General features: G+C 42.9%; 1 protein-coding gene across 1 annotated transcript; it reads left to right on the plus strand.

Moving 5' to 3' along the window:
- The first annotated feature begins 35191 nt into the window (after positions 1–35191).
- On the plus strand, positions 35192–39314 carry LOC147632289 (uncharacterized). Its single transcript, XM_086807098.1, has one exon. The coding sequence runs from the start codon at positions 36121–36123 to the stop codon at positions 38914–38916; it is 2796 nt and encodes a 931-aa protein (XP_086663224.1). The 5' UTR covers positions 35192–36120; the 3' UTR covers positions 38917–39314.
- The last annotated feature ends 32775 nt before the right edge of the window (positions 39315–72089 follow it).

Here is a 72089-nt window from a genome sequence, read left to right on the forward strand (position 1 = left end):
GTTAAATCAAACCAAAGGATACATCATTGTGTGGCCAGCCAGAGATTGTGTAAGTCTTATTTTATCTCTCTTCACCTTTCCAATTATGCTCTTTTTTAGTGATTTTTTGAGAGCAATCTATCTCGTATATGTTGATGTGTTTAGATTATTACAAACACATTAAAGGAAACCCCACATCTAAAGCACACCTACCAGGCAACAAAGCCAAGAAGTGACAAGTACCAAGAAGAGGAAGAAAGTGCAAGAGGAATATGATGATTGGAGTCCTCCTCGAAGGAATCCAAGTCGAGTTACTAAGTCTTCAAAGAAAGGTGCTTCTTCAAAAATCATTAAAGAAACTAAGAAAGTAGGACAGGTGGAAGAGGGAATTGAAAAAGAAGGTGTGAATGAAGAGAGTTTCATGGTGACTCCTGCAACTCACTTGCGATTAGAACTCCTACAAGACAGTCTTAACAGAGTGAAGGTAATTGTTAACAAATCTTTATCAAATCTTACATAAGGTATCTTTTGGATTACCAAGCATAACATGTGTGTGTAAGTGCGTGCATTGCAGGTGGTGAAATACACTCCTTTGTCACCTATTCCCTTGTGCAGACTTGTACACCTAACCCCACTATACAAAGAGTGCAGTTTAGGTACAAGAAACTGGCAAGGGAATTTTATATGAATGGCTATGTTGTCGATAGATGCAAGTTCATTTGATCCATCTCCTCATAATCATGTTAGAGAAGTGACTCAAGATGATGTTATTGCATGGGATGACATCTAGTGGCGATTGGAAAATGAGGAGTTCGAGAATATGATCAAAGGCACAGAATGGGAATTTATGAGCAACAAGATGTTGTATGTGTGGAACGACAATCATCAAGTTGTGGCATGGATGGAGGAGATTGATAAATGTGAGTCTAATTAAACTACCTACTTTTTTGAATGCGGTATTTTGTTTTATAAAATAGTTTTTGGACTAATTAGATTTGCACTATCTAACTATAGCATTCAAGAATGTTGCATCAAGACATCCTTGTGTTGACACTATCCTTATTGAATTCAATGAGGATAGTGAGGGGGAGGTTCTCACAGTGATCGCTCGCTTAAACAGGTAACAGAATATATGTTTTAAGACTCTTTGAATTAGGAATATTCGACGTACTATGTTTCAATCTTTCATCATAACCTTAAATTTTATTTCCGTAGGATGAATAAAGTGGGCTATGTTTCTGCTTCCCTTGTGGACAAAAAGTGTGCCTCATTAGGGCACTTGGCTAGCAAACAAAGAAACAATTATGAAGCACACTAGAGAGATGAACAAGGCATGGATGGACAAGCATGCCTCGACATAGAAAAAAAAGGGCCACCCATCTTAGTATAACTGCGAGCTTTTGGAACTTTCCCAAATAGTATTCCAGGTAAACCTTCAATCTTTGCAATATATGATAAACATTTACATATCATCCACTAATGTTGCAATTCATGAATAATAGGATGAGTACCTTGCACAACCACCCGAGATATTGACCCCCTAGTAGATAGTTTGTCACAAACGAGTTTGAAGGGAGATGGAGAATGGCATTTTATAAAGATGAAAGCAAGTGGAGGCATGCTACAAGGCGGTTGGCGGTGATTGCAAACCCTACATAAGGGGAAGGTTTCTTTGAGTAAGAAATCCTACACTATTTCTATCTATTTTGTAGAGGCAACAACATTTTATGGTTTTAATGTTGCAGTTTAATTATGGTGTTGTGTTGCACACGACTAGTGCAAGTTAATCGGGGCAAGAAACTGAATTGTTTGACAGAGGATAGGCTATACAGCTTGGCAGCTAGCTCGTTGCCAAATGACCACAAAGCACAGATTTTGGATATTTTGATTGATGGCGATTTGCAGCAGAGGCTGAAGGATTCACAAATCCCTAAAAGTATGTAATAATTACTTTTCCTATCTTCTTGATATTTACAAAGTACTCTATTTTGTTTGAATAACAATTTCAATGGCAATGCAACAAATGCAAGTTTATTCAAGGATTGACTTCAAAGAAGAGAAGTCATATGGCATGAGATTAGAGCGCATGGTGTAACCATCCTTGTAGAAATATCAAAAAAGTACAAGGTAATTTTTCCAGATATATTCCTTGATGACCTTGTCGATCTTAAGAGAATGTATTTTGGGAAGTTGTTCGAGGAAATGGTGGGATCCCTAAAGAAACAAGGTGTGGTGGCTTCCAACCTTACTGTCGTCTCGTGAAGGCTACTAAGCGTGCTATGTTAGGTGCGTAACATTCCATAAAGCGTACTTACTAGTTGGTTGTACTCTTATATTATAAACTAAATGGATGTAATAATGTGTTGATGGATTTGTAAGTGCCATCCGGGGAGATCTATTGCAGATGTGCTTGCAATCTTAAAAGAATGGCGCAATCTGAAACATGAAAGCACTATGTATACACAGCAGCAACTTTGAGACCTTTGGGATGCAGAGATATATAAGAGATGCCCGTTGTTCCTTAACTTTCCAAGTTGTAAATTTCCCAAGAGCGAGAAGGAGATGTATACTCGGGCTTGTAAAGCAAAGCAATCAACTATGGTATGAACTATACAATTAGATATTTCAATTTAATTTAAATATTATCTCTTATATCTTTTCGAATGGTGAATTCTATTATGAAGCCTAGAAGTCTACGTGATAAATCACATGTTCAAGGCAAAGGTAAAGGTCTTATGAAAGATGAAGGGGATGATGAAGATGAAGAGGATGATGATGATGAAGAGGATGATAATGATAAATAGGGGAAAGTGCCAAAAAAGGATGCAACAAAGGGAAAGGAAAGTCACTACAGGAAGAGGACGACTCTCTAATACCCATCAGAATATGACGAAAGCGGTTCTGATGATAGCACACGCAAGATTGAGGCAACCCCAAAAGTTGAAGAAGTTAGTCATGCAACAACACAGGCAGGGCACTCTTTTACTTGTGGTTTATTGGTATTATTGTTACACTTTTTGCATACTAACATAGATTAAGTTATGGATTCAGATAAGCTTGGCAAGAGGTGAAGTGCCAAATGCACCATTGCGACCAATTCATCCACCTAGCATGGGTAACTTGACTCCAATCCAAATGAATTTGCAAGGTATGATTTTACTCATTGGTAATGATAATGTAAGTATTTGTGTGATGCATGCATTTATAAAATGTACGCTTTGTAGAAGTGTCTTGACGTACCAAGACAGTAGTCCTTAGTGCTCCCAGCAAGCGAACATCAAAGTGCTAGTTCCTCTACCGTTTATAAAAGCCTCGACGTTAATGGGTGTAATAATCAATGATGACCACATGTGAAATGATTATAAAGGTGTGTCTTTTATATCCTGTGATAAAAATTGACGTATAACTCAACATGGTGTGGCAGTACATCATCCTACAAAGATGATGGCATGTGTTGGGAATCCTTTGAAGATAGGCCGTGCACTTCTGAACCAATAATGTCCACCGGAGCTAGAACATGTCTTTGATATGTTGTTGAAGGTCAACGTGGGAGACATTACCTTTACTGTTAAAGGTGTCAATACAAACACAGCATGTAATTGTATTGTATTGTAGTGAGGTTTCCCATACTAGGAGGTTCTGTTTATGGTTTCCTCAATGACATTGTCCCACCATATGGAATCTCTGCACATGTGAGTGATGAGATTATTTTCCCTTCATTAAGACCTTGTGTGTTGTTGTGCATATGTTGCGTGTGTGTATGTCATGCTTACATTTTTTGTGTATATCATTCTAATTAATGCCACGTAGATGGAGAGAAGCATGCATTGCTTCAGATTTGTGAGATCATCTTAGATGACAATGGCTCTATTATTGTCATCGGTACTGTGTATCAACTGGCAACCATTATAGCTCATGCCGAGCATTGTTTTGGCTTCTCCTTGGACACCTTGGTGAATGTGCGATGAACAACGCAGATTGGAAGGGCCTTTAGACAAGAGGTAAGCAACACTAACCATAGAGGTTTCCATTGAGCATCACTTTTTGCTACAAAAAATCATCTCATACTCTTGTGCAGATACATATCATCGTCGCTGCTACCTTCATGAGCATAGTTGGACAAAACCATACACAACCTTTCTCACCTGATTATATCATTGATCCTTGCAACATGATGCACTGGGTAGATTCCCAGATGGGACAGCATGGCGAGGTATGGAGTTAACTCTTCATGTGCTCCTAAATAAGGGCCTTACATTTTTTTGTAGAATTAAGACAGATGTTTTCTTTGCAGGTGAATCTCAACGCGGATATGACTTTTGGGATAGCTTGTTCAGCCGTCATGTAAAGCAAGGGCAAGTGTTAGTAGAGCTTTATGCTGGATATGGAGATTGTGCTATGGTAGCAAAAAATTAGGCATGAACATTGTTTGTATTGACCCCGATGAGGATGTAGTGGAGAGTGTCTTGAAGATTTCATTGTAGTGCAGTAAACATATATATTTGTGAATATTCAAGTGACTGGGTCATGATCTTATTTGTAATAATTATTTATGATTGTGTCATGATCTTATGATTGTGTTAAGAGAAAGAGGGCGAGAGCAACGCATGTTGGGGTTTTGCAACGATGTTTATATACGTACAAACCAATAAAGAATCGACATTTTCTATATTGTGTGGATGAATAAGGTAGTGAAGCATTTGTAGACTCGAGGATCTGTACGCAAAACATGAGTTAAGTAAGCTTTGTTGGGAAATGAGAAAGAAATATAGAGAGAGTAAGCAAAGAGAAAGACAAAAAGAGTGAGTGAGTGAGAGAGAGAGAGAGAGAGAGAGAGTAAGCAAAGAGAAAGACAAAAAGAGTGAGAGAGAGAGAGAGAGAGAGAGAGAGAGAGAGAGAGCGACAGCAAAGAGAAGGGAAGAGAGAGAGGGAGGATAAAGAGAGTGAGCAAAGAAAGGGACTACAAAAGTAAGAGAGAAGGGTAGAGAGGAAAGATAGAGAGAGATCTTATCTTCTATGTGGAGGTTCCAAAGCAAGCAAGAACAAAATGAGGAGCTCAAGAAAATGAGAGAGAGAGAGAGAGAGAGAGAGAGAGAGAGAGAGAGAGGAAAGAGAAGGGTAGAGAGAGGGGGGGAGGCGAGAGTGAGCAAAGAGAAGGACTAAAAGAGAGAGAGAGAGAGAGAGAGAGAGAGAGAGAGAGAGAGAGAGAGGGGGGGGAGGCGAGAGTGAGTAAAGAGAAGGACTGAAGAGTTAGCAAAGAGAAGGATAGAGAGGGATAGATAGAGAGAAGGAGAGCCAAGAGAAGGATAGAGCAAGAGTTAGCAAAGAGAAGGGTAGAGAGAGAGAGAGAGAGGAGAGAGAGAGAGAGAGAGAGAGAGAGAGAGAGAGAGAGAGAGTCAAAAAAGGTTAGAGAGAGGAGAGAGATAGAGAGAGAGAGAGTAAACAGAAGGATAGAGAGTGAGCAACAAGATGGATAGAGAGAGAGATGAGGATATAGAGAGCAAAGAGGGAAGGAGGATAGGAGTTAAGAGAAGGATAGAGAGGGGAAGAGAGAGATACAGAAGAGAGAAGGATAGAGAGAGTTAGAAAAGATAAGGATAGAGAGAGGGGGGGGATAGGGAGAGAGAGAGAGAGAGATAGAGAGAGAGAGAGAGAGAGAGAGAGAGAGAGAGAGTAAAGAGAAGGATAGAGAGAGTGAGCAAAGAGATGGATAGAGAGAGAGGGAGGGAGGAGAGAGAGAGAGAGAGAGAGAGAGAGAGAGAGAGTAAAGACAAGGATAGAGAGAGTGAGCAAAAAGATGGATAGAAAGAGAGGAGGATATAGAGAGCAAGAGAGGGAAGGGGCATAAGAGGTAAGAGAAAGATAGAGAGGGAGAGGAGGATATAGATATATATATATATATATATATATATATATATATATATATATATATATATATATATAGAGAGAGAGAGAGAGAGAGAGAGAGAGAGAGAGAGAGAGGGAAGGAAGGGGCATAAGAGGTAAGAGAAAGATAGAGAGGGAGAGGAGGATATAGAGAGAGAGGGGGGGGAAGGAGGATAGGAAGTCAGAGAAGGATAGAGAGGGAGGGTGGGAGAGTGAAAGGGAGGGACGGAGGGTGGAGAGTGAAAGGGAGAGAGAGAGAGGGAGGGTGGGAGAAGGAGAGAGGAGGATCTCCTAGAGAGAGTGAGGGAGGAAGAGAGAGAGTGGGGGAGGAAAGAGAGAGTGGGGGAGGGAAGAGGGTGGGAAAAGGAGAGAGAGGGTGGTGTGGGTTGGGCGGTGTTGGGCAAAGATGGTGGTGGAAATAGTTAGAGAGAGATTGTTCAAGTAGAGAGAGAAGACAGCCAAGAAAAGCTCCCTCTACCAAGCTCACTCGGTGACCATCCTTGTGTAATCAGTAGATAACTATGACTACAGACGCATCAACTTCGTTTCGATTACTGATGGTGGTCTACCTACATCCAAGAGGCTTCAAAATGGTAAAAATTATTGATTTTAAATCAGGTAAAACTGCACCAAATGAGAGTGAGTGATTGGTAAAATCTGAGCTTCCACTCATCATATAACTTCACCCTCTGGTATGTATATAATCTTTTTATTTTTCAAATGGGTAAGCTTTTCTTTCCCTATCTGTCATCTATTACATATTTATGCTTCTTTGATAAGCCAAAATTGAAAATTTGTCCAAAATTACAAAGGAGACTGCCGAAATTTTCTAAATTTTTCCACAGTATGCAAAATCTTGTATTTTGTTACAAACTCCTGACTTAGAGACCACATGGGTATGGAAGTCACTATACATGGACTACCTCCACTCCTAATTTCACAATTCTTAACCCTTCAAAAAATCCAAACTATTCTTGTCCACCCACCCTCTATAGCTGTAATGATTGCATTCATTTGGGTATACACACTCGTAGAGGGGTGTACTGGGTCTAGGCACAGGGGGAGGGACATCTTGTGGGTTTTCAACCTACAGGATTTTGACCACCACACCGAGAAAGTGGAAAAGGGCCATTGGAACTCGCCCTGAAAGGGGGATATTATTATTTTTCCAATCAAAAGTTCCAATCTAGTCCAGAAGGGTATATTGCCATTTGTTGGATAGGTGTCATCTCCAGATGGTGTCATGCTAGTCTTTAGCCTCTAGGCCTTTTTGGGATTTATAGCATTCATTTCCATTTTTTCCTATTTACACACATTTTTGGGTGGAGGAACTTTCCTATATATATGAGGCATTGTAGTTCATTTCTAATGAAGTTGGCTAGTGGTTCATTAATGAGTTCTTGAGTACATTCTCTTCTCTCATCTCTTCTTTCTCACATGGTATCAGAACAAGGTGGTGGCGCACATAGAGCCTCCTTATCCTTCTTCCTCTTCTCTACCTCTAGTCCTCTTCAACAACCCCGTTTTCAATTGCGTTTTTTCATTCTTGATTATCTGCTAAACGGATGCGTTTTTTGAGGATTGTGCTCCTGGAATCATTGTGGTCTAAAACTTTGCAGAAGGAAGTTTTCGCAAATTCCTCATCGTTTTTGAGTTATTTTTCGTAGACTGCCTGCATGTAGAATTTTTGCTTGCATTTTTTGCAGAAGCCCTTACATTCTTGATTATCTGCTAAACGGATGCGTTTTTGAGGATTGTGCCCCCATGACCTACTGGAATCATCGTGGTCTACAACTTTGTAGAAAAAAGTTTTCGCAAATTCCTCACCGTTTTTGAGTTATTCTTCGCAGACTGCCCGCATGCAGAATTTTTGCTTGCGTTTTTTGCAGAAGCCCTTACTCATCATCCTTGCACTCATTCAATGATGCAAGAGGCTTCAAACCAGCCCCTTACCATCCTCTATAAGTGTGTTTTTAAAACACTTCAATCCGAGTCCTACAACTCTACTTGTGGTGAAAACATTGCCAACTAGTTTTCCCTACATGCGGTAGCGTTTTTTTGGAGGCTTCTTGTGGAGAGATTTCTTGGCTGTGTTTTCATCATCAACTTCAGCCCTCTTCATGGTGTTTTGAGGTACATATTCATCCTCTTTTCTACACCTTTCTACTGGCTGAAAATTCCACTTTGCTACACACTTTGTGTTTGCGTTTTTGTGGACAATCAACTCCTCCATACTCCTTCTACCTAAGGCTACATTCTCAGCCCTCTTTTGGTGGTTTCTACGGAGTCTATTGGTTCATATATCGGCTGCGTTTTGTGGCTGTGTTTTTGCACTATCTTTATGCATATTTTGGAGATACTTCCTTGGTGGACAGCCCATCTATTAGCTGCATTTTTTGGAGGTACGACACTTCTTTCCTTGTGTTTTCCCACCCTCCACTCCCTATGGGATCTCGGAAGTCCTCTACTCCAAAAGACAAAGGCAAACTTGAAGATACTATAGATCCTACATCTCCTACGACGGTTGGACCGGCAACTACTACAACGAAAGTTGGTGCAATTCCTTCTTCGGTAGGTACTTCTACTTTCTCTTTTCCGTCGTATCCATTACCTTCTATGGATCCATACACTCTTTCTTCTTTGTCCTTTATGCCTTCCTATCCACATATTTCTATGCCCTCTATGGTATATCCCCCTACATCATCTATGTCTTTTATGGCAACTTTATCTACTATGATTCCTTCTTCTACTACTTCCACTACTACTCCTCTCCCCACTCAATCATATCAGCCCTTTAACCCATTCACTCAATCTTTGAGCCTTCCAAGTCTTTTCGATTCACAAAAGCTCACCCCAAACAACTACCACACTTGGTCCTTGTTTATGCAACTTCTTTTGGACAGTGCCGGGGTGTGGTCTATAATCACTTCTCCTCATATGGTGCCTTCTCAATATCAAACCTATATGGATGCACGGGCCAAAGCTTTACTTGTGCTGCATGGCATGTCTACATCGATTGTGTCTCAATTTCTCTCTACAAGGAGTACGGCTCAACAATTATGGCACGCTATACAAATGCAATATGGAAGACTTTCAACGGTTAAGATGGCTAAGTTGGAAGAAGATTTGGATAAGCTTTCTATCTCTGAATCCGACAACATAGTGGAGAAGCTTGGAGAATTCAATCGAATCAAGCGGCAACTTGAAGAGTTTAGTACATTGGTAATCAATCCGGTCCACAAGCTACTTGGTAAATTGCCTTCTTCTTTTGAATCATTCAAAGATAACATCTTTCTTCGAGTTCCTTTCCCTTCCTTTGAAGAGACTATGGGTCTTCTTCATGATAAGTGCCTTACTCGTCGTGCAAGCAAAACAAAAAGGACTCGACTTTTGTAAGCCAAGGCAAGGGCAAAGGCAAAGGCAAGGGGAATGATCAACGCAAAGGCTCTAATTCCAATGCTAAAGATTCTTCAACCAAAGGCGACAAGGACAAATCAAAGGATTCTTCTATGGAGTGCACTTTCTGTGGTCGTAGTGGCCATACGGAGGATCGTTGTTTTGCTAAGAAGGCGGCATCCAAGAAGGTAAAAGCTGAACTTGAATCCAAATCTAAGGGTTCTTCTACATCAACATCTTCTCACTATAAAAACAAAGACAAGAAGGAAGACGGTAATGCCAAGATTGCATATGTTGCTATGTCTTCTACTTCTTCATGTGACACATCACTTGTGGTAATCAAAGATCTTGATACACATACTGCGGATGAGTGGATTGCCGATAGTGGTGCTACCTCTCACATGACGAATAGTTCTTCCCCGAATAGTTCTTCCTTATTGGAAAACTATAAGTCTATCTCTTCACCAGTACACATTGGTGATGCTTCGTCTCTCCCTGTGATTGGTATTGGTGATGTTTCTTTTGGAGATGTGATCTTACATGATGTTTTGCATGTGCCTAAGATGTCTGCGAACTTATTTTCTATCTCTAAGGCTACTTCTAAAGGTCTTGGGGTTTACTTTGATGATGAAGTGATTGAAATCATTGATAGACAGTCACTTTCTTGTGTGGCACATGGTTATCAAAATACTAGGCTTTATCATATAAGCTCTTTTATAGCACAGTTGCCACCACATGAGTCTCATCTTCATCAATTAGTTGCTTCTCCTAAAGCACTTCTTTCTAATGAAGATAGTGATCTATGGCATTTCTGCTTTGGCCATGTTCCTCTTGCTACTTTGCAACATCTTGTCTCACATGACATGGTTACAGGTCTACCAAAGCTTCAGAAACCTCGTCATCATATTTGTTCTTCTTGTGCTCAAGGAAAGCAACATCGGGCTTCTTTTCCAGAGGAGGCTACTCATAGGGCCACATGCTTCTTTTCCAGAGGAGGCTACTCATAGGGCCACATGCATACTTGAGCTTATTCATGCTGATCTTGCAGGACCTATGGAAGTACAATCGCTTGGTGGATCCAAGTATTATATGCTTCTTGTGAATGACTTCTCTCGCAAATCATGGGTTTATTTCTTACCTAAGAAGTCTGATGCTCTTTCTCAAATTCTGAATCACCTTGGATGTTCATCTACTCCGACACTCATCTACTCAGATTCACGGAGTGCTATTGCTTTAGCCAAAAATCCAGTTATTCAAGGATGATCCAAACACATTGATGTTCATTTTCATTTTGTTCGTGATTGGATTTCTGAAGGTCGCATTCAGCTTGAGTATTGTCCAACCAAAGATAATGTTGCTGATTTGTTTACTAAGCCTCTTCCTCGACCTACCTTGGATTATCTTCTTCAGCGCGTTGGCGTTGGTCCTCCCATCTGGACCTGAAGAGGAGGTGTTGGATAGGTGTCATCTCCAGATGGTGTCACGCTAGTGGCACACTCTTTAGCCTCTAGGCATTTTTGGGATTTATAGCATTCATTTCCATTTTTTCCTATTTACATACATTTTTGGGTGGAGGAAAGGGTGGAGGAACTTTCCTATATATATGAGGCATTGTAGTTCATTTCTAATGAAGTTGGCTAGTGGTTCATTGATGAGTTCTTGAGTACATTGTCTCTTCTCTCATCTCTTCTTTCTCACATCATTCACCGGGAAACTTCAATATTGCATATATATTGATTAAGACCAGCAAGTAGAGAAAATGAAACCCAACACTTTCTTGCTAATAAGAGGTTTTGTTTGTAGCAAAAATGTCCTAGAACACGCCCAAGCAAGCACTGAATCGAATGCAAAGATGACAAGGAAACAGGCTGTGTCTAACAAGGAGTCAAAACAGCACAGGGACAACCCAAGGGGTTGAAAGGAATAACAAAGGTACCGAATAAGTTGTTATAGGATGCTGAAGGTTGGGTAACTATGCATGGTCATTCATCTAGTTAGCTGGGTGATGTGGGCACAAATGGAAAACACATACGCGTTTGAGTGTTCCAAAAGAATATAGAAAAGGAGCCTTGGTTGTTTACCTACAATGCACCAAAATGCCACTCAGTTCTTAAGGAAGATAGTGTAATGGAGAAATTGTAGGCAACTAGCTTGGATAAGATGGCAACTTCCTGAAATCCTTACTATGACCATGTTCTCATAACTAAATTCCTAAACTCATATGATGCAGACAGAGGGATGGGTGTAGTAACCATAGGAGACTATAAGGCTGAGATTAAGTTGCACAGAAAGTTAATCAAACTGAAGCATTCGCCTTCAGGGGTGTCATATTCAAAAGTCAAACCAGGTACCATAAATATCAATACACACATGAAAAAATGGAGTAAGTCACCACATGGAGAATTCTTTGCTCAAATCAGGTATACTACAGTAGAAATAGCTTGTAGAGTAGTCAATCTTCTCACTCATGTGAAATACAATGACATACATAATAGGATAAACTCTCGTGCTGTTTTTATGGTGGCGAAAGGTTGTGAGGAGGATTGGGCACACATAATCTTTAACACCAAGTTCTGGAATATGGGGCAAGAAAGGTCCTTAAAGAAGCGTGTGTCAACATTCCAACTCTCATAGGACAAGAGGCTCAAAGGCAAGACTAGGGAGATCAAGGCTCTAAGGGTAGAACCAACCAACATGTGCATGATGAATCGTCATCCATGTGCAAGGAAATCCCTATTGCAATATCTCCACAAGCATAGTCCGCATCAACAATAGCACCAACAGCTGACCCTAAAGGTAAGAGAAAAATGGATTCTCGAATGACCACTCAAATGCGTGAGGCAGTGTCAATACAATCTAACCTTCAGCCAAAGAAGCAAAGATTTGCAACGTCCTAAACCCTAAAGTGCAACAAGTATAGCAACAAGCAGTCACTCTATTTGGCTTGGACACAGAACAAGCACAGGAGGAATCCAGGCTACATCTTTTAGAGTTGACAAGGGTACTCAAACAGAAGGTTGCAAAATTTTACAAACAACAGGCACTTAATAAGCAACAAGTCATTGACCAACAATATACTCAAATAACACAGGTCAAAGACCAACTCCAAGAATCATCCAACCAAGTAGATAAAATTAGTGAGTTGGTGGCCAATTTGGAAGAGGAAAAATTGTTGTCTTTAAAAAGGGCTGCAGACACTAGAGTAAGCAAAGGGAACGTTATGACAAGGTACACAAACAAAAGCAAGATCTACTAAAAGAGTTGGAAATTTCAAGCAAAGAATTTTCCTTCGTCATAGTAGATAGCAATTAGGCTCAAAGTAAGATGGCTAAGGTAAAAGAACTAACAGAACAATGGTGACTTGGAGCATAGACTACAAGAAGCCAAGGAAAGCCTGGTACAACAGCTTCAAAAACAGAATGAAGAAGAAGTCAAGCTCAACCTCAAGCATAAGGCAGAAAAGGATAGCTTATTTAGCAGAGCTACAAAAGGCACGAGAAGATTGCTCAAAGTATCATGCTAAAGCTATGGACAAAGCCAGGGAACTGGAGTCTACTCTCCGGGAGTAGAATTAGCACGAAGAGGAGATTTCTCTAGTAGAACAAGGGGAAGGTACAATTCTTGCCACTATCTCTAACCATGCCTCTGCTTTAGCTACATTAGCTATTTCCCCACGAACTCCAGCAAAAATCTAAAAAAAATTCACCTCTACCCTTTTACTGTTTATGACTGTAAAAGACATAGATTTTGAGGTTCCTTTGACAAGTGAGGTAGTGCAGTGGGTTTTTCAAAAGATGTCCCAACAAAATGCCCCTACATTTGTAATGGCCATTCTTCATGGAGACATTAGTACAAAGCCCTAGTGATCTTTTCTACACCCCATTGCATCCTATAGTAATCAATTTATGGGCATGGGTTAGGGTGCTTCTCAATTCTCAAGATTTTTGATCATGGGAAGGGGAAGGGGAACTCATGGAAGTGGGTATTCACCTTTGAAGCCCAAACATTTGTAGACTACATAGACCAAAGCCTTACTTGGATGAAACTTTTTGGACCTTATGAGGCTAGGGATTGCTCCTTGTATTTACGGGCTAGGCAAAGCAATCTTTATCACCCCTTGGGCATATGGAAATTATTAAGAATCATTACATTTCATTTGGAAAGCCTAAAATAGGGAAATTCTTTATAACTTGATTTGCCTCACATCAATTGCTCCTACATTGATGACACTGAAATCATTCAATGGGAAGCTGATTTTAAACAACACTTCAATGGCAAGCCACATAACCCAAAGGAAGAAGACGGGCCGGGAAAAGGTATAGACAAATTGACATGCCCATATGTCCATGCATTCCAAGTGAATAATTAACCACAATTGTCACCATCAGAAGGTTCTAAAGGCCAAAGTAAAGGTACCAGAGTCATGTAGGAGATCTTGAGATTTCCAACATCTGCATTCGCAATACAACCAACTATGGGAACTCGGGTAGGATTATCAAGCAGATACACAAAGGCTTACAAAATTTACTTATCTCATTGCCTTGTGGAGAGGAATAACATGGGGGATGTGCCTATAATTCCGGACTCTAGAGGATTACAGATAGTGCAACATAAGGGTCTACAACACGAGGAGAACAATGCATGGATTCAAGATGATTCAACTTGGTGGGAAGAGGCATCACAAGTACCCACCCATGAACAAACTGAATCATCATGGTATTCTCCACATCTTACTGAAAATTTAGAAGCTAAAGAGTGGCCACCAAGGTATAATATCTACCACATAGCACCCACAGCTCCTGACGTTGTAGCTGAACTTTTTGCAAAGCAGGACATGTTTGAGCAACTTCCGAAGGAAACATATTTGGAATTAATCAAGGAGGGAAACCCTTGGTTGAAGCCATAGCTTCTATTTAAGGCACTCATGTAGGTAACAACCTTTGATCCTCACTACCCTTATGATCCTACTATAGGTGTCAAAACACCCACACGACAGAAATGATGAAAAAGAGGCCTTATTTGGCCTATCCTCCTAGGGGGTGACATGGCAAAGCATGTAAAATTACATAGATGGAAAGCCAGAGAGCTATGGGAGCTCGTAAAACAACACACACAATTCAAGAACCCTCACCTGGCGGATCTTCTTGATGTACAGGTGGTTGCTTTCTTAATAGAATATTCTTTTGAGACAGATGGAAACATGACCATCCCGTAGAGGACATAGGTGGTTATACACTACCTCCAAGGTACACTAAAAGGCCAACAGGATGGGAAGGCACTTAACCGGAATGGAGACAAAAGTACTTGCAGCTGGATCACTATGCCTATGCCTATTATAATTCACCAAGGAACCTTCGTGTCAATCCTTGCTTCATGCCATACCCTCGATGGTGGACTAGGGAAGTCTTCAAAGCTAAACCAGGCAAGAATGCCCACTGTATCTTTAACTACCCTCAGTTCCACCCGTCAACCTTCACAAATATACATGCCATGAGGAACCACCTTAAGGAATTGTACTACAGATAGAGGTAGATACCTGATCCTGCTTTTGTGGCAACAGTTAGATTTATCCAACTTATTATAACACTTTTGGATGTTCCACAAGCAAGCACAAAATGGGGCAAAGAGCAATTACTATATGATCTCAACGAAGGCCCAAATGAGCTTTCTATTTCCACTAACTCAGATTTCTACCTGGGTATATGCTCTGTGACTTTGAGACTATGGTGGATACATAATTTTGGCCTCCATACAAAGCTTTCCGAAGAACCCAATACTCTTTGGAATTGAGGCATTTACATTGGTAGCATGCTGCTAATAAGTTCTTCTAAATTGGAGTCGTCTACCTAAAAGTGGTAAGCATAAGAGTTCAAGTCTAGTCGTCAGTTGGTTTTCCAACCACTGGCATAGTCTTACACATGCGTCAAGTCGCTAGTTGATTTTCTAATCACTAGCATAGTCTTTCCATGATTGCATCTACATTTACTTACCAAATCTTCTCGCATACTAGAGGTGTTGCCAATCTAGGTGTTGGCATAAGAGTCTAATGTCGCCTAAGATTTTATGGTCAAGGGCATAGTCTTGAGACACAGCGTCATGCATGGCATTTCCTTGTACTTATCTGCATGATGCATACTCAACTATTCAATATATATATATATATATAAACACACACACACACACAACACTCACTGTGCACTTTTATCTTTAGGACTAGAAGCCTCAACATCAGAACCCATCTAGGTACATTTTGGATGGGGGGATCTTGGTGGGATATTCTTGGCCCAAGATACAACCCATTGCCTAGATTACCCCTCAGTTTCTCTTCTTACATAACATGCTGTTCGTTTTACTATGCACCATATAGACACTTGCATTTTTCAAGTGCATGCATTAGGCACTCTTATTTGTTTATACATGTGCACATGCATATGCACTTACTCTTAGCTTCGCCAATTTCAACATTGACAACCAATTATGCAGTTATCTCAAAAACCTTCCAAGTCTCTTATACTTCACAAGCCCTATTCATTGCCACACTTAAGAAAGATTAATTATCAATTTGGCAACATTGAGGCCTCTACAACCATAACCCAATGATCTCTTCAATACGTCTGGTCTTCAAATTTCCCCAGACTTTGATTTTCCATGCATAGGTCCGAGGACGGACCTGCTTCAGGTAGGAGGGGGAGATGTTAACGGCATTTCCAATGGCGGTTAACTAGGAAATTGGCTTAGGCGGGCCCACCAACATATTTTTCAAAGGCCGTCTAAGCAAAGCAAATGGTCGTCGTTCATCAGGTTGTTTCAAAAGGGTCACTTGTAATTTTTGAACCATCCGAGCGGGGTTTTTAGCACTTCATGTAACATTTTATAGATTTTTCCCGCTCAAATGAGCGCATCACGATGTAAACAAGGGATGTCCTATCTAAGTGTAATGTTGGCATCACATACACATGTACACTAGTAGGTGTAGAGACACATAGCTCGCATTTTTACACTAACCGCCCAAGTTTGGGTGCTTGGCAACTTATAAGTTTTGTATAAATAACAATGTAAAGAATGAGAACACACACTTCCCTTGTGCAATCTTAGCGATCTTGTATTATCTTCCTCTTACCCTCTTTCTAGAGTATGTGAGAGTGTGTGAGTGAGTTGCTTGTAGGTTATTGGGTTGCATCACCATAGCTATATAGTTGTGAGCGGGTTTGTCCAAGGAGTTCTGCATCAAACACCGCTAGTGACAACAGTGGAAGCTATTTTAGAAGGTTAGCTCTGCAACAACAAGTGGTTGGAGAGCCTCCATTGGGAAGCTCTAAACGGGTCACACCATCATTCCCACGACAAAGGTAAGCATTCTATATTGTGTAATGTGTTTAACATTGTGGAGAGGGTACATCTCCTTGTGACTCCTTACTGTGTGTAGAAAATAGCTTAACACACACATGATAATGTGGCCAATCTTTTTACAAAGGCCCTTTCCAAAGAGAAGTTTGAGACTTTTTATAAAGCCCTTAGTCTCTTTCATCTTGGATAGTAATCTACCGACATCTTTGTGTACAATCATACTTGTACTCCGGTTTGTCAGTATTTATGCTTCATCTATGGGAGTACTTCATGTGGTACACAGTTTAATAACAATAGTGACAGTGATTGACAAAGGCAACAATGGTGAGTGCGAGGGCGACAATGATAATAATGAAAGCAAAAAAAGTGGTAATGAGGGTAATAATCCACTAGCCTAATTTTGGTGTGACATAGACGACTTATTAAGATAAATAAAATTTCATTCTCAATGATTTCAACCTCCCCTTTGTTTTCAATCATGCCTTTGAACTAAAAGTGTCAACCTCCTTGATTGTAATAGCAAGATCATTTGCAAAAAAACATGTTTGTAGGTTTAATAGGTAATTGTGTTTGACAACCTAAAAAGGGTTCCCAGCGACCATGTGATTTTTTATAACTTTTTAAAAAAATTTAGAATATTTTATTAGGCAAAAATAAAATTCTTCTGAAAAATACTCCCCCTATTTTGGTGATCTACAATCTCAACGTAATTTTTTTATGTTTTTATTTTATTTTATTTTTTTAGATATTTGCTTTTATGTTGTTTTTATTTGTTTTCTACTACTATTTTTTCCAACTTTAGTTTTTATTTATTTTTAAAAAAATTAGCTTTTTTTCCTTTTTATCTTTTTGTTATTCTAGTAATATTATCTATGATTATAAAATTCAATATATTTATATTAAATAATGGTGAGAATATTCATACTAGAAAGGAGAGATAAAATTTATATATATATATAATATATATATATATTTATAAGAGAGAGAGAGAGAGAGAGAGAGAGAGAGAGAGAGAGAGAGAGCTTAACAAAAACAAAGAAAGAGAAATATCTAAGGACATTGAGTGGCAGCCACGTCAGCCCCAATTACCCACATGTGCTTGAAGACTTCAAATTTAGGCTTGGAGAGAGAATCAATTTTACTACCTCAAAGGGTAGAGAGAAATCTGGCAGCTTTAGAACGAGATTGGTTACCAAGGCGGTCTTCAGCTTATCAAAAGCACTCTGGCACCTGGCAGACCATTGAAACGGGATATTCTTCTTGAGAAGATTAGTCAGTGGGGAAGCTATGAGAGCATACTTTGGTATAAAAATTCTATACCAACAACCAGTCAATCCCAAGAATCCTCTGACTTCTTTCACTGTCTTTGGTTCAGGCCAATCTATGACTGCTTGGACTTTCGCGGAGTCTGGAGAAATTCCATCTTTGGATACCAGAAAGCCCAAGTATTCAACATGGTCGGCAGAGAAAGTGCATTTGCTCTTTTTTGCAAAGAGTTGGTGCTTCCTTAGAATCTCAAGAACTTTTTTGACATGAGCTTCATGGTCAGCTGCATTCTTTGAGTAGATCAGAATATCATCAAAGAAAACAAGAACGAAATCATCCAAGTATTCTCTGAGAATGTCGTGCATTAAGCGATTGAATGTCCTGCATTAAGCGATTGAATGCAGCTTCATGGTCAGCTGCATTCTTTGAGTAGATCAGAATATCATCAAAGAAAACAAGAACGAAATCATCCAAGTATTCTCTGAGAATGTCCTGCATTAAGCGATTGAATGTAGCTGGAGCATTTGTCAATCCAAACGGCATGAGAGTGAATTCATAATGCCCATAGCGAGTATTGATGGTGTTTTCGGGATATCTTGCTCATTAATCCTGATCTGATAATATCTCGATTTGAGATCTATCTTTGTGAAGATCTGGGCTCCACTTAGCCTATCCAGAAGCTCATCAATTATGGGGATAGGATACTTATTCTTAACTGTGAGCTGATTGAGACCTATGTAGTCCACACAGAGTCTTAGCGTTCCATCTTTCTTTTTTTGAAAGAGAACTGGCGCACCCCAAGGTGAAACATTGGGTCTTACAAACCCTTGTTCTAAACAGCTGTCTAAGCTGTTCCTTGAGTTCCATGGCTTCAGGAACTGGCATTTTGTACATGCGTTTGTACGTGCGCAAGGCTACTGGTGGCTGAGCTTCGGGGGTCAATTCAATCACATGATCTACTTCCCGAATCGGGGGCATCTCTGTTAATTCTGCTGGGAAGAGTCTACCAGATTCATTTTGACAAGATAAATGTGCTGCTTCTTTCTAAGTCCTTTTAATAACTTAGAACCTTTTACTAGCTATGCAGACTAGGGGATCCTGAAATTCCGGTTCCTTGAACTTTGTTTCCGTGAAGGTCACAGAAGGAGATGGTTCCATTATGACAGTGAATGTCAACTTGATTTTTGTGGAGCCAATCCATTCCAAGGATCCCGTCGAAAACTCCCAAAGGTATAACTCTGAACTGACAGTTAGTTAAATTCCCATCTAGATTGAACTGAATACAATCTGTCTCAAGGTGAGTGAAAAGAATCTTCCCACTTGCCAATTCAACTTGCATAAGTTTCCCTGATTTCTGATCTAAGACTAGCTTACGCAAGCATCCAGGGGAAATGAAAGAATGAGTACTGCTGCCTAAATCAATCAAAAGCTTAAAAGGCTTACCTTGATACTCAGCTGGAGTATGAATGACGAAGAATTGACGGTTTAGCCCTTGGTTTTCAATTGTAGCATAAATCTGTCCTCTTTCCTCTTCCACTACTTCTGCAATTGTGACTGCTCTAGCTGATGCAGTCTGAGGCGAGACTCTTTCTCTTTAGCTGCCCCAGTTCTGGGAAGGAGTTCTGAGGCTACTCTGGACAGAGGCAGACGGCTGAGCTAGAGTTCTCGTGGGATTTCCCTGATTTGGGCGAGATGGACCTTGATTGATAGGAAGGGGTTGGTCTTTGCATTCTCGGTCCTTGACTTCCCTGTCCCCTTGACATGGCAGGAGTCGGGCAGTCTTTCAGCTGGTGACCAAAACCCTGGCATCCAAAACACCGGTTCTCACTTCTGAGCTCATCCCTCTGAATCCTTGAAATAGGTGGGGCTCCTGAGAAAGTGTTCTGGGGGAAGGGTCTTCCTTCACTTCTGAATCTTCCCGCATCCTGATTTTGAATTGGGCCTTGCTGCCTCTTTGGGGGAGAAAGGTTTGAAGTACTTCCCGGGGTTTGGAATCTTTTAAAGTTAGAGGGTGCAGGCTTTGGCGGGACCTTAACAACAAAGGCTTTGGCAAAGTCCTTTGCCGTTCTTACTGCTTCGGCCATTGAGACAGGTTTGGCATTCTTTACTAAGGTGTCCAATGGCTCGTTCATTCCTCGAATAAACCTAGCCATCAGCTGCTCTTCATCCAACTGAGGGGAATATTTGAGGAGAAGAGCAAAAGCTTGATGGTACTCTTCAATTGTCCAGCTATCCTGCTTTAATTCCAAGAATTCATTCATTTTAGTTTCAAGGAAGCCCGGAGGACAAAACCTCTTTCTGAGGTAAGCTTTAAGATCGGTCCAGGTCTGGGTATTCTGGTCGAGACGGTTAGTCTCACAGTGATTCCTTCGAGCGACCCTGGCCGTTTCCACAATCTTGCTTCTCTCATTATAGCCAGTTACATCAAAGTATTCCTCCATTGCCTCAATCCACTTTTCCAGTACTTCACCTAACTGTTCCCCTTCACGCTTGAAGGGACCAGGTTGGGATCTCTGCAGGGCTTTTCAAACATCCAGATCTAACTCTTCGTCATCGGTTAAAGAGCCGTGCGCCTCATGACTCTGACAAAATGAGATTTTCGTCAACTTAACTTTGACAACATATTTATGATTATTTAATTTTTACGATTTATTCTTTAAACAGATAATTATTTCATCATACTTCATGAAACAAGATTAACCATATTCACAATCATGAAAACAATTTGGAATTCTTTTGCAAAACATCATTTATTATCAAAAGTTTTTGATATATACATAGAGCATCACGGCTCCCAAAATCACTGCCTCAATCGTATTCGCATAAAGAATACACGATAGCTCATTTGCACACTTAATTTAAGCCACACTTAATTTTATATAAAGCTGAGGTTATGACAAAAGGTTATACTACTTGTGACATCAACATGCAAAATACAAGATCATATCAAACAAATTGTTACAAGCATAATCAGATTTAATTATTGTTACATTAAGATCTAATGACATCACATATCACCGTAATTAAAACTTTGTCTCGTGTTGACTTTTGGTCAAAATTGGATATGAAACCCACTTTTTAACATATCTTGATGTAAGGCAAGATTACCAAAGAAATCAATCCAACCCACTACTTGCCTCACCTCTTGTACTCTATCGTGGCTTTTTGCTAGTTTGAACTCAGATATAAGTACTATAGGAAGGACCATTTCGATGAATAAGTGCAAATAATAAGAATAAAAAACAAAGAAGTTTCAAAGATCTCTTCTTAAAGTTAAATTAGAAGCTACGGTAAACTACCTAACCAGGCTTGAATGAGATGGATTGAAGTGGCATTATTGTAGCATTGTATGGTAGTGATGTGTGTGAACACACTTAGGACCGTCGGGGCACTTTTTCCCTCACTAGGAAGTTTTTTCCCCGTGCATATGTACACCCTCTTATCTACTCATCTTGGGGTGTGTACTTATCTTTTATATCTGACACACATTTTTTCATTCTAATCTAGTGAGTCTATGTGCTCTCAAGCTTCTCTATCTTGTGTGTGTGCATTGTTGCAACCCTAACCCTAATTCCAACAATTGGTATCAAAGCTAGCTTCCTTGACACTTGATCTAGTAGTCTGCCTCCCTCACGACCCTATTTTTATGTCTCCGGTTGAGATATCCTCTTAAGAGAAGAAGGTATATACTCTAGTGTGTTGCATACAAAGTATACCAAATTTCAAGGTCCGCAGTGCGATTTGGGCACGTTTCGGGCACTTTTTGGGCATCGCAAGGTTTTTGCATACGTTCTGGAGAGGCGTCATTTTTTGGATTGGTTCTGCCCGATTTTGGGTGTTTGGGCTGTGTAGCGGCACAGATTTGGTGTGCAGCAGCATCTACAGTGTCTTCAACAACATCGACCATCATACTTTTGCTAGTAACACTCTATTCTCTACTTTGTGTTATTTTTCATGCACTTTGCAGCAGGTGATTCAGTCAGTGCATTCATGAGTACTTGCAGTGTGTTGAAAGATTTTGCATTTGGTAGAAAGTCATGGCTAGCAATAGTGATGTATTCAACATGTTGTCTGCTCTGAGGACAAACTTGATGGGACTAACTGGTCCTATATGATGATGAGGCATATACTAGTTGCTAAAGGCCTTTGGAATGTGGTCAGTGGTAGTGAAACTCATCCTATTTCACAACTACCAGTGAAACCAAGTGTGTTGCAGGTACATCTAAAGTAGAATCTGATATAGATGTGGCTCCTCCACATGCACCACCAGTACCTCCCCCACTGCTGCTCAAATGAGATGGGATGGAAGAGATGCACAGGCACATGCATTGCTTGCACTTTCTGGGAAGCGAAGCATTATTCCTCATATTCGGTCATGTAAGACTTCAAAACAGGCATGGGATGCACTTGCTGCATTATACTAGGTGCGCAATGAAGCATGTGTTGCATATCTGCACAAACAATTGGAGTTTGAGCATATGAATGAGGGAGACTCAATGGACGGCTTCTTGACCAAAATCAAAGATTTTAAGGAGCAGCTTGCTAGTGTGGATGAGATATATCCTGATAGTACATTGGTGCCCAAAGTTCTCAATGCATTGCCGGATTATTATCAGAGTTTTGCCTTTACCCTTAGACTCATGATGAAGGGAAATCCAAATGCCCTTACATTTGATGAGCTAGTTTCAGTACTCTTGCAAGAAGAGCAATCTAGGCAAAACAAATCCGTTATACGAGTTGGTGACGAAGCTTTTGTTGCCAATCAGAAAGGCAAAGGTAAAGCTTCTTCGCATGGTGGCTATAAGCCAAAATCAGAATCCTCAGGTAAAGATGCAGAGAAAGAAGGTGATAAGCCTAAAAAGAAGGGCAAGTGTTACTATTGCAGGAAACCAAGGCACTATATAAATGAGTGCAAGAAAAGGCTAGAGAAGGAGAAAAAGAAAGAATCGGGCATGGATGTGGCTGATGCATTTGCACCAAGTGCAGAGAAAAAGGAATCTACAAGTTTTTCTCAAGATGATTGGGGATGGACTGTACATTGCAGTTATGACCCTTCTATTCATGATGTATGCATGTCAGTGGCAGAATCAGATGCTTGGTACTTTGACGATAGTGCTAGTAAGCATGTTACTTTACAAAAAAAATTATTCTGATCTCTGGAATCTATCCCCCAAGTGCAAGAACTGTCACATGTGCAAATGGTTCCTCATATCCTATCAAAGGAGTTGGTAGAGTTGTGCTCACTGCTGCAAATGGGGCGCATTTACTTTCTAAAGTTTTATATGTGCCAAGCATTAAGAAGAACTTGCTGTCAGTTTTAGCCTTAGCCTTGTCACGCTTGACGGTGAAACTTGTGGATGACATATGTATAGTTCAAGATAGAAATGATGGTTATTCTTCTATCATTGCCTCAGCAGGTACCTTGTTTCATGGCCTATACAAGATGGATGTATTTGAGAAGTTACAGCATGATGCTTTCCAAGTCTCTACGACTCGTGCTATGAGTGATGCAGAATTATAGATGCATGATTTGGCCATCTGAATTATGGCAGTTTGTTACGCCTTCAAAGGTATGATATGGTGTCTGAGTTGCCAACTCTTGAGACCCCTACTAAACATGTCTGAGGGGTGTATTCTTGGTAAAATGCATCGGGCATCATTTTCAAAGGATGGATCCGTGAGAGCTATTAAGAAATTACAACTTATACATAGTGATGTATGTGGTCCTATGAGGACACCATCTATTGGAGGATATCTCTACTTCGTCACTTTTATTGATGATTACTCCCCAGAGATAGCTAGGTGTATACATCAAAGCAGAAGTTAGAGGTTTTTATGTGCTTTAGGCACTTCATATCCATGCTGAAAATGCATGTGAATGTAAAGTTGGTACCCTTCGTTCAGATCAAGGGGGGGAGTATATGTCCAAGGAATTTCATGCATATATGGCTGAAAAGGCATAAGGCATCAATGTGCAATGCCATACACACCTCAACAAAATGGTGTGACTCTGAGAGGAAGAACATGTCTCTCATGGAGATAGCACGATGTATGGTGAAAGCCCAAGATTTACCTCATGGTTTTTGTATAGTTTTTGGTTAGAGGCAACTATGTGCGCAAACTATGTGTTGAACAAATGCCCTACCAAGGCCTTGCAGTCTAAAACTCCTTATGAAGTTTGGCATGACAAGAAGCCCTCTGTGGCTCATTTGCGTGTTTTTGGTTGTCTTGCTTATGCTCTTGTGCCTGAGCAACAACGCAATAAGCTTGGTGATGATAAGGCAATTAAATGCATATTTGTGGGATACAGTTTAAAAAGCAAGGGATATAAATTCTACCATCCGGCCTCAAAGCAGATTTTGGTAAGTAGAGATGTTTTTGTTGAAAACTCAGTTCAGCCCATGCTTTCATGCAAAAAACAGCAGAATGTATGCTCATAGGACATGTTTGATTCGCTACTACCTTTGTTTAATGGAGGGCAACCACATGTAGAGCAATTGAATGCTCAACCAAGTGCTGAAATTCAACCTTTGCAGGTGCAAAATCAGCTTGCAAGTCAGCCTTTTGATGAGGCAATTATTGAGGATGTAGTGGATGAGGAGAGAGCAGCCATAGAAGCATCTAGGCGTATGCCAAAATGGCTTATGCAGACATTGAGGGATAGCAAGTTGGTAGCTCCTTTACCTAGCAAAACTCGTGCAGGTTCTCATCATGCATATTATTCTCATGTGGATCATGTTCTCATTTCTACTTTATGTAATGAGGAGGAACCTGTTTCCTTTGAGGAAGCACAGGATGATGATCATTGGATGCATACTATGCAGGATGAGTATAACTCTATACTCAAGAATGACACCTGGTATTTGACAAATCTACCTCATGGCAAGAAGGCCATTGGTACTAAGTGGGTTTACAAGTTAAAACACAAAGAAGATGGTAGCATTGATCGCTACAAGGGTAGACTTGTTGCAAAGGGGTATGCCCAACAAAAGGGCATTGATTATGATGAGACCTTTGCACCCACATCTTGTATGACTACCATTAGGTGTCTCATTGCTTTGGCACCACATCATGGGTGAAATGTATATCAGTTGGACATTAAGACTGCATTCTTGAATGGTGATTTACAAGAGGAGGTGTATGTATCGCAACCTCCTGGTTTTGTTGTGAAAGGAGAAGAGTCTAAAGTATGCAGGTTGAAAAAGGCTCTTTATGGCCTTAAGTAGGCTCCTAGAGCATGGTATGAGAAGATTCATACATACTTGGTTACAAATGATTTTTGCAACAGTCCAACAGAGAGTACCCTCTATGTGAAGAGGAGTAAGAACACATTTTTGGTCATCGTTCTATACATTGATGACATGCTGCTCATGGGACTCGATATAGATCAGATTTTAGCCTTTAAGGCTGATTTGCAGTCATCGTTTGAGATGTTAGATTTGGGGCCGTTGCATTACTATTTGGGGATTCAGTTTATGCATCACAATGATGACATTGTTATGCTACAGTCTAAATATATACAGAAGCTATTGAAGAGGTTTAATTTGAAGACTGTAAACCTGTGGCTACACCTATGGAGACAGGTACTCGACTTAGTCTTCAAGATGCAGTAGACTTTTTTTATGCTAGTTTGTATCAGCAGGCTATTGGATCCCTTCTTTATGTATGCAACACGAGGCCAAATATACAGTATGCAATCTCATAGTTGAGCAGATTTATGCATAGCCCAGGTACGAAGCATTGGTAGGCTGTTAAGCGGGTTTTTTGCTATTTACAGGGTACTCAGTATTTTGGATTGTTTTATCCAAAAGGGGGTGAGTCACAGTAGCATGCTTTTTAGTGATTCAGATTGGGCTGGATGTTATGACACATGAGTGTCCACTAGTGGGTTTTGCTTTTGCCTTGGTGATTCATGTATAAGCAGCCTACAGAAGCAGCCTGCAAGTGGCCACTTCCAGCTATGAAGCTGAGTACAGGGTAGCTTTTATAGCTACAGTAGTTGAGTGTGTGTGGCTCATACGTCTTATGGCTAATTTGGGTGTTGGACAATCATCTAGCACTATGATTTTCACTGATAGCCAGAGCGCATTAGCAATTACGAGGAACCCAGTGTTTCATGCTCACACTAAGCACATTGAGGTGCATTACCACTATGTCAGGGAAAGACTCTCTACGGACAGAGATCAGGTTGGTCTATGTGCCTACACATGACAACATGGCAAATTTATTCACAAAGGCTCTTCCTCGTGAAAAGTTCAAAGCTTTTTGTAAAGCTTTGGGCTTACTGCCTTTTCATGATTGATCAGCCATACCCTATACATGTTCACATCATCACTCCACAGAGGATTTGTAGCATTATATGGTAGTGATGTGTGTGAACACACTTAGGACCGCCGGGGCACTTTTTCCCTCACTAGGAGGTTTTTTCCCCCATGCGTATGTACACCCTCGTATCTACTCATCTTGGGGTGTGTACTTATCTTTTGTATCTGGCACACATTTGTTCATTCTAATCTAGTGAGTTTGTGTGCTCTCAAGCTTCTCTACCTTGTGTGTGTGCTTTGTTGCAACCCTAACCCTAATCCCAACAATTATTCTTTTCTCTCTTCCACATATAAAAAGCAAAATTTGTAAGTTCTCTCTCTCTCTCTCTCTCTCTCTCTCTCTCTCTCTCTCTCTCTCTCTCAATTGCTTGCTTCAACATGGAGGGCACACCTCTCTCTCTCTTTCTCTTTATATATATATATATATATCTCATATATAACCCCCCTCCCCACTCTCTCTCTCTCTCTCTCTCTCTCTCTCTCTCTCTCATTTTCATAGCGATATGTTACATGCCACATCAAGACTCTAACTTTTATGCACATATGGATTGGGATCACCCCTACGTCGAGCTAGAAGAGGACATTGCATCCTTCAAATGCAAAGGGAAGGAGGTTATTGTCATAGAAGACATGAATGCACGAACGGCCACGAAGCAACTCAATATCTACGACATTATGCCACATACTACAAGGTACACTTTGGACCCTTGCGTTCATGATCAAGCCTCCATGGGCACACTAAAGAGCGAGACCTTTATGGAAAAGAACTCCTCCACATGTGCAATAGCACAGACATGTTAGTCGGGAAGGGAATATCTCAATGGAAAGACACTAGCAATTTTGTATGTAAAAGACACAATGGAGAGAGTGTTGTTGATTACTTTCTTCTCTGAGAGAATGATGTGCCCTATGTATAATGTTATATTCTTGGAGCATGGAATCCGGAATTAGATCATCGCATGCTATGCATTGACCTCCATTGGGACAAAATGATCTAGAGAGCATGCTTGACATGAGGGAAAGCCCCCATCCGTATGGATCTTAAACAAGCACCAATGTATGCATCCATGGTTGCGAACATGCTATGGAAGGCTCAACACATACTAGATATGTATGCCTCACTTGAGGAGCAATGGGGAGGGTGGACATGCGCAATGTTCAACCTTGCTCTACAACATGGCATGCCACAGAATTGGACCACAAATTGGGTCAAGCCTTTGCATAAAGGGGGTGATGTGAATGATGTAAGCAACTATTGCCCCATTATGGCTCGGACCGTCATGGCCAAGCTCTTTGGAAGTGTTATGGAAATGATACTAACCACATGGGCGGAGATTAACCACAAATATGCCCGAGGTCAAGCCAATTTTTGCCAGGCTAAAAACACTATTAATCACCTTGTGACTCTCCGCGTTCTCATGGAAGAGAGTAGGTTAGCGAGCAAAGGCTTATACTATTGTTTTTTGGACTTCAAGAAAGCCTTGGACATGGTCCCATGGGACAATCTTTGGAAAAGGATGGAAGAGCTTCAAGTGCCTCCCAAGTACATGCAAGCCATGGTAAGGCTTTATGAGCGAATAGTTTGTCAAGTACGTATGGGTGAAGGCATCTCCGAAACCCTCTCGAGTGACATTGGAGTCAAACAAGGATGGCCCCTCTCCCCCACTCTCTTTGGGTTATGCATTGATAGACTTGGAACATATGGTTCAAGAGTATGCACACCAAGAGGGAATCAAGGAAGTCTTGGCAATGTAGTGATCTTGCTCCTTCTTTATGCGGATGATGTGGTCCTCGTAGCACATACATAGGAAGATGCACAAAAGATGATGGGGAGTCTAGATTCCTTTTGCTCCCATAGTGGCACACCAAGAGGGAATGATGTGGTCCTCTTAGTACACACATAGGAAGATGCACAAAAGATGATGGGGATTCTAGATGCCTTTTGCTCCCATAGTGGCTTGACAGTCAATGTAGAAAAGACAAGGGTAATCACATAGAGCAACCACTCATTGTTTATAAAAGGATGCACCCATTAAGGCAGAGCTTCAAGTATCTTCGCCTCAAAATTCCTCATAAACCCACAAAATACTCAAGCCAACACACACCCATGATTGAGTTGTGTAAAGTGCAGAATTGACCATATAATCAAGGACTAGAGAGTCTTTAACAACCACCAATCCAACCATGGGACTCTGAATGATTAGGGTGCAATCAAGGGTGGTGACAATTCCACTCAATGTCATAACTCGTGGGACAAGCATTAAAGACCTCGAAAGTCAACGGTGGCTAAACCTTCTACGCAAACGACGGGAAGGATTAGAAGAGCAAAGAAGGTGGGACAAGGAGAATCTGCAGTGATAATTTAGGATGGTTCGGATGAGGGAACGGTCGAAATGGCATCCACCACTGAGTCAAGCAAAGAAAAGGTGCCGACAAGAAAAAAAGAAGAAGTAACATGGAAGGAAATTGAACTGGTTGAATAAACCTAGACACCGAGGGGAGTGGGTGAATACCTAAATGCTCAGAAAGGGAGGGGAGTGGGTGAATACCTAAATGCTCAGAAAGGGATCAAAAATTTGGAGGCCGCACAAGCCTTAGTCCAAGGTCAAAACATGTTTGAAGGACAGCGAGAGAGAGAGAGAGAGAGAGAGAGAGAGAGAGAGAGAGAGAGAGAGAGAGAGAGAGAGAGAGAGAGAGAGAGAGAGAGAGAGATTTTAGTCTCATACAAGCTAGCAGGTTGAATTTGGCCCATGAGACTCCACCATTGGAGTGGGTGCATGAGTGGGATTTGAATCGGGATCTCTCACTTGAAAACCTGATGTGTAAACCACTATGAAAGCACTCCACAAGGGGGGAGAGAGAGAGAGAGAGTGAGAAAGAGAGAGAGAGAGAGAGAGAGAGAGAGAGAGAGAGAGAGAGAGAGAGAGAGAGAGAGAGAGAGAGAGAGATTTTATAGTCTCAGCACAAGCTAACAGGCTTAATTTAGCCCTTGAGACTCCACCATTTGAGTGGGATTTTAACCGGGATCTCTCACTTGAAAGCCTGATGCATAAACCACTACGCAAGCACTCTAGAGAGAGAGAGAGAGAGAGAGAGAGAGAGAGAGAGAGAGAGAGAGAGAGAGAGAGAGAGAGAGAGAGAGAGAGAGAGAGAGAGAGAGAGAGAATGTATTTACATGTGTTGACTACTAGAGAGATGGATTTTTCGTAGCTATCAACACTTGAGAGAGAATTTATGGATCAACAATTTTTATATTCCCATTGTCTCATTTGTTGAAAAAAACACATGTTCTTTGGGTGAAAACTTGGCTCAGCCTTGTATGATTATAAGGGTGAAAATTGACTCAACCTTGAAGAAGAGAGTATTAATTGTGGGTGGAGTTGATCGTGATCGGATTCTGACTGCTATATGTCGCGCATATGCGAAAGGTTAGTGGGTTAGTGGAGTGTTTAATCCATTCGTGTGGGTGCATGGTCGTTGTACGTCGACAGGTGGTCGACGTCTTGGGCCTTGCATGGCGGTGGCCTCTAGTGGATGGCTTCTACGTGAGGATGAGCAGGCGAGTGGATGGGGGGCTGGGATCCGAAGGCAGAGGAGGAGATGAAGCGCAGAGGTGAGGACGTCGAGGCGGAGTGCATCAAGAGGAAATGTGTTTCAGACTGGCTAAATGAAAGACACTAATCAGGTGAAGAGTAAGGTATGCTTGAAACTTAGCCAAGAGTTCATTAGAAGCCAAGTAGGGTTATTTTTGATGTGTAGCGTGTTCCTTTTTTGCCCATGCAAGCCTCTGTCAAAGGGCGAATTAGGCAAGTGGCTCCAAGAAAGCATTCTGCATGACTGCTCTCTGTGTCTAAGATTTTCTATCTAGGGAAGGGTTTTTTCATTGTGCTGTTTATTAAAGGTCAGTCTGTTTCTGAGTTGTTTGCTAAGTGACCCTTGTTTTTTGGGCAAACGTTGGTGTATGTATTTCTTTTTGATCCCTTGTTAGATGTCAATAAAAGTTTACAGAATGCATGCTCGGTTTGGGTTGAAGTGATAGGGCTTCCTCCCGCGGGGGCTTAGACCTGCGTTGCGTGATATAGCCCAGTCCCTTGGTTTTGTGTTATATGTTCTTGGTGATGAGGTAGGAGGAAGGTAGGGTAATAACGTGTGCATCACATGGAATCCAGCTAATGAGACTCCAAAATCTATGGAGGTAGATTTAGGTCAATTGGGTAAATTGGAGTAAGGCCTCAAGTTTAGAGCTTTCCTTGGTGCTTGCTTTAGATGTGGGTCTTTTGGACATATTGCCAAAGATTGCCCTGACTTAGAATCTATGAGGGACAAAGCTAAAGAGGTTAATCGGGGGGGAAGTGACAAAGAGAGAGTACCTCTGGAAACTCATAAGATAGAGTCTAAAGGGAAGGAAGGAAATAGTGTTAGAATCTGGGGAGAACAAGATGGAAGGGGGTTGGTAAAACCAAAACCAGTGTCAGGCAGACTAAGGCTGAGGCTAGGAAGGCCCAACTTAGTCGGGGTCCCGAGAGTAGAAAGAATGGGAATGGTGAGAATTTGAATTCTATCATCTTTTCTAACCCTTTTAGCCAATGCTAGAAAGAGATAATTGTATGTTGGTAGAACAGAATTCTGGGCGGGTACTGAATGAAACAAGAAAGGATTTTGATCTTGTTCAGAGTAGTCAGAGGGATGGACAGGAAGTGGAGATGGTCCCGGAAACTACATTAACATGAAGAACAATACTGAGTTTAAGGGATTAAAGATAAGAAGAAAAGTGCTATATTTTGGGAATTAGTGAAGTCATGGGGTTTGTCTGTTTTGGCTGTACAGGAGCATAACCTTTTTGGGAAAACCTCTAGGATAAATAGTTTTAGGGATTGGGAAATCTTCTATGGTGGTGTTAGCTTAGGTTATAGTGGGGTCATGACTCTACTTAAGAGAGATCTTAATCCTAATACTATAGCTAATCATCTTGAGGGAAGAATATTGGTTGTTGAGATTGTAATAGATGGTGAAAGAATATGGATTATTAATGTGTATGGGGTTCATAATCATAAGGTTAGGAGCAATTTGTGGAATTGGATTGCCAGGCTAAATGCTCAAGTTCCTTGTATTGTATTAGGGGATTTTAATATGGTGGAAAAAGTAGTTGATAGATGTGGTGGTAGTTTGTTCTTATAGGGAAGGAAAAAGGGAAATGAGAAGAGCTTGGAAGGGGACTAGGGCTTAAGGATAGTTGGTATCTGGGTGATTGGAGAGATAAACCGGGGCACACTTATTTTAGCCTTCAATATTTATCCTCCTCAACAAGAATTGATAGAGTTTTCTTTAGTCAGCAGGCTTCATGGGTGCCCCATACTTTGAGAGTGCTAGTGGATTGCAGTCCTACATTGTTTGATCATCTTCCTTTGAAGTGGAGCTGGTCCTATTCTGATGGGATTGACATGGATTTGTCTCATTTTCCAACAAGGAAATTGAGAGTGAATAATCTACTTCTGAAAGACCCCCTCTTTCTGAAGAAGCCATTAATAAATTAAAAAGGAGAAAGGGGGTTGAGGGCTCATGGAAGAAATTTGCTAATGAGATGCAAGGGATCATTAGAGCTGTGGGTAAATTGAGGGCCGAGGAAAGGAGAGGTGAGAGAAGAAAGTGGTATGCTTTGTTAGAAGATCTGTTTTTGCTGAAGAGGCAGACTATAGGACTGGATACTGATGACACTGAGTTGTATTTTAAGTGTCAGGCCAATATTAAAGTTGAGAAGGATAGATGCTATAGAGAACATGAATATTGGGCTAGAAAGAATCTATTCAGAATAACAGAAAAAACCCTGACAATAGGCTTTGTAAACTAAGAATAAGTGTGATAAAGAGATTGTGGGGAATATTTTGGATGAGGATGGTAATCATGTGGATGATACTAAGTCACTGGCTTTGAAATGGGTAAAATTTATTGGCTCAACCCTGAGTCTGAAAGAGGACTACTCCTTGAGGAGATTTCAAGCTGAAGATAGATTGCTAGGTCTTCTAAGTCAGAAGGTGGACCCTGATAAAGCAAAGTGGCTAGAAAGAGATATTGAGGTTGATGAGTGTTGGTGTGCTTTGCTAAAGTTGAGTAGGGAGAAAGCTCCAAGTTGGGATGGTCTTTCAATTGAGTTCTTCATAGCCTTCTGGCCTTCATTGAAAGAGGTGGTGGGTGACATCTACAAGAAAGCCTTTAAATTGGGTCTATGGGACAAGGTCTTTAAAGAAGGGCTTGTGAAGCTCATCCCTAAACAAACTGCTTGTAGCAGGTTTGGGCATTGGAGGCCTATTACTTTATTAACAATGATGAGAGATGTGGCCATTAAAACTCAACAGAAATGCATTACGATGCAATTGGACTTAGAGAAAGCTTATGATAGGATACAGTGGTCATTCATTGCCAGGGTGATGGAAAAACTGGGATTTGGAATTAAAATGGCTACATGAATTTATACCCTCTCCTTGGGTGGATATTCTAAAGTGCATCTTAATGGAAGAGTTGTAGGGGGATTTGAGATCAACAGGTCAGTTAGACAAGGTTGCCCATTAGCCTCCCTGCTTTTTGCTATTGCATCTCACCCTTTAATTTTATCATTAGAACTAGCATGTAGTGAAGGGAAGATTACAGGCTTAAAACTCAAGCACAGTGAACAGCTTGTAATTCAATGTTTTGCTGATGACTCTCTATTATTCCTAAAGGCTGAGAACAACAATGTGAGATGGGCCCTAGAGCTAGTACAGGAGTACGCCAATGCCTCAGGCTCTAAATGTAACATTCTGAAATCTAGAATCATAAGCCTGTCTGAAGACAATGACTTTGATCTGAGGTGGTCCAAAAGGGCTAGATTGTCAGACTGCTTGGTGTTCCTTTTGGGATTGGACTTACTAATAAACAGCTGGTAATGTGGGCCATTAATAGAAATTAAAAAAGAGGGAAGGTTTGAAAGTTCCCTTCCATAACAGGATTGATATCTGCAACTTAGTTCTGAATGCTTATATCATGTTTCTAAGTCCTTTGTTAAAGTTTGGGAAGTGTCATTGGAAGGAAATCATTGGCCCTATCAGAGACTTTCTGTGGAGAAATGGCAATGGTAAGAAAAGAGTCCCTGCTTGGTGGGCTTGGGATAAAGTGTTAGTGCCTAAAAAGGAAGGGGGCAATGGTATTATTCATTTTCCCACTCATTGTGTTACCAGAAGGACTCTAATGCTCCCTAGGGTGTTATCTCAAAATACTACTTGGGCCTTAATGATAAGGGAATTCGTGGAAATGGCTGATGTTTTGGCTAAGGGCAGCAGATGGGGGAGCTTAAACTGGAAAGATAAATTGTTTTCATATGCTCCTCTTAAAAATCACATGCTCAGATTTTTGTAAAATACTATGTAATTACTGGAAAGATAATTTGGGCTTCATGGCTTAGGATGGTGGTGGGAGGGTAATTGGCAACTCCATGTTGTCCTTGGGTCTATGGTGGACGCATAAGTTTAATCCCCCCTAGCTTTACTTGATACAGATGTGGCAAAGATTCTCAACAACAAAGGTATTAGATATCTGGCTGACTCCTGGGACAGGGATCTGGCTGGGTGGAAAGAGGTGAATCTCTTATCTTTGGAGTTTCAATTAACCAGGAGAGAGAGAGACTTGATGACTCAGGTGCTTGAGGTGTTGCATAGTGAATTATGTTCCACAGCAATTGATACTTCAGTCTGGATCAAGGATTGGACTTGGATCAATTGTGTCAAACTGAAGGAGGGAAAAACTAGGGACATTTATGCATTAATGAGAAAGGGGGATGCCAATGTACTGTATTGCAACAAAATATGGAATGTAAAATGGAGCTCCTTTAGCTGGAAAAAGAGATGGCACTTGATCTGGAATTACCATGTCCCTAGGAAATTTCAAGTTTTTTTTGTGGAAGGTTAGCATGTGGGCATTACCTATTGGTTATAAACTGCAAAAAAGAAACATGGCTAGTGGCATTTGCCCTAGGTGCAGGTCTTCAATAGAAAGTGGCAAACATTTGTTCTAGGAATGTCCAACTTCTAAGGAGCTGGTGCAAAATGACTAAGTGGATAGAGAGGGGTCTGAACATGCAAACCTTTTGGGAGGACTGGTTACTTGGGAAGTGGTGGGCAGTCAGTGAGGATGAGCTCAGTGGGCTGGTGTTTAACATTATTAGAACTTGCATCTTATGGGAAATTTGGAATAGCAGGAATGAAATTGTGTTCTTGAGGGCTACATGTACATGATTGCAGGATACAAAGCTGATGTATAAATGTGTATGCATGTGCTGGTCTGTATGTATGTAATTGTGTTCTTGAGGGCTACATGTACATGATTGCAGGATACAAAGCTGATGTATAAATGTGTATGCATGTGCTAGTCTGTATGTAATGTAAATAAAATTAGATCTCTGGAATTGGATTTGTTAATTCAAAACGTGCAGAGGAATATGCTTTGAATGTTTCCTTGATTCTGGCTAAGCTTCATGCATACTAGGGTTCTCTCCCTACTAATGATGGATTGTTGGCTATAGGTGAGATGTTGGATTGAGAAGAAAAGGCCTCCTAGACTTGGACCTGAAACTTAGAGATGGTATTGCAAGGAAAAACAAATTGATCACACATTTGTTGCGTTTATTGAGAACCCGGTTGGCACTAGACCCACAGTCAAGGTTTAGTCAAAGCATGGGGAAATGCTAGAAAAACAGTCCTCCCGTGGTGGCTGCACTAGTGAGGCCATGATGGAGGCTGGGGTATCAACTCTCGTGGGAATATTCTTGTTTCTTGTTTGAGGATGAAAGATGGAATTCTTATGTAAAATCTTGAATGAGGTTAAAAAAGAGAAGATAGTAGAGTTTATGGGTTTGGTGTATGTTAGATTTAAAACAGTTAATATAAATAAATATTATTGGTAAAAAAATAAAATTGACTCAACCTTATATTATGATCGGAAGGGTGAAAACTTAAATTACTACAAGGCTTTCAATCAGATTTGGTCACTTCCAAGAGTCTCTCGCTTTTTGAAACAGACACTATCCAAAGCAAAAATTTGACTGTTGTGGCTTTAGGTTTCGAATTAGACTCTAAACCTCTGGAAGCGTTTTCAATTTTACACATTTTAGCCAAAGAGGTTCCAGTTTTACTGCTTGGAGCAAAGAGGTTGATCTTTTGTGGCTATGGTTTTCTGTGGGAGGCGATTAGGGTTTTTGGTTCGACAGTGACTGTACTTTTTTCAAGATATTTTCTGTTTGGATGTGGCGTGGCTATGCAGATCGCAGATGTGATTAGGGTTGTGAATTCTACAGGTTTGATCAAATACAGGTACCGTTTCTGTTGTTTAGAATAATTGTGATGTATTGTGGCTATGGAGGAGTTGCAAGCAACTAAGGCTTTGATTTTTAGAATGAGGGTATGACTGCAAAGAAGGAGATGATTAAGCAATCGGTGTAGACAAAAGGGAAGTATTTTGGAGGGGCATGAAGACAGAAAGTTTGTGGCCTTGCATCAAAATTAGCAGCTATCTGGTTCGATTTGCAATTATTGCGAATACATTCAGTTGTTTAGGATGAGACATCTTGGGCAATGAGGCTTTTACAAATTTTGAAGTATTCTATACTACTGAGAGGGCATTGAAAGTGGATGTTATGGTCGTGTTTACAGTGCTTAACAAATCTGGTTTAGGGTTTCAGCTGTAGCAGAAGGCCAAATTTATTTCACAGAGTATGATGACAGTGTTTGGTGGTTGAAATTGAGGATCAGATGCTTTCACTGGCCAGTGTATATAGGTGTACCAGAATACAAAGCAGGCATATGAGATGGCAGTAGGTAAAGGGGATGTGATGAAATGATCTTCTTTGATTCAAGCTAGGCTTTTTGCTTGAGACTACAGCCCGGAGCTTTCTATCATGGCACAACAGAGATCGGTACCACCGAGGCTGTCTCTCCCTCGTCCCCATCCTTTCCAACCACAGCTTAGCACAAGCAAAACAGCCAGATTGTACCCCATATTTACACCTACGCCATCGAACAATGCCCTCAAGTTCTCCCCTTCACCCACCCCCACCCCTTCCAAGCGTCCTCGCGCACCTCAAGGCCCCCTTTGGCTCTTCACCTTGCTGCACCTGCTCTCCCTTTATCTTCTTCATCAGTGGTTATCTGCATCCCCCCTGCCTCCACCGCTTGCCATTTTTGCTTTCTTTCCCCTCTTCATTGCTGCCCTGTGCCTGAACATCATCTACCGCCCTTGGAAGGGTCGGCAGGTGCAGTCTTCTCAATTGGGCTTACTCCTTGTCAGCGGCTCTCTTCTTGGACTCTCATGCTTTTTACGCTTTGAGGGTTTGCGATCATGTGGCCCTTTGGAGACCATCTTTGCAGATTTTGCAGGCTCCTTAGTGGCCAAGGTCTTACTGGATTCTTCCAACAAAAGTTCAGAAACTGTAAGGAAGGCACGCGGCCTTGTTGCTTTGTTGGTGGGTGTGTTTTTACTCTCTCACGGATGGGCAAGGGTGTCTTGCTCCCTGCTTGCTGTGGATGCCAGCTACAGAACACGCATACGGCTCACCAACCAACCTGAAAATTGTGTAAAAGTGTGGTCGATACTTGCACCCTTTCTAGGTGGGGTTTTGTCAGCTGTTCAGAGAATAATAGGAGCAAGAACTGCTCTCAAAAGCATAGGCAAGAAGCGCATCCAGGTGCTCTCTTATGCGATGGGTTCACTTGCTTTGTTTCCGTTTGCCTTATTACAACTAGCATTAGCACCCAGACAGAGCCCTTTGCAGTATGGCTCTTCATTTTGGTCTGTGGCAAGCATTGTCGCATTTGGGATGATCATTGCATTTTTCAGCGAGTTTTACATAGAGGAGAAGCTTTTCTTGCCAGTCCATTCACTCAAGGCATTTCAGATACTAACATGTTGTCTTTGTGCGTTGGAGCTCCTTTATGGACTGGGCATCTCTCTTGTCGGTTTCCTGTTTTGCAGCCTTGTTCTTAGCATTGGAGTTCAAGAGCTAGCTTTGTTACAGGGCCAGCTATCATGGGAAGAGCTCGGGGACAAATCATACGGGTCCTTGGTGTTTGCATCTTGGATAAGAAGGCCTTTGCAGCATATCATCTCTGATAAGAAGTCTCGAAAGATCGCCATTTTCCTCCTTATAAGTACAGGTTTTATGGTAGTGGAGTTCTTTTATGGCTTTCTCAGCAATAGTCTTGGCTTAATATCAGATGCATGCCACATGCTTTTTGATTGTGCAGCCTTGGCAATTGGTTTGTATGCATCATATATATCCCGACTTCCGGAGAACTCAAAGTTCAATTATGGGTATGGGAGATTTGAGGTGGTTTCTGGATATGCAAATGCGGTCCTCCTAGTATTGGTTGCATCACTCATTGTGTTGGAATCCATTGAAAGGATTCTTGAACCGCCAGAGATATCCACGGAAAGCTTGCTGGTTGTCTCAGTAGGTGGTTTGCTGGTGAACATTGTGGGATTAATATTTTTTCATGAGGAGCACCATCATGCTCACGGCAGTGGTGGTCATAGCTGTTCACATTCTCATTCAAGCCACAAGTCTCTTCATAACTCTCATTCAACCACTAAAGACACTAAGGTGGATTTTTCCGCCATCACTTCTGATGGCACCTTGCAACCACCCTTTCATAACCATCATCAACCTGTTACCACACAGGATAATGGCCATTGGTTTGCAACAAGTGGGGCAGAGCAAGGGTATGGAAACCTTCATGAGTTGAAGGATCATTCTTATACAAATCATCCCCATCATCATGATGCTCACGATGTCCATCATTGTGACGCACATGATGTCCACCATCATGATGACCATGAACATCATGATTGTCAAGGTCACAGTTCACAGAAGGGGCTTCAACACAAAAGCTATCATGATCATCAGGAGCATGGTTTTGAGCAGGAATGTCATGGTCATCATGATCATGACCATCAGCGTAAAGATAGTCACCAGTGTGTGAGCGAGCATGAACATTCTTCTCATCATCATGATCATGATGATCATTCTCATCATTACAACCATACTTCCTCTCACCAAGAGCTCCATGACACTCGGCATGTTTGCAGTAGTGGCCATGTACATCATCATTCAGAAGGACATGATTGTGAGAGTCACAGGCATCAGCATAATCACGACAATGAAGATGAGGATCACGCACATTCACATCATGATCACAGCCATGAGCATCATCATAGCCATGTTCCCCATGATCACAGTCATGATGACCATCACCACATGGATCATAACATGTATGGCATTTTTTTGCATGTTTTGGCAGATACATTAGGTAGTGTTGGTGTGGTTACATCTACCCTCCTCATCAAGTACAAGGGCTGGCTGATAACAGATCCTGCTTGTTCAATCTTTCTGTCTGCTCTTATAATAGGGTCAGTAGTTCCCTTGCTGAGAAATTCTGCAGAGATACTGCTGCAAAGAGTTCCTAGACACAAAGAGAGATCTTTTAAGGCAGCAATTAAAGGAATCACAGGACTAGCTGGTGTACGAAGCGTAGGAAGAGCACATATGTGGAGTTTTACTAATACAGAGATTGTGGGCAGTCTCCGTGTGCAACTTTCAGCTGGAAGCAACACAAAGTTGATACAAGAGAAGACCTTAAGACTGCTGCATGAAGCTGGGATTGAGGATCTCACATTGCAGATCGAGGAAGTTTCTTGAGCAGCGTTGTGGTAATGCGAGGAGCAGAATTGCTGTTTGTGGGGGATTGGAGGTATTCTTGAGAGAAACAGTATCGGATAGTGCACACGGGCCATGCACTTTTATTATTGCTTGCACAGCAAGAATAGCCCTTTGATGCTTTTTTGATTACAAAGAGTTACAAAAGCATATTGGATGATTCCAGGTCATGAATGGGCAATGATGACATGGTCTTTCATGAGCCAAGCTACCAGTGTAACTTGTGCTGTTGATTAGCGATGTACATCCTGCTGTCCCTGAAAATGCAATGATGCCATTTGTAGCAGGTTCCTGTTATTTGGCTGGTATGCACCATACACAATCGTGCTTTTGAAATATCCACGAATTACATGTCATAAATGAAGCTCTCTTATACAATAGCTGCTGTGTTTCGCTCTCATTATGTTTCGCTTGTGGAATTTGTTTGGAACTATACGTAAGAAAAAGTTAAAATAGGCAGGAGAGTACTTTTCTTTTGCAGTTTAGGACTCAATACACCTTGACAAAGTGCTTGTAATGTGCCCATGACTGCAGAAATGGCTGAAATGGTTATGACGTGTACTTTCCTTAAGTTCAGATTTACATTTATTGCATCGGTATGTTCAATCTATGCTTGAAGTTAATGCTCTTGAACTCATTTTCCATCTATATATAGATGTGTGTGTGTGTAATTGTGTACACACATACACACAAATATACATGTGTACACACACACACACACACACACACACACACACATATGCACATGCTTATGCGCACACACATCTACACAGATTCACACCGATGTACACATATACACATTGAAAACTTTATGAACATATAAATACCTATTCCCACTTAAAGACATTTTTATAGGTACACATACACGTATATATGTAGGCAAGGACGTGTGCATGGATGTACATACAGATGTATGTATTTATGTGTACCTTTGATGTGAAGATAGCCCTCAATGCAGCCAGGGTGAAGGGAGATTGAGGTCATAGCATAATGGGCATTGGCAGACGTGATGCTCCTTGGATCTAAGGCTGGAGAGAGTATCTATTGGTGTTAGTGACTCAAGATGGGCAGTGTGGTCAAGAATTTCGAATTCATCACCCTCCATGTTGCTGGATCTCAAGTAGGCACTTTCAATTTGGTCGTGCCGTGATTGTAGGATTTTGCAATGCAACGGTTCTTGAGTTTTTGGTACACTACGGTTGGAACTTGGAAGAGAGAATAGACTTGTGATGAAGAAAACACCCAACCAAAGAACACCAGACCATACATGTATTAGCGACCGAAAAGTTTTAATTGCATTATGAATATGCTATGCATATTCATAAAGCGTAGAGAAAACAGACAACCAAAGAACACCAGCGGATTGTCCAAAAAGTTTTAATTACATCATGAATATGATATGCAGGTGGTGAGCAGATAGTCCAAGCATCGTTAATTGGACTAGGCACGTGCAACACACATGCAGGCACACAGTTGCTTAAGCTTGGCCACTGCCACACTTGGAAACACCAAGAAAAATAGCTAGATGCCTAAACGTGTGTGTGTGTGTGGGGGGGGGGGGGATCACTGCCCCTTCGGAGGCGTGTCAACGGGTCGATCTTCTGGTCGACTTGACATGCCGCCACTATTGCCGATTTGATGAGCATCACATTCTTCCTCACTAGAATTGCTTCTGCCTCATCTGCCTTGATTGCGTCCCTTTTGGCTATGCAAGAAGCAATGGTTTACACTTGTGTGGACACTTGGCCTCATCAAACGAGACAACCTTCTTGGATTGGGTAATTCTTGAACTTAAACAAGTATGGGAGAAGTTTGTTTCTTGAATTATTGAGGGACCACATGAATAGCCACTAAGATGTCCTTACCTATATGCTCCAGTTCCTCGTATTCTTGAGGAGCGCTCAGGGAAGAACTACGTATTCAACTAAGTTGCTTGCATGAAAAACTGGATGCATCTTTTTGTGGTTGGGCAATTTAGCTTGAAGACAACATCACTCTTTGGTTCGAAAATGTGGAATGGACCCTCCTTCTTAGCTAGATTGAGATGCATCCTCTAAATGACTCTAGTTGCTTCTTGATGATGTGATGCCATTAAAGTGGAAGTCAATCATGCATAACTGTCTTGCAGGAAGATATTTCACCAAGTCTTTAACATGCAACAGAAGACTTGTAGAAGATTATATCTGATTTTGCCGAGACTATTCATGCAAACAATTGAGACTTGAGACTTGAATAACTTGAAAACAAAATAGAAAGTAGAGAAGATGACACCAGATGGGGTTATTTTCACACCCCCCACGCTCAGACCAAAAAGGGATCATGAGAGAAGATGAGGGGAAAAAACAACTTTGGTTGTCGACATAGTCACATGAAAACGCGTTTCTGGAGTGAGAAACCCCGAAACCCCGAAACACAAGAAACGTTTCGAAACGTTTCAGAAACTCCTAATTTTTTTGGTTTCTCAAAAAAAAAAATTTGTTTCTCGAAATGTTAAAAGTTCCTATTGTTTGGAACTTTAGCAGTGCAAAATTATATAGAAAAAAAACCGAAACCTTGGCGTTTCTTAGCTGAAGGCCGAAACATTTTGTCCAGAAACCCCAAAAACCCTGAAACGTCAAAAACCCCGAAACGTTTCTGGTGACTATGGTTGTCGAAGATGAGGATTCATGTGATTTGAGACTGGAGTAGACGCTTCTGGGATTGGGAGGTACTGGAAGAATGCCACAATGCAAGAGGTTTTCACATGCATGAATGCCTATTTTTGGGTTTTCATTCATACATGCGTCCCAAACACAAAAAACAGAATGCTGTGCAGAGGGAATGCAGGATGGGAAAAAAATGTAATGCAGTGGGTTTGCATATGAGCCGTGCCCTAATGGGGTTTTCCTTGGCTCATGTGCCCGATACAAAAATGATAAGAAATATAAAGGGAGAGGAAGATCCCTCTCTCAATGTGCAATGAGGGAGTGCAAATAACCACCATGAGATCGTCGGGAATCGAGATCACCAGCCCAGTCGGAGTCCGTGTAACCACGCAGGGTGATCCCACGACTGTAGTGAAGTCCATACAAATAGGTACGTGCTAGATAGCGAACAACCCTCATTGCTGAACTCCAATGTGGCCCCGTAGGAGCATTGAAATACTGACTTAAAATGGATGTGCAATAGGAGATATCAGGACGAGAATTTGTGAGCCTATAAGTTTCCCAACCACTCGGTAAGCTCACTCTTCATGTGGAGGTGAGTCCACTTCCTTTGATAGTTTAACGGTGGGATCCAATGGAGTAGCCACTGGGATAGCACCATCAAGAAAGTAGGAAATAATGAGTTGGAGACAGTACTTCTGTTGAGACACGAAAATACCATCAGGATGTTGGATCACCTCCATGCCAAGGAAATATGAGAGAAGACCGAGATCAGTTATCTCAAAAGTTCGTCTGAGCTGTGCCATGATATTAGCCATTTTGGCTTGATGTGAACCTGAAATAATGACGTCATCGACATACAGTACTAGGTAGCAAACCATCCCCTAATCAGTGTAAATGTAGATATTGGGGTCACAATGAGATGGTTGAAAACCTTGGTTGTGAAAAAATTTGTCGATGCGATGATACCACGCCCGGGGTGCTTGCTTAAGCCCATAAAGAGCTTTATGCAAGCGAAAGACTTTGTCCTCAAGGCCGGGGAGCGGGAAACCCGGAGGTTGGTCAACGTAGTAGACCTCCTCTTTGAGAATGCCATTTAAAAAGGCACTCTTAACATCCAAGCCATTTGTGGTGAGCAGCCCGATTGAGTAAAAGATGGATTGTCGTCATTCGAGCAGTGGGTGCAAAGGTCTCGTCGAAATCAATGCCTTCTTTTTGGCGAAAGCCTTGCACAACAAGCCAGGCTTTGTATTTGTGTCCAAGGTACCATCGGCTTTAAATTTGGTGTGGAAGATCCATTTGGTTCCAATGACCTTGTTATGACGAGGGCGATCCACAAGGGACCACGTGCCATTACGGTCAATGCTTTCGAGTTCTAGTTCCATAGCTTGTTTCCAGGATGGAAGTTTGATAGCATCTTTCCACGATGTTGGCTCATCATGCGCCACATAGTCTGCGAAAAAAACAGAGGCAAATGAGGCACGAGGAGCGAGTCTGGTGGACCGACGAGGACCGTCCAAAGGGATATCAAGGGGAAGCATGCTAGAATCACGCATGGTTTGTTGATACCAGCGAGGTAAAGGGTCCCTGGGTGGTTGTCGACGAGAGGAGGAAGCCTCCTCAAGAGGTGAAGTTGTAGGTGACTGATGGGGTTCATTTGGCATAGTCTGAGATTCTTGTTCATTTGGTATGGGCAGCGGAAGGCAAAGTAAGTCTCGCTCATCAAAGACAACGTCTCGACAAACGAAAACTTTGTTTGATCGTGGATCAAAAACTTTGTATGTCTTTGATTCAGAAGAGTAGCCCACAAAAATGAGCAACTCACTCCTGGGCTCAAGCTTGCCCCTTGTATCATTTGGAGTGTGAGTGTATGCACGACACCCAAAGACACGGAAATGGGAAACTGTTTGGGGTTCTTCAAACACAACACAACTAATTACTTCTGACACAGCAAAGACACCCCCATTAGGTAACACTAACTTCAATTCCCACATCAGGCTAAGCACAAACAGAGCATAGAGAACATGGATTGAGCAGAGATTTGCTAAACAAGATTAGAGAATAACAGAACAGAACTGAAATACCATGTTTGATTGATCAAGATGAATCATACATTGCTTTCTTCTTCTTCTCTTGTAAAAGACGACTACAAAGCCCCTATAAATAGGCGACTTCAGACAGTTTAGACGGTTGTAACTAGAATGTCACAAGACACTAACAGATGATATCCGACTAACCAGATCATAACAAACTCCGACTGATCAACAATCCGACTGAGTAGAATTCCGACTGAGCAAAGATACATATATCCGACTAAGCAACTATTAGGTAACTATTAGGTATTCTATCTGTAGTTCAACACATGGCACAGCCCGGTGGTTGATTTCAAGGAAATCAGACTTGAATTCACAATCCCTTGATCAGAAAAGACTGGCCACATGACAAAATTTGATGCTGCTTCTTCAAATGTCAGGTACTACATCACTTTGCTGCTCAGCCTGCATCCCTTCAACAACTCCGACTCTCTGAGATCCGACCCAGCAAAATCCGACTGAGTCCGAATCCGATGCAGACCCATATCCCTGCATTGTCGGACTTTCGTCTGGATCCATTTTCACCTGTTCCACCTGTATTAATGCTGAACTTGCCCAATCCAAATGTGGTGGTTTTCCTTGAAACTTTTTCAACCTGAACCCATTAATTGGTTTCTCAACCCTAGTTCCAAAAACATCAGCCACAAGAAAGGTTCCTTGTCCCAGATCTTCAACAATTTGATAAGGCCCTTTGTATCTCAGTGTTAGCTTACCAGGATGAGGTCCCAACCTGGAATTGTACACCATCACCCAATCACCAACCTGAAACACCTTAAATTTGACATTCATACTCACCCAAGCCTGTCTTCTTCTTTGAATCACCTCAGTGATGTAAGAACTGACTAATCTGTCCTCTTCCAACTGCATCAAATACCTGCTCCTGTACTTCACTGACAAACTTGGAGACATTTTCTCAGCAGTTACTCTTAAACTTGGTACCACAAATTCCATAGGCACAACTGCTTCTAATCCATATACCAACCTGAATGGTGTCATCCCTGTTGTAACTTTAAAAGCTGTTCTATGAGACCACAAAGCAGAGTCCAGCTTCAAGTCCCAATCTTTCTGGTTGTCCTGCACAATCTTCTTTAGGATCCTTACCAATGTCTTGTTGGTACTCTCAGCTTGTCCATTCGCCTGGGGATGATAAGCTGTAGACTTTTTGTGCATAATCATATGAGTTCTTGTCAGTTCAGAAATTACATCATTCAGAAAGTGAGTTCCCCTATCACTTACCAGTTCGACAGGACACCCAAACCTGGTCATGATATTGTGATACAAGAACTTTGCAACACTTGCAGCCTTGTTATCCTTCAGAGCTACAGCCTCAGCCCACTTTGTACAATAATCAGTAGCAACAAGGATATACCTGTTACCTCTTTGAGTTGGTGGTTTGACAGGTCCCACAAAATCAATTCCCCACTTCTGAAATGGTTCCAAAGGCAAAATAGGATGATCTGATATCCTATCTGAATTATCTGGCTGTCCAAGCTTTTGACAAATCACACATCTCTTGGCATATTCATGGGCATCTTTCAAAACTGTAGGCCACCACAAACCAGCCTGCAATATTTTCTTTCCTGTAATATCCCCTGAGAAATGTCCTCCTGCTGTTCCTGAATGTGCTTCCTGAATTACTGCCTTCTGCTCATACTCAGGTACACATCTTCTTATCACCTGGTCAATTCCCTTTTTGTACAATGCTCCAGCAATCACTAAGAATGGTCTACTCTTCAAAGCAAATTTCCTTCTCTGATCTGGAGTAAATTTTACTGGCATAAATCCCTCAGTTAAAAATGTCAAAAACTGATCATACCAGGAATCCGACTCAGCAGCCTGAACTTCAAACAATGGGGCATCTGGTAGATCATCATCCACCCCACTTGGTGCTTCTCCAGTTTCCAACCTGCTAAAGTAATCAGCAATAGCATGCTCTTTTCCTGGAGTATGGACAATCACAAAGTCAAATTCCTGTAACAAAAGCATCCACCTGGCTAATCTTCCTGTCAACAATGGCTTCTTAATCAGATACAGCAGGGCTTGGTGATCCACATGAAATATTACCCTGTTCCCCAACAAATAATGCCTGAACTTATTCAAGGAATATACCATACCCAAAGCTTCTCTTTCAGTCACAGCATAATTCCTTTCTGCAGATGATAATATTCGACTGGCATAAAATACTGGCCTGTACCATCCTGACACCCTCTCCTGCATCAGAATTGCCCCTAATGCTACATCTGAGGCATCAACAAAAATATGGAAAGGTAGAGTCCAATCTGGTGGCTGCAAAACTGGTGCAACAGCTACCATCTTCTTTAACAATTGAAATGCCTTCTCTTGAGGCTCAGCCCACACAAAAGGCACATCCTTCTTAGTTAAATGTGTCAATGGTGCACAAATATTGGCTAAATATCTGAGGTACCTGGCATGCCATTTGATCTGACCCACAAACCTCATTACTTCCTTCACATTGGTAGGAGACTTTGCTGTTTGAATAGCCTCAACCTTCTTCACATCAATTGCCATGCCTTCCTGTGAGATCACATGACCCAACAAAATCCCACTCTTCACAACAATCACACTCTTGAAAGGGTTCAAGGCCAGTCTGAACTGCCTACACCTCTCCAAACACAACTTCAGATGCATCAGATGTAAGTCCTTCTTACCAAAAACAGAGAAATCATCAACAAATACTCTCATGAAGTCTTGTAAGTGTGGCTCAAAAACCTTATGTGCCACATAATTGAAGGATGGTGGTCCATTTTTCAAACCAAAACTCATAACAGTAAAATCATATGCACCAAACTCGGTGATGAAAGCAGTTTTATGCTGATCTTCCTCAGCAACACTAATCTGATTGTAACCTGAAAAGCCATCCAGAAAGCTATACATTTCATGACCTGCTACAGCATCTAACACTGCATCACAAAATGGCATTGGAAAAGGATCTGTTATGGTTGCTGCATTGAGTTTCCTGTAATCAACACATACTCTCAGCTTCCCATTTTTCTTAGGCACCACAATTATTGGAGATAACCATGTTACCTGGCTCACAGGTTTAATGAACCCTACTGCCAACAACTTATCGATTTCTTCCTTCACCTGCAATGCAAAATTCGGATTCATCCTATACCTTTGCTGCACCACTGGAACTGCATCTGTTCTTAAATTAATCCGATGCTGATGTAATGCAGGATCTATACCCTTCACCTGAGAATACTCCCAAGCAAAGACATCTATATAGTCCTGTAACAACTGCAAAAGATCCTCCAAAAATTGTCCTTCCACCTGCACACTTACTTTCACCATCCTGGGTTCTGCATCTGTACCCAAATTCAGTTCCTTAAGATCATCTTCTTTAACCCGACTGGACGTGCCATACTTCTTGTCATAAATCCTTACAGCCATCTCTCCTGCCTCCTTTTGCTCTTGTTCCATCTGTTCCTTGGTAGCAATCTCTGTTTTCTGTTCCAGCAACTGTCTGAACACTGTCCCTTCAATCTCTTGACCTGGCAAGAACTCAGACTCTTCCTGATTCTGATATTCCACAAGCTGCAATATTCTTTCTACATCAACATCAAATAGTGGCACCACTGTTGGATTAGCCATTAAAAACTGTTCCTCCTCATCATCTTCTATTTCTTCAGCAAGATTAATTGTCTGTGCAAACAATGGCTTTTCTTTAAGAGACATATTTCTCTTACCCTGCATGGTTACAGTAATCTTCTTTTTCCCCTTAGTCAGAACCACCACATTCAATCCCCAATCCTGTTTAACTTTAGCCATTCTAAACCAAGGCCTACCCAGTAACATTTCATAAGGTGATAGTGATTCTGACATTCTGATTACCACAAAATTTACCAAGAATCCCATACCTGCAACTTCAATTTCCTGCTGCTTCAGAATTCCCAATGGTTGCACCCTGGTTTGATCTGCCATTTTCACCTGAAATGGTGCTGGGGCTAAACTTGCTGCACCCATTTCTTTGTATACACTTTCAGGGAGAATATTAACCCCTGATCCTCCATCCAAAACAACTTCATCAAACACCCTGCCCTGGTACTCAACCTTAATGACAGGAACCACAAAGTCAACATCTGCTGGATCAATGCTATTAACTGCTGGAACCAAAGTCGGATTATCTCTTGACTGCTGATCCTGAAGTCTTTTAAGCAATCTTTCCTTAAATGCTGGAACCAAAGCTAACAACTGATCTAATGACAATTGCAAGGGAGAATTTATGAGTACCTCAAACCAATCTTTATCCCTTTCATCCTTCATCTTCACATGGCTTTCTGACTGATGCAGAACTAACTCTTCTTCATCCTCCAACTCCGATTCTTCTTGCTTGTCCTGATTCTTCAAAATTCTTCTTTGTACCTGGTCCCTGATGCCTTTTTGTTCCTTCCAATCAATTGGTCCTTTCTGTTTAGACCTGGTAACAGCCAATACCTCAATATCCTCAATATCCTCAGTATGCTCTTTGCTTTGCTGCTCCTGTATGTTTGGACCTTGCTTTACCTGTACCTGTTCATCTGCTAATTGAATCATGATTACATTTGCTTGAGCTGCTGGTTGATTCTGTTGTTGCTGCTGCCCCTGCTGGTTATTCTGATTGTACCTAATCACTGGGACACCTCTTTCTTCTCTATGTTTCACCCATAAGGCACATCCTGGCCCTATCCAATGATCTGGTGCTGAACAATAAACACAAGGCATGACTCTTGCCTGTCTTCCTTCATTGTTTTCCTGGTCCCTTGATGGTGGTCTATCAGATCTTGCTCTCTGAAATCCTCCTCTGCCCCTAGTTGGAACAGCCTGGTTTGCTGCAACCTCACCCCTGCCTCTACCTGCATAAGGTGTAGTCTGACCCCTGTTCTTGGGATTATACCAACATAAAGCTGTTTGATGCCCATCCTTGTCACAAATTTCACAGAACTTCTTTTCTTTTGGTGCTGCAACAGAATAACCTATCTTTCTCAATTTACTTACCAAATCCTCCTCTTTGGATTGCTTTGCTTTGGTCTTGTGCTTTTTCTTTGTCTTCACCTCTTCTTCGTCATTGTCGGATCCTGCTTCTGAATCCTCCTCCGCAGAATCTGATGCTGACTCTGGCTGGTCATCTGAATCCGAATCATTCTTTCTGGTGTGTTTGCCCTTGCCGCTTCCAAGTCTTTTCTCTACTCTAGCTGCTGCAATTACCAAATCATTAATTCCACCTGCAATATCAATGCTAGCCACTGCATTTTTCAGCCCACTTCTCAATCCTTTCAGAAAATAACCTGCCAGCATCTCATTGGTGGGTCTCTCATTTCCCTGTAACCTTTCAACCAGAATTCTGAATTTCTGAGCATAGTCCTCTACAAGCATCTTCTTCTGTCTGATGTCTCGGAGTTTTCTTAAAATGTCTGTTGGAGTCTTTTCCCTCCTGAATCTCTGTAAAAAGGCTGTTCTAAGATCATCATATGTTGGGAAGTGTGGTATCCCATATTGGCTAAACCAACTCATGGCCTTCCCTTCTAGAGTTGCTGCAAATTGCTGCAATTTAACTGCATCATTGTACAACACAGTATACCCATTTGCTTCCCATTTTGTCTCAAACTGAGCTACATGACAATCAGCATCCTCCTTAGATCCTCCGCTGAATTTAGCTGCTTTCACCCTAGGGTTGGGTAGTTGTTGAGCCATCGGATTTGGCTGAGGTGGTTTCCTAGGTCTTTGCCTGGTAGCCCCCCTTAATGGGTTGAACTGAAGACTCCTTCTAACTCCTGCAGACCTTCCTGTCAGGATTAGGGCGCCTAGAAGTCCCCCCACTAGCCTCTTCTCTGGTGCAACTGAACTTTCCCCCCCTTGGCCTACAACAATTTCTTCAGGGATTTGGTGTTCCTGATCATCTTCACCCTTGTCATCATAATGAAACGGGTCAGTGTTACCAATTCGGGCCTGAGCCCTGGTATAGTAAACCCTTCCTACTCTTCTGTCCCCCTCTGACATTCATTTCCCTTCTCGTAACAGAACGGGACCAGCAGGATCGCCAATGTGTTTGGGGTTCTTCAAACACAACACAACTAATTACTTCTGACACAGCAAAGACACCCCCATTAGGTAACACTAACTTCAATTCCCACATCAGGCTAAGCACAAACAGAGCATAGAGAACATGGATTGAGCAGAGATTTGCTAAACAAGATTAGAGAATAACAGAACAGAACTGAAATACCATGTTTGATTGATCAAGATGAATCATACATTGCTTTCTTCTTCTTCTCTTGTAAAAGACGACTACAAAGCCCCTATAAATAGGCGACTTCAGACAGTTTAGACGGTTGTAACTAGAATGTCACAAGACACTAACAGATGATATCCGACTAACCAGATCATAACAAACTCCGACTGATCAACAATCCGACTGAGTAGAATTCCGACTGAGCAAAGATACATATATCCGACTAAGCAACTATTAGGTATTCTATCTGTAGTTCAACAGAAACGGTTGGCTTTTCGCCAAAAAATGCCTCAAATGGAGTCCTGTGGGGAACAGCAACCGTGGGGCAACGGTTTAGAAGGTACACCGCAGTGTTGATCGATTTTGATCAGAGGCGTTCAAGTAGCTTAGCTGCAAAAAGCATGGAGCGTGCCATATCCATCACAGTTCGGTTCTTGCGCTCGACCACTCCATTTGTGAGGGAGAGTTGGTGGAGGTGAGTTGGCGTGGAATGCCCTGATCTTGTAAGAACTTAGTAAGTTGATGGGAGATAAATTCACCACCATTGTCACTACAAGCAATCGCAATTGAGACGCCCGTTTGATTAGTGACTAACCGAACCCATGTGGAAAAGTATTGGAAAGCGTCGGATTTATGCTTCAGGAAATATACCCACATGTACCTTGAATAATCATCAACAATCAGCATGTAGTAGAGAGATCCATTCAAAGAAGGGGTTGGGGATTGGCTACTCAAGTCGAAATGAATCAACCTGAGGATTCCCGAAGCACGATGAGTAGCATGTTGTGGGAATGGGGAGCGATGTTGCTTACCCATTTGACAGGGTTGATAGACATCCTTTGTCAGTTTAAGGTTGGGTATACCTTCAACTAACTTGTCTCGAGATAGCTCATAGAGTGTGGCATAGGGTAGATGACCATAACAAAAGTGCAATAGTTGTTCAATGTCGGAGGGAGCTTGGGTCACATAGTCCCAAACCCGATGAAACTCTGTGTCACCATTTGGTCCATCTCCATTTTTGGAGCCACTTCTATGGGACTGTCACTCCATAGAGCATCCAGATTTGTGCCATGTTCACATGGGGACAGGCCAGTGTCCCATGTGAAAGGGTCAATCTTTTGGTGTCACATGGACGGGAGCCAGATTAGTGCCACTTGTGTGTGACTAGTGCTGCGTCACATGGACGGGAACCAGTTTCGTGCCACCCGTGTGTGATCTGCTTCGTGTTGCTGTATGGACGGGAGCCTGTTGTTGGTGCCACCTGTGTATGGCCAGGATGGTGTCTTACCTATGGGACTGTCACTCCATAGGAAGACCAGGACATATTTATTTATATCTGTCGCGCCAGTTTTGTGCCCAACAGGAACCTCTTGTACAAGTTTCATGAAAGGGGGATTTCGTCCATTATTTGTGCACATGCATTTATGCCTGCATGCATAAATTTATTTTTTGCATGACTTGTTTGCGTGTGTCTGCCTGTTATGTCGTGCCAGTACACTGGATGGGGACGCCTCCAATGTACCGTGGAGTGCTGTTGGCTGACTCGGTGGTGTGGCGTGTGAACAGGTGGTAAGTATTTTCATTTTGGCCTTTTCAAATGTTAAAATCCATAAACTAGAGTGAACCTTAATATTTATAAGGTATTGTGTTCACACCCATTTTAAATAGGGGCTAGACATTTGCTTATGAGGGGGGGCCCAAAGTAATAAGTTGAATTAGGGTTTTATAACCTTTAAATAAAAGCCTTGCATGGAACTCTTTTGGTAAATACCCATGTGTGGGTTGGTGGTTAATCTTTCCTTCTCCACGGCTGCTACCCGCCTCCTCCATTACGTTGCTGTCACCAGCCTGGACATTTCCCAGTATGAAAGGGGTCTGGTGAACTCTAGGATGTCTAAATATTTGGAAGGTACAAGCTTTGGGAATGGGGGATTATCCTAGAATACATAGGACCACACTCCTAAAATTTAGGAGAGTTGCTATTTTTGGCCTGACTTCGATGGAAATTCTGTTCGCGTCATTACATCTGGAATTGAGCAGATACCAAGAGTTGGCAAAGTGCCTATGACAGAATGTCTACCAGTTGGGATATTTTTAGAGATAAAGTTTATGGAAGGACCCATCTCTTAGATTGGGACATGTGGCAAGAAAGTGGACCAAAGTGAGACAAGTGGACCAAAGTGAGACAAGTGGCCTGACACTTGTTAGAAAGTGGATCAAAGTGAGACAAGTGGCCTCACACTTGTCACTTCAGCTATTGTGTGGCTCTCCACTTGTCATTGTAGCCTTCTCTTGCCATTTTAGCTCATGGGAGGCCCAAATCTATAAATTGGAGCCCTCTCTCTTAATTAATAGAGGCTCTCTTGCTGCACACTAGCCTCTACCACCGTTACAGGCTGCCCTAATGATGGCTACTCTCTTTCTCTCTCTCTTGAAGGCTGCCCATGAAGAATACCGGCTGTTGGGGACTGTTTTGGAGGTTCCATCGCGAAGAAATACTGAAGGCAAGGGTATTTAATCATTTATTATGATTTCTAGCCATTGTACTTGTTGTACCAGCCCTTGTACTTATTGTACCAGCCACTGTAATGGCTGTACAAGCCCTTGTACCTGCTATACCAGCCATTGTACTGGCTGTACCAATCCTTGTACTTGTTGTACCTAGTGTACCAGCCATTGTACTAGCTGTACCAACCACTGTACTTGCTGTACCTGTTGTACCAGTCACTGTTCTGGCTGTACCAACCACTGTACCTACTGTACCAGCCACTGTATCTATTGTACCGGCTGAATGGAGAGCTGAACCTGTTGTACCAGCTCTATTGCATGAAGACCCGTGGTTTTTGGGGAAGAATCAATACCCACACGGAGGTATATGGATTATATTGTTGGCTCGGCATTTCTACAGCCTATGTTCCGGCTCGGTTGCCTCGTGTTGGGTTGTGTTATGGCATTTGTATATGGATAATCCGGCATCTCCCGTGGGGAGAGTAAGGCCCTCAAAGCTTGTACATGATATTATTCTCCTTGGGTAATAAAGGGGGGTCGGCCCATTCCGGCCTCTATGCGGTGTCACACGTGCAAGCTCCATTTTCAGCATTTGTGGATGTTTTGTCCATCTTTTATGTTTTATGCAAAGTGATGATGGATATGTGTTAAGGCTGTGGCCATGTTTGAATGTTTTAATATGCATTGATGGTATCAACAAGTGTGTCAAAGACCCTAGTCCCCCGGGCACCCGCCGCGAGTTTCAGCTGCTGTACCCGCTTCTTCACCGGCTGGCTGTACCCGCCTCTTCCACGCCTGCTGAACCTGCCTCTTCCACGCGTGCTGAACTTGCCTCTTCCACGCCTGCTGTACTTGGTTGTACCTGCCAAGGAGCTGCTGTACCTGCAAACAGAGCTGACTGCCTTGCTGTACCTGCAAACTACTGGTTGCCCACGTGTACCAGCTGTACCTGCCCACGTGTACCTGCAAACTGTCTACTTGCTACCACATTTGTACCGGCTGGTTGCTCTGTTTACAGCAGCTGATTGCACCCATTTGGAGTATAATACAAAGGGAAATGGTCTTCATTGCTTTGAAGAAAGTGTTGGTCGGAGTAGCCTCAAATCACAGGCTCATTCCCACCTTCACTAGGTGCACACTTGCCTTTCACTGGTCTTCCGGGACCGTGCACAAACGGGCACGCCCATACTAACGCAGGCAACAGTGTTACACCGCTGTGGGAACGTATCCCGGTTCTCCCAATTAAGCTTTGTACTTGGTTTTTCCTCATACCCTCTTGACTTTCACTGGCTCCTCTATAGGTGAGGGTGCGGTCAGGGCAATCATGGGAGAAACCACTTCCCAATGATCTTCTAAAGTGTATGCAACTGGAGAAGAAACTTGCCTACTCAAAGCTTGAAATAACAACATTTAACTTTAATTGTTTTCTGAATTTGAGATAAAACATTGAAATATATACGTGGCATAGATTTTAATTCATCGACTTGAACCAGAACTGTTTGGTTGTTTTCACTCCCTAGTGGAGAAATCTAGCCTTTCAGGCTCGTGACACTTGTACAAATATAAATACTCCAAGAAATACAATAAGTATTGGGGGGGGGGGAACCCACAACAAAGGCCCTGGTGTATATGTATAGACAAGAGATGGCTTCTAACACCCCCTCTCAGCTCTTGGCTGTGAAACCAACCAAAGGGAGCTGGAGTGCCGCCTAAGCAAATCCTGAGATAGTGACTTCGTGAAGAGGTCCACCGTACTGTCCTCCGTCGAACAGAACTCTAGCAAGATGTCATCAGCAACGATCTGTTCACGAACAAAGTGCCTCTGGATGACCATGGGTTCCTCCAGTGGAAGCCCAATCCTGCAATGCAACCTCTGCATCCTCACCACCTCACAAGCAGCATCACAAGCAGCCCGGTACTCTGCCTCTGTCGTAGACAAGGCAAAAGATGATTGCCTCTTACTGCTCCGTAAAACTGCTCCTGGGCCTGAAGTAGATCTCCTCGTGTCCGGATCTCCTCCCCAAACTGAGTCACTCCAACCGTGGAGTCGGACTCCATCAATCAATCCCCCTCCTGTGTAAAAGAGTCCATGATCCTTTGCATGCCGCAGAAACCACAGGAAACGCAATCCTGCCTCCCAAAGAGTCATCCGCAACCATGAGCTCAACTGCCTCATCAAGAAGCTCCCGTCCAATCTGGTGTCCATCAACCAGATCAATGAACCATTCTGCTTCTGAGTCAAAGAGGCATCACACTGCTCACAAGGATCAACACCTGTTAGGGTGCAAAACCAAGTCTTGGAAACCTGCTGAAGACCACGCAAGGCCTTTTGAAACCTGTCAACCACCCCCTCTGAATCCGGAACCACAAAGCCTGCAGTATGCACCTCCTTCTGCAAGTAATCAACTGCCACCTGCCTGGCTTTCCGAAAGGTCCCCGTGGAAAGAACATCCTCATCTACAGGAGGTTCTTTGTCCCGAATACTACGAGACATCAGAGCATAAGTTACCTGTTCAGACGAACACAAGAACTACCAATATCAGTACTGGAGAGTTCCTGCCAACTGCTGCCATCTACTGGCAAGCTATCCACCATCTGGTCCCGGAAAGCCTGCACCTGCAGCGTATCCACACTTAAGTGGCCATTACCATACTACCACTCTGACGACCTTGGAGAGAGAGTGCTGAAAGCTTGTAAACTCCATTCTCCACTCGGCCTTCCCAAACCACCTGGCCTGTTGCTTTGTCTCGGAGAGCAACAAAATGCTCATCAAACTCCACCCGTACACCAGTCTTGCAAACCTGATGCACTGACAAAACAGATGAAAACCAAGTGACGGAACATACAACACCTGGGAGGAATGCTTCCCCCCTTTGCCATCGGGAACTATCTCCATCATGCCTTCACTGTGGAATGTGACCAGAATACTTGCAAAGATCCTGTAAATTAGAAACTATCTACTTGCTGCCACATTTGTACCGGCTGGTTGCTCTGTTTATAGCAGCTGATTGCACCCATTTGGAGTATAATACAAAGGGAAATGGTCTTCATTGTTGAGATATGAATGAAAATCTATGCCAGGTATTTATTTCAATATTTTATCTCAAATTCAGATAACAATTAAAGTTAAATGTTATTATTTCAAGCTTTGTGTAGGCAAGTTTCTTCTCCAGTTGCATGCACTTTAGAAGATCATTGGGAAGTGGTTTCTCCCATGATTGCCCCGACCGCGCTCTCACCTATAGAGGAGCCAGTGAAGGTCAAGAGGGTATGAGGAAAAACCATGTACAAAGCTTAATTGGGAGAACCGGGATACGTTCCCAGCGCGGTGTAACACTGTTGCCTGCGTTAGTACGGGCATGCCCGTTTGTGCACGGTCCCAGAAGACCAGTGAAAGGCAAGTGTGCACCTAGTGAAGGTGGGAATGAGCCTGTGATTTGAGGCTACTCCGACCAACACTTTCTTCATCGACTTGAACTAGAACTGTTTGGTTGTTTTCACTTCCTAGTGGAGAAATCTGGCCTTTCAGGCTCGTGACACTTGTACAAATATAAATACTCCAAGAAATACAATAAGTATTGAGGGGGGGGGAGGGGGAGGGAGCGCTTTCCGGCCCCAGTGCTGGTGTCATTTGTATTTTCAGTATTTCCAGTATTTGTGTTGTTGATGTTGTCTCCATTGATTAATATATGTTAGATTGAGTGTTCGAAATATGTGTATATTGTCTTCCGATCTGTATGCCTCCTGAGGGAGCGGTCACATTGGTATCAGAGCCCGGTCGTCTCTCTTTCTCAAGAGGAGACACGGAGTTTTGCGATCAGAAGCAAGTACGAACACTTGACTCAATGGAAAGCAAGGGCAACCCATTGGAAGTGTCGAATTCGAGGGCCAATCAAGTGCTTCACGGGATTTCGATGCATTGCATGGAAGGCATAAGCCTCTTGAGAGAGTCTATGACAGTGCATTCATGGGACAGCCATCACTCACGGGGTAAAGAACCCATGCATGAGGAAGAGCCCTGTCACGTGCATCCCGCACTTGGATGCCACGTAGACATTTCTGTACAAAAGGTGCAGGGGTCCCATGTGAGCCCAGTCCGGGACGAGTCAGCCAGGGATCCATCTCAGTCGTCCGAGGTCAGGTGTGCATTGTCCTGCACATGAGTCTAAGGTCAGGTGTGCACTGTCTTGCACATGAAACAGTGCCAATCCGCGCTGTGAGTCTCGCTCTAGAATGATGTCAGTGATTCCGGGTATCTGGTATGGTACCGGATGCCAGATCATTGAGTTGTTAGTGTTTAGGACAAGGGGCCAGCCCATAGGGCTACCCCGGAGCTTAGTGTGGGCATGGGAATGGTGTAGAACCACCCCCATGAGGGCCAGGAAGGCCCAAGCTGAACCCACCAGCCATGGAGGGGCTGTAGGACAGCCCTAGGGCAAAGATAAGGCAATTTCCAGGAGTTTACAGCCTTTATATGGCTGTAGGGCATGTATGGGGCAGCCCATACAGGCTGCCCAGCCCTTGGATTGTGGGCAAAAGCTATGTCCAGCCAATCAGAAGCAGGCGCATCATGTCCAACCTTTTAAGGAAAAAAAGCAGCATTTTATGTGAATATTTTTAGCATTTATTGCTGAATTTTCACCAGTCGTGGGACATTTGTGCTGGCTGCCTGTTTATCTACTGGCCGACTGCTGTTGGGAAGTAGTATAAATAGTGGAGGCCACAATCCCATTCATTTATCTCATTATTCACCAAGAGCTCAAGCAAATCAAGGGCTAGACAAGCCAAGGGAATTGCTAAGCAAAGGGGTGGAGAACTGAAGGTCAAGGGCAGGGATTTTCCAGCCAAGAAAAGGTCCAAGATTGCTGTATTTTCTTTCAGATTTCTCATCATTCTAATAAAACAAAAACACCATCCGCCGTGGTGGGGGCCCTACAGAGGGTAATTGGGACCCAATACTGTGTCCTCTCCACCTCTCCCTCTCTCTCTCTCTCTATTTTCTGCACTTCTCCTTTTAGTTTGTGCGTTAATTTCCGTCGCGAAAAGAGTGCTGAATTCTGAGTATTGAAGTTACCGATTCTTCTCCGAAGCTTCCGCATATTACAGTGGTATCAGAGCCTACTTCAAGTACAAAGATTGAGCAAAGAAACCAGAATTTTTTTCTCGCTCGTGTGGTTGGTTTTTAGACGCCTGGCTGACTACCCCTTTCGGAGTGACTCCTGTCCCTCGAAGGACGGTTGGCTTTCAGCCTCCGGAAGCCTCCGGACGTCTCCCACACAGATAGTGGATGGTCAGATTGCATTCCGGAAAGGAATTGCATTTTCCTGCTATGGCGAGCTTCAACGACGAGAGAGAATAAGAACCATGGGACCAGAGTGCACTAGGCAGCCCAGCTAGGGCACCAGGCTTGAGTGTCACAGACATGTTCTAGCAGATGATGCGAGCAATCGCAGAACAGACAGCCAAGTTGGATGAGCAGAAGGCGCAGATCTTGGCTCTGGAGGAGCGTACCCGCTCTCCAGCGTCGCGTTTTCCATCTCCTCTTCCCTCTCCTTCCGTATCCCAGATCCTTGACACCGGGACCCTCTCGCGGGGTCACAGCCACAGCCAAGCTCCTTGCTCGAGTTGCAGATGCGTGCATTGGAGATCCGACAACGAGAAGACGAAGCCATGCGATGCGTGGAACACGAGCGTTACCTCAGAGCCTTGGACGCGAGATTGACACCGGCGGCACCCTCGAATCATTTTCTCAAGGAAATGAACTTTAGTAAGTATAATGGTAAACTCGATCCCACAACTCTTTATTCATGGTTACATCAATTTGAAGCTTACTTTGCCGCAGTTAGAAAAACAGATACTGACAGAGTGATCTTAGCCAGCTGGTACTTGGAAGGTGAGGCCATTCCTTGGTGGACTCAGTGGGCTCATCCCTACACCAGAGTAGGTATGGCAGCTTATGTGTGGGACGAGTTTGTCCGCGACCTTAAGCAACGGTTTCTACCGCCCCACTACCTTGAGTGACTCAAAGACGAGTTCAGGGGAGCGCGTCAGAACGCGCAACTAGTCCTTCAATTTGCCAATAAAATTTTGACTTTATGTCTGCAATTAGGCTTATCTGATACGGACAAGAAAGGGCAGTTTTTGTATGGCTTGGACATGCAAATCCAATGGGAGGTGCGTATGTTTAGGCCAGCCACCGACCGTGTGAAACAACGAGGCCTTCTTTATACCCGAGTTTAGTGAGTCTTTAGCAATCCTTTAAACAGCATACATGAACTGAAAGAGTACTCGAGACGACACCAGATGGGGTCCCAATTACCTACTGAAGGGCCCCCCTGCAAGCAGGAGTATTTGCTTTGTTTCTTCTGGAGAACTAAGTACAAGCTGAATTGTGTCCTTAGGATTGAGCGAATAAACTGATTGACTGAACGCCAAATGCAAGGACAAAGTGACCAAACACTGGGCTGAACTGCGCATAAGCTGTAGGCAATTGTGAAGCTATCTTTGAAGAGAATACACCGGCCCGAGACCGCGAGGGATGGTGCGCTAACAACTCTAGGAAGAGATTGAGCTTTGGATGCCTTGGGCTTGAGGATGCTGAAGTATGCAAAGGCAGGCTGCCTAAGCACACACGCTTGACTGAGGTTGAGAACTTGATTTTTGATATGATGATTTTGGACTACGGCGTGTGAGGATCCTCATCTGTCGGCTCGCCTGTCTCTGTGTAATGGTCCTTAGTGCTCTCTGGGCCCAGAGGTGTCTATATAGCTCTCTGCACTCATCATCATACCACCGATTCTGGGGCATGCTCCCAGATCTATTTGTGTGTGCAATGTGTGTATGATGGGGGAAGCTGCGGGTGGTGGCCGTATGTAGTAGAGATGACAGCTGGGTGGTGAGTTGTCTAGAGGTGACAGGGGATCATCTGGAATAGCCCGTCATATACATGATGCTCATATATGTCTGCCAAGTCATGGGTGAAGTAGAAGGTTGTATGCGATGCCTGTGTGGGTGCTGGTGTGGAGCTCGCCAGTGAACAGTAAGAGGTACATGTGATCCGCACCAATAGGACAAGGGGGGATGGTGAAAGATGTCACTGCCTGTGTGGTCTCCATGGACCCCATGATGTAGTCCACTGTGCTACCCTTTTATATGCCCAGGGACTGCTATTGGCCTGTTTTTATCTGCCACTAATTTAAATATTCTGAGTCATGGGCCGGGCTTGTCGGCACCATATGTTAAGGATAAAGGGATTGGGTGATCGCTGATGAGAGGCGCACCTTGGATATCAGTAGGATAAGGGTTAGGGTCGGCCGGCCATGTATGGGCGCCCAAGTGTGAACGGCCAAGTCACCTATAAGAGTCAAATGTAACCCTAAAATCCTCATTCTCATGTGTTGTGAATACAAGAGTGCTCTTGCCTTATCTCTTGGGTTTCCTTCTCCTGCGTGTGTGTGTGAGAGAGAGAGAGAGAGAGAGAGAGTGAGAGAGCGATCGAGCGCACTGTGTAGCGGCACGACGGCGGCGGTGAGGCGGTAGAGTGGGGACGGCGGCTCCTCCTTCACGGCTGCGACGCGGGAATCCTTCAAGGCGGCAGTTAAGCGGTGAGTGACACACCTTTTGCATTCTGTTTTGAGCTTCCTTCCCTAGTTGTATGCTTGCAGCCATTCGTGGCTCGCATACGGTGCTCGGCAAGTCCCCAGCTACGACCTGTGCGGCAAAAGCGCACATTTTTGGCGCCGCTGCCGGGGAGTTGCCCTGCACCAAGCTCTAGTTTGCAGCTCGGCTGCTGCGTGAAGTTTAATCTACACTGTAGAAAAGCGACTGTGTTTGTTGTTAAGGTGTTTTTGTGTTTTGCAATCTGTTTCTGCAATCTGTCTACTGCATTTCTGTTTCTTTTGTTATATTTTCGCTCCGTGTGTGGGCGTGCATTCTGTTATCTGGTTTCTGCGTGTGAGAGGGATTTCTGAATCCCCAGATCTGTGCTGTGTGTGCGAACTGCACCGCGGCTAAGGCTGAACCCTAAGGAAACCCTAGAAAACTTATCTCACCAAAAAAAGAACAGAAAATAAAAAACAAAAAAAATATAAAAAATATAAAAAATAAAAAAAGAAAAAAATTAAATTTTATTTTCAAAGAAAGAACCGAACGTGTGGAGAGGAAAGATTTTCTAATTGGAGAAAAAATTTTTGAAAAGAAAGAACCCCAAACGACCCACGACCCACGGCCTCGGTCTCGGTCTTTTGATATATATATATAGGAGAGTGAGCCTCCATAGCTTTCTTTCAAGTGAGAGCTTATGGGAAGTTGTGCCCTATATGTAGCCCACTCCCCAAGGAGTAAAGTGAGTATGTGGGATAAAGCCCTCACCCTTTCCTCCACAAGCAAATAGGCTTTTGCGCCTTCCCCCCAAGGGAAACGGACTGTTTTGAGGACTACAGGAGCTCTAGATAGGCGAACACGGTGCTGTAAAGCACACTAGGATCCTTTGAACGATACGCTCGTTTCGAGCTATCATACGCCCTAGTCCAAGTTCGACCGTAAGTAAGGGGGTCAAAAACGGGTTAAAAACAACACAAAAACAAGTAAAAACGGGGTGCGAAACACCTAAAAAATCACTTCTGTGAGTTTCAAGGGTAGTTACCAACGCACGTAGGGTACCCACGTCACATGCATCTACGCTCTGGTCGGGTGCTGGAGTCTGAGCCACTAGAAAGTGTTTCAGTCTACGCAGGCTCACACCATCCCTCCACGTTAGCATCTTGGCCTTCGGCTGGAACCCAAGGGAGTGCAACCCAAGATCCACGAATAGTGGATAGTGACTCATCCTCTGACTCAGAAGCCATGGAAGGGCACCCTACCAAGAACCCTGAGGAGACAAGCCAAAACATGCCAGTGTGGGCCCCACAACCTGGATCTAGCATGTTTAGTCGTCTAATAGAGACCTTTAGTAGAGCTACACGCTCTGAGCATGCGACAAGCGAAGTAAATGAAGAAGGAGGGGTAGTAGATTCACCATTCACATCTTATGTAGACCCTACCCTCCCAAAGAGTGTCCATGTGGATATTCTACCTACTTCGTTTAATGAGGGCCCTACTGAGCTACCAACTTCCGATGCTCTTCCTAAAGTAGAGGTCCCTAGAAGCCAACCCATAAGAAGTGACATTGCGTCCACTTCAAGAGAGCCGTTTGGCACACCAAGTCTAGATGGGATATTTCTCAATGAAAATTGGGAATATGATCTACACACAGAGACTCTAACTGACCTATACACAGGTTACACATACCATGTAGGTTGGTTAGAAGTCCTACGATCTACATCTAGCGCCACTAATCTAGAGGAGCAACAACACATGATATGTGAGGTGATTCATAGAATTATCCAAATTGAGAGGCAAAATAGGGGAGTGAACTTAGTTTCCATTGGCCCTATGAGGTTTTTGGATACGGGCAAGGCCAAACAACCAACCCTATCACAATTGGAGACTCCCTCGGTGAGTCCCATAGACCCTTCATATGTTGTTTCGCCTGGAGTCTCAATGCAAGTTGAGCCCACGAGTAGTAACTTTAGCTTTCCAACCTTGGCTCAACTTTCCATTAAGGAATCCACAATGCCTACCCCAATGATGAGCATGACAGAAAGCGCACCTGTTGCCACTGCAGTTAGTACGACACCGCTACCTGGTGGAACAGTACCTACAACAGTGCGTGGCAGTGCCTATCGGCCTTATGTACCTATTGCTACTCATGCTCAAGTAGCTCCTACGCCTCTTAGTATGCCAATGGCATATGCTCCACGACTACCTTATCATAACCATTATCCAAGGGGAGCTAGGCCTAGCCACATATCATATCCTACGTCATTTGCCAACCTACTCAGACCAACGCCAACTCCTATCAGCCAGGCTATCCCGGAAGTGCCTCCACCAGCTATGCCTGCTCACCTAGGTGATCTCGCAGCGTTTGCTCAGACGATCGGATGATCCATTGCAGAAAACATGCGGGGTATGCCTGAGAGAGAACCTAGAAGCAAGGCAGTACAAGTGGCTAAGCTCACTCAAAACTTCAGTGGTAACGAGGATGTTAGGAAGCACATTGAAGTCTTTGAACACGTGTGTGATTCCTTGGAAGAGCACAATGAGCTGCATAAGTGTAAAGCTTTAGGCTTAACCTTGAGTGGGAAGGCCGGAGATTGGTATCGAACCTTAAGGGTTGAAGAGCGCACTCACTACCCCACTCTCAAGAGATTGTTCTTGAAGGAATACATACGTGAGGGTGTGCTTTGGGGAGTAGCATCTCAACTCCAAAAAGCTGAACGCGAGGAAGGGGAGTCAGTGAGAGACTTTATAAGTCGATTGAAGCATCTAAATTCTCGCTGCACTCCCGATGAACGCTTCAATAACAACCAACTCCTCGATAGATTCATCCGAGGATTGCGCCACGAGGACATTTACAATGGCCTAGTCATTAGAGGTCTTACAACGTGGGAAGCAGTCACTGCCAATGCAATCCAGTTAGAAGACAACTTGATGATTGTAGGTAAAAAGGTGTCTTCAGAAACAAAATCCGTTAGTTCGCAAGTATCTGGGCATGAGCCAATGACGGTAAAACCTATTGCCAAGGAGCCCAAGATATCTGAAATGTCTGTGACCGATCTTACTAAGGCTCTCCAAGAATACTTTAGGGGTAATCGAGCTCCCTAGAATAGCCATATGTACCCAAGGAGAGAGCAACAATGGTGTTCGGTGTGCTTAGGACCACATAGCACGAGTGAATGTCCCACATTCAGAGTCAAATTCAATGGGAATTGCAATGCATGTGGTAAGTATGGCCATCAATCTAAAGATTACCTAACACTTAAGCGAATGTTGGCAAACCAGGCACCACTAGCTTGGTCAAACACACCTCAAGTACCCGCGCTAATGCCTGCACAACCTGTCGAGCAACCGTCTCACAGCACATAGTTCCAAGGAATCCGAATGTAGTCCAGTCTGTGCCGTTACCACCGCCAGTGCTAGGACCACAACCTCCACATCCAAGGATTACCCTAATAAACCAGATGGGTTGTGAGTCACATAGTGCATGTGGGGATTATGAAGAGGAGATAGACCCTACTGCTCCATACGGGATTGATACGTTTGAAATGATTCCCCAGTACTACATGGAGGATCATTTCAGGCAAGTCAAGCCTGTATATCAAGCGACTGCTCTCGCCACAAGAGGGCAAAACCTTAATACTTTGGCAAGGAGACCACCTCTTCAATGCTATGATTGTGGTGGACCGCATCGTGGTAGCGGAGTGCCCTAATAGGTTACAGAAGATCGCTCCTCATATGCAACCAAATCAAGGGAGCACATCGGGAATGCCGGTACTTACATGTAATCGTTGTGGCATAGATCATTTGATCGCTCAATGTCCACATAATCCTAATGCACCCAAGATTACGCCATTGAATTTGGTTGAGGTCACCAACCAAGCACGAGGAACCACACCTGTTGTACCCGCGAATGTAGTTACACGGTCAATGCTTCAAAATCAAAACTACATTCTTGAAGAGAGGGATACTGCATCAATCGCTCAGGCAAAGAAAAAGAAAACACGGCGGAAGAGATCGCTTAATGCCACGAGCTCCAAGCCCAGTTCAAAGACTAACATAGGGACAGGAGACGACCCCGTGTATATGAATGATCCTGAAGATGATTCCGATTCAATAGAAACCATGGGGACCAAAGCCACTACCTTAAGGGAGGAACCCACTCGGGAGCTCAATGAAGGAGAATCAAGCGAGTACATAAATAAGGGAAAACAGAAGGAAACTTCCTCGGCCCCACAACCAAGTCAGTTAATGCCCTCTCGACCACCCAAACTGACTGAGACTCCCCAAGACAAGCCACGTGGACCAAAAACCCTTAAGAAAAAGATTGGAACTTACCCAAACCCAGTTGAGGAGATTGAACAAGTGCAACACTTAAGGGGTTTGGTGGAAGAAACACAAAGAGAACTAGAGCCAAACCCGAGAAAAATCAAAATTCCAGACACAGTGTTTCCTACGCAAGTTCAGCCTCACCGGAACCATAAACCGTTAGCTATACCTAGTATCATTCGGGAAGAAAGTGAGGATAGGACCTCTGGAAGTGGGCAAACACCCTTCTTGCTGGAAAGAATGTTTAGTGAGGGAATGCCTGACCCCATTGAAGAGGAAGTGATTCCATCTTCACCAGTTCCTAGTCAAGGGGCGATGTCTCGAAAAGTATCGTTGAATGTGTCTAAGCTAATGGATTTCATGTCCTCTGAGATCAGAACCACGATCATATCCAAATTATACGGAGATCCTGAGCTATTCTTAGCTCTTCGGGCATTTCTCAATGGAGAACTAAAGGCGGGGCTACCACAATTTGCAAATATGGATAGACCCGACACGCTTCAAGATGAAGGGGAACATTGGGATCTACAACCCAACCTAGATGAAGACTCGGTCATTGAAATACCTGTGAACAAGTTGGGACAGTACTTTGAAGGGGACGAATCTAATGCCACCCTCCCCATTACTACCAAGGGATTAACTCTAAAGGGAATCCTTGATGGTGGTGCTGGAGTGAGCATTGTGACTAAAAACTGTTGGGAATCTATGGGAAGACCTCACCTCGAAGTCACAAACATAGTGGTTAAGATGGCAAACGGAACCATAGCTAAACCTATTGGAATGTTAAGGGACCTTAAGATCAAGGTCCTGGGATACAAGGTAAAACATACCTTCATTGTAATGGATTTCTCCAAGCATCCTATGTCATATCAAATGATCTTAGGACGTCCTTTCATGAGGGAAGCACAAATGGTGCATGACTGGTCGAAAAACCATGTCTACCTACAATTCCAGGACTCTGTCATTCGAGTTGATCTTGAGAATGGTCGTGCGCATCCTTTAGGAAGCAAGGTTATCATTGATAATCGATCGGATACCACTATTCACTCCGCCCCATTAAGGTATTGCTATACATGCAAAAAAGAGACTGATGATGGGAAAGATTCTCCTTATATGGATGTCCTACCGGGTATGACCGAGTCGGATAACGTGGATTGGGTACACCTAGCGGCAACCATAGACACATGGGGAAATAGAGGCACAAGTTGGGTAACACCTGAGGGGCAAGATATGCCACCGTTAGTGCCAATAAACATGATAGGTGTTATGCACTTGACCCCTGATGGCGAGAAAGTGGCAAACTCCACCGACACTGAAAGTAGCGAAGAAACTGACTCTGAGCCTGATGGAGAAAATGAATCAAATATTCACCCAAAGGTGGAAGCAAGGTGCTCAAGGCCTAGGACAGTGACCTCCTGCAGTTCATCCGAAAGTGAAGATCGACCAAGTGAGTCCGAATCTGATAGAAACAAAAATCAAAAACTTGGTAAGAAGAAAACGAAACATAAGCGCCAACGCTATCGAGCTAATGTACGCACTGCAATAAACAAGGAAAGATCTACTGCAGAATGGCTTAGTTATGTAGGAGCCATTGATGCTCATCGAAAGATAGCGGATAATTGGGGACAATACCTCCAAAGTGTCATGTGGTGTATTCCGCAACCTCATGACGTCGCCCAATTGGAAATCGAAGAGAAGCCGAAACTAAGTCGTACTGCAAGGAGGCGGCAAAACCAAGAGTTGGCTCAGCAACAAAAGGAAGCGGAACTAAAAGAAAAAAGCCTGGCACAACAAGAACCAGTAGACTTACACCCCGCACCCGAGCATTTCAAATCATTCACCACAGGGGAACGTAAAGTAGTCTACACAAAAGCCCAACGAACGCCTACCAATGGGAGTAGCGATGTCTACGATGGCCCTGCGGTAGTTAAGGAGATAGACTTAGCAGATCCGGGTGAGGAGTCTAAACCAGTTTTTATTGCTCAAGACCTCACCAAGGTGGAAGAAGCTGCACTTACGAAGCTTCTTAAAGAATTCAAGGACATATTTGCTTGGACATATCATGATATGAAGGGTGTTCCACCCTCGGTGGTGCAACACACGATTCCAATGATTAGCACTACTAAACCAGTCCAGCAACGTCCCTACCCAATGAATCCTAAGTACGCAAAGATTATACAAGAGGAAATTGAAAAGCTTGTAAAATGTGGATTCATATACCCTATTGAGCACTCAGAATGGGTTTCTCCGATAGTCATCGTACCAAAGAAAGAATGGGAAACTCAGAGTGTGCGTTGATCTCAAAAAGGTTAATGCAGCCACCAGAAGGGATCATTACCCCTTGCCATATTCTGAACACGTGCTTGAAAGAGTGGCAGGCAAGGAGGCATATAGCTTTTTAGATGGGTACTCGGGTTACAATCAGATCACAATTGCAGTCGAGGACCAAGCTAAAACAGCATTTATCACGGAGTTTGGAGTGTTTGCCTTTCGCGTCATGGCCTTTGGCTTGACCAATGCACCTGCAACATTCCAACGATTGATAAACACGGCCTTTAAGGAATATCTAAGGGACTTCTGTGAAGCTTTCTTAGACGATCTTTGTGTTCATTCCTCTTGGGATGAGCACTTGATGTGTTTACGAAAAATATTTGAAAGGTGTAGATTATATCGCATCTCCTTGAATCCTTTCAAATGCCAATTCTGGGTTAAACACGGAGTTATCTTAGGGCATATAGTGTCCAAAAATGGGATTTCCACTGACGAGAGTAAAATCAAGGTCATTCTGGAATTACTCCCACCCACCAACTACAAGGGAGTCCAACGCTTTATGGGCCACGTTGGTTATTATCGAAGGTTTATTCTCTTCTTCGCCGAGATAGCTCGACCATTGTATAAGCTTCTCATCGAGTTTATTTGGACCGAAGAATGTGACCGCGCCTATGAGCTATTAAAGAAGGCCTTGGCGAGTGCTCCAATCTTGAGAATGCCTAACTGGGATTTACTCTTCCATGTGCATATTGATGCATCAAACTTTGCTATTGGGTGTGTGTTAACTCAACCTGGAGAACACAAACTAGACTACCCCATTAGCTTTGCCAGTCGCCAGTTGAACGATGCTGAGATGAACTACACCACTACGGAGCGAGAAGGGTTGGCAATGATATATGCAGTAAGGAAATTTTGTTATTACCTCCTTGCCACCAAGTTTGTTTTCTATGTGGATCATCAAGCATTGTTGTATCTGGTAAACAAACCATGCTCCACAGGAAGAATCACACGATGGCTATTGATTCTTCTTGAGTTTGATTTCACTGTTGTTGTGAGACCTGGCAAAAAACATGTTATGGCTGATCATTTGTCTCGCATACCTAATGGTGAAGCTCCTACGGGAGTTGATGATGACTTACCTGACACTTCCCTGTTCATGGTGGAGACAATGCCTGAATGGAGTGAGAAGATTGTTAACTTTTTGGTTAATGGCTTTCCACCCAAGGAGCTTCGTAAAGATCTAGCTCGAAAGCTAATCAAAGAATGCGAACCCTATTGCCTGATAGCTGGGACTCTTTATAAAAGAGGAAAGGATGACGTTCTTAGGCGTTGTGCCCGAGAGGATGAGTATCTATACATTTTGCAAGAGGCACATATGGGCGTAGCCGGTGGTCACTTCTCAGGAGACTTAACTGCGCGAAAGATCTTACAATCAGGGTATTGGTGGCCCACTATGTTCCAAGATGCATCACTCTTTGTGAAGGGTTGCGATGAATGCCAACGATATAAGAAACCCCAGAGGAAAGATCAGATGCCCCTACATCCAATCAAAGTAAACCAACCATTTGAAAAGTGGGGTTTAGACTTTGTAGGTCCAATTAGCCCAGCGGCCCGAAACACACAATCTCGCTATATTATTGTGGCCACTGACTATATGACCAAATGGGCTGAAGCGAAAGCGACACGTAAGGCAGATGCGAGGACAACAGCCAAGTTCCTCTTTGAAAATATAATCACACGCTTCGGTTGTCCTTTGAACTTGTGAGCGACAATGGTACGCATTTTATAAATGAAGTGATTAAGGAGCTCACAACAAATTTCATGATATCCCATCATAAATCTACTCCTTATTATCCGCAAGCGAATGGCCAAGCCGAGAGTACAAACAAGACATTAATCTCTGTTTTGACAAAGACAGTTGAAGCTCATCGCACGGATTGGGATCTAAAGCTTACGACAGCTTTATGGGCCTATCGTACTGCGTACAAAGTGGCTATTAATTGTACACCATTCAAAATGGTATATGGCCAAGAAGCAGTCATGCCGTGGGAATTTGTCATTCCTAGTCTTCGTGTTGCTACTCAAGAGGGTTGGGATGGTAATCCCTTCGCAGAGCGTCTGTATATCCTTGAGCGGCTAAACGAAGAAAGACAATTGGCTGTATACAATGCCCTTGTGGAGAAGGATAGAAGGAAAAAATGGTTTGATCGCCATCTAAAGGACAAGGACATCAAGGTTGGGGATAAAGTCCTGATGTATGGAGTGCGAAATGAAAAGAAGAAGCTCAAATATGCTGGTAAGGGACCATATAGAGTATGTGAAATTACCCCGCAAGGTACCATCAGAGTGGAGACTCTCGATGGAGTTGAAACCATTGGATTCCTTAATGGGAGTAAATTCAAACGATACTATGACCCCCTGAGCCAGGAGGAGTTACATGCAATCCATCAAAAGAAGGCAGCTAAAGAACAAGCTGAGCTTAAAAAGATACAAGCGAGAGTCGAAGCCAAAGAACGTCAACAGCGTGCTAGGAGACAACGAGAAGCCAACTTGGGAATTACGCAAGTATTTTTCGAGGAAGCAGAGGAGGATGCACTGGAATCTGACCCACCTCTAAGATACCCAATTGAGTTACAGAGTCCTTACGGGGAGGTGCTGTACAATGCATTATTGGATACAGGAGCTCAACACAATTTGCTATCATATGGCGTGTGGTGTCAACTAGGAAAACCACCTCTATCCAAGAGTTCTATCCAAGTTCAAGGAATCAACAAGAAGAAAACCCCTGTCTCAGGAATTCTGCACACTCCGGTTGCCTATGACAAGGGAACCATAATTCAAAGCTTTTTGGTTATGCCAGCTGGCACCATGGAAGGGACTGTAATCTTAGGGCGCAAATGGATGATGGCCACCAAGTGCAATATCGATTGGGCAACCAGACAAGTCACAACGCAAGAACCAACACTAGGTCTGACCGCTCAAAATCCCGCACCTAAGTCATCCACTCAAATATTAGATAATGAAAAATCACAAAGTCCAGTGGCAAAACCATCTTCGATTGTTTGCCATCCTTCTAAAGCATCAACGCCAAGAGTGGAAACAGGCAAGGTGGTCTCTAAAGCTCCGCTTACTCTGCCAAAAAACACATACAAATGGGTCCCAAAAGCTTCGTTAATAGCTACTTCCCCTGCTCAATCTCGTTCAGCCACCAAGAAGCCTCGTAAAAGGAAAGTAGCTACCCACCCGAGAAAGGGCAATGTAACATCGCGGTGGATCCCTAAAAAATTATTAGTAGCCCAAGGGTACTACGAGGGGAATGACCAGATTTGGGTCCCTAAACATAAGGTGAATCCCTCTACATCACCTGTAAAACCTGGCAAACCAATTGTTGCCACCCCAATGACAATTCAAGACCGTGGTAAGGGAAAGGTAACAGAGTGCTCCGCACCACTTCTTCCAGAGTTAGTTTGGATTCCCAAACGATATCGATCATTACCACCTAGCTCAGGAAGGGGGGAGCCACATGAAGCTTCTAGCTCCTCATGCCAGGCACACAATCATATAGAAGTTTCTACATGCTCTACACCTACTCTTGTCAACACCCAACAAAAAACCGATGAGTCTACGTCTCCCCTTGTAATAGTATCGTCGGAAACCATTTCCTCCATTCATCAATGGGAGCGTACACTACCATCTCTACAGTTGGATGTGGCCACAAGGGTCATAAAAAGCTATCTGCCCACATCACAACCTATGACCCGCTGGACAAATTGGTTCCAAGAGGCCGCAACATCATTGCAAATAATATGATCTACCCAAGGAAAGGGGGAGCATGTACTCACGCTCGACATTCTAATGCTTCCTCCTTAACCTTCTCCCCTGACCATGTAATTGCCAAATTCAAGGGGATGTATATATATAGCTTCATACATAAACAAAACAAAGAAAACAAAATAAAAAAATAGTAAAAAGAGCAAGAGCACGTTAAGAGCAGAGATATCCGTATACAATCAAGAACTAGATTGACCTGTCACAAACCTACTGATGCTATATCTGTGTTTGCAGATATGGCAGATGCATGATCATCATACACTTCATCCACTCCTACCTTTGGTGAGAGGTATCATCTGTACCTTTCTCAGATATTCCACATGTGCTATCCTGTAATTGAAACTGAATGGGATCATATAGATGTACTAGCCAATGAGGAAAATGTTGAGGAATTAGAATGGCTAATTCGCCTATTGACCATGACTGACCCCTACTCCGTAGAGGACATATCCCCGATAGCCCAATGCTTTCCTTTTCCACAAGATGACTATCCTCGCATGGTTACATTTTTGATGAGTTTATGTGGATGGGAAAATGAAAAGGAAATATCTGACAATGATGAATGGACAGATGAAACTCATGGCACTACTGAGGTTGACTTTATTTGTTTGGATGATGCGGATAGAGGCTTAGCCTTAGGGCTAGAGCCAGGACTCTACAACATCCTCTTACCGTATCCTCAGTAGTAGTGTGGTGACTGGTAGATAGGTTAGCGTTTTCAAGTTTTTCTAGTTTAGATTCCTTAAACAAGTCTTGAAATTTTCACACTAATGTGCCTCTCGAGGTATAGTGCTTGTTAGTTGATTGTACAGGTTGAAAAGTTTGAGGTGGGTTTGCTTTCAAGTCCTGAGACTGCCGCAACATTCATCAAAATATATCTCATCAAATTGCAAGCTGTCTCGTCAAATCAAGGAGATCTCCAATTACAGGTGTAATTCTTCCATACCCACTCTCTTTCGTTTTTACTGTTCAATCAATTGCATAAACTATAATGCATGACCACATGGAAATTGTCAATGTACTACTTAGTTTTTGAAGTTGCTTGCATGCTAGTGTAAAACATTAATGAGCTTAACTTTATTGGAAATATTCATAGGCAGCATGACGTCTTTAGTTAACCTTGGAATACGATTGTCTTAGGTCTAGGGTCAAACCATCTTAATGTTTGACACCTGGCCATGTGTGTGTTGACCTCTAGGACATAGCTATTACCCCTTTGTCGAAAGGATGCAAGACAAATTATAGTTCAGGAGCCAGGATCAAAAGAAATATTTTAAAAAAAAAAGCCTACAATAAATGGCAATACAAGTCTATGATGTGCTTTAATGTTGGCCTATCGCCTTATTGATACTTGGTAGGCGAGGAGTATTCTACTCCAGACCGATGCCTTGGTTGGTAGGGGTAGCCTTGCCTAAAGTGAGCTAATAGATTCCTGGATAATGCCTTGTGTTAAACATGGTACCAGGATCGATGTTAGTTTTGCCTTAGGAAGGTCGCCATTGTGTATAAAAATTGTCACGTGTGTGAAGAAATAAAGGCAAAAGGCTCCTGTAACTCTAATGTTTCTTGTGTCCCTAGGCTCGTGGTATAAACTTGTTCTTAGAGTAGACACAGTGTGGTCATCTGTTTATTTATTAAGCTTGGTTCTTTTCC

The sequence above is a fragment of the Cibotium barometz genome, chromosome 13, assembly GCF_041138505.1.
Source record: "Cibotium barometz isolate CiBa-2024 chromosome 13, ASM4113850v1, whole genome shotgun sequence".
NCBI classification, from domain to species: Eukaryota; Viridiplantae; Streptophyta; class Polypodiopsida; order Cyatheales; family Cibotiaceae; genus Cibotium; species Cibotium barometz.

Excerpts from the sequence above, each read along its gene's own strand:
- LOC147632289 (XM_086807098.1), top strand. The coding sequence starts at position 36,121 with ATGGCACAACAGAGATCGGTACCACCGAGGCTGTCTCTCCCTCGTCCC.